This window comes from Ictalurus furcatus, chromosome 19 (genome assembly GCF_023375685.1).
Source record: "Ictalurus furcatus strain D&B chromosome 19, Billie_1.0, whole genome shotgun sequence".
In the NCBI taxonomy this organism is placed as follows: Eukaryota; Metazoa; Chordata; class Actinopteri; order Siluriformes; family Ictaluridae; genus Ictalurus; species Ictalurus furcatus.
In genome coordinates this window covers 2430022-2502110 of record NC_071273.1, presented here as the reverse complement: position 1 = coordinate 2502110, position 72089 = coordinate 2430022, and the positions used below count along the sequence as shown (strand labels likewise).

General features: G+C 43.7%; 7 non-coding genes and 1 pseudogene across 7 annotated transcripts; 3 read left to right on the top strand and 5 right to left on the bottom strand.

The window, feature by feature from the left end:
- The first annotated feature begins 11311 nt into the window (after nucleotides 1–11311).
- On the top strand, nucleotides 11312–11426 carry LOC128623758 (U5 spliceosomal RNA). Its single transcript, XR_008388657.1, has one exon. It is a non-coding gene; the product is annotated as a U5 spliceosomal RNA (small nuclear RNA).
- A 17337-nt stretch (nucleotides 11427–28763) lies between these two features.
- Nucleotides 28764–28942, top strand: LOC128623784 (uncharacterized; annotated as a pseudogene).
- Nucleotides 28943–28981: 39 nt separating this feature from the next.
- Nucleotides 28982–29094, top strand: LOC128623761 (U5 spliceosomal RNA). Its single transcript, XR_008388658.1, has one exon. It is a non-coding gene; the product is annotated as a U5 spliceosomal RNA (small nuclear RNA).
- A 7132-nt stretch (nucleotides 29095–36226) lies between these two features.
- LOC128623753 (U5 spliceosomal RNA) lies at nucleotides 36227–36341 on the bottom strand. Its single transcript, XR_008388652.1, has one exon. It is a non-coding gene; the product is annotated as a U5 spliceosomal RNA (small nuclear RNA).
- A 12834-nt stretch (nucleotides 36342–49175) lies between these two features.
- On the bottom strand, nucleotides 49176–49291 carry LOC128623754 (U5 spliceosomal RNA). Its single transcript, XR_008388653.1, has one exon. It is a non-coding gene; the product is annotated as a U5 spliceosomal RNA (small nuclear RNA).
- Nucleotides 49292–50188: 897 nt separating this feature from the next.
- LOC128623781 (U2 spliceosomal RNA) lies at nucleotides 50189–50375 on the bottom strand. The gene has a single exon (XR_008388672.1). It is a non-coding gene; the product is annotated as a U2 spliceosomal RNA (small nuclear RNA).
- Nucleotides 50376–55500: 5125 nt separating this feature from the next.
- Nucleotides 55501–55615, bottom strand: LOC128623750 (U5 spliceosomal RNA). The gene has a single exon (XR_008388649.1). It is a non-coding gene; the product is annotated as a U5 spliceosomal RNA (small nuclear RNA).
- A 2418-nt stretch (nucleotides 55616–58033) lies between these two features.
- Nucleotides 58034–58150, bottom strand: LOC128623752 (U5 spliceosomal RNA). The gene has a single exon (XR_008388651.1). It is a non-coding gene; the product is annotated as a U5 spliceosomal RNA (small nuclear RNA).
- Nucleotides 58151–72089: the final 13939 nt, after the last annotated feature.

Sequence of the window (72089 nt, the reverse complement as noted above, 5' to 3'; positions counted from 1 at the left end):
GCATGCAAACCTTACAAAGCGCTCAGATGAAATAACATTCAACTGCTACGGCCACCTTCTTGGGCCACACCTTGCCGTCATCAATATAGGAGCGACTCCTAGAACTTCTGGGACAGGTGGGATGTCTGTTATAATGCAATGGGTATAATCCAAATGAAACCCCCTATTGAATGGTGCAGGAATGAGTCCTAAGGGCCTATTGGTTTTTCACAGTGTTATTTATTTATTTATTTATTTTTTTTTTTGTCTTCACATCCACGCATTAAATGCGGGCGACGCGCTGATTGAAAGTGCAAATTCACTCCTGACAGTAGATGGCGCTTACTGAAATGCAGAAATAAGATGATACTATATTAAGCCCCAGATGGAGAAATTAGGGTGTCACAGCAGCAGCCAAAAAAGACAAAAACAAAATAAAGATGACTTAAGAGATAGTAAGGAGAACAATACAGGGATATATAAAGAGTATATACAGGATGTATAAATATGTAGAGACATAAGTGCAAATTCTATAATCTATCCATCTATCTACACACACACACACACGAGCAGTATATACAACCCAACTATGCAAGTAGCCCATGTACATTTTGCATATGTACAATACTATATACATATTGCAGCTATATGGCATGATCAGTGTGGACATAAAAGCTTTGAAGAAGTGATGTGATTTGTGAGCAGTGCAAAAAGTACAGTATGGTACCATATGAAAACAGTGTAGCAGTATATTTGTAGTGTAGTCAAAAGTAAGGTCAAGGGAGGGGGTGGCTAAGTGTTTTCACAGCCTGATGACTGTCGGCACAAAGGAACATCTGAAGCCAGGTACACAATATGGCACTGCACAACTTTCCTTTTCTGACACCCGCTTATCACTGAGAAGAAGAGAGCCAGTATTTACGTCTTTGCAAAAAGCCGTTAACACATTTTGTGAACTGGCTAAAGCACGTATGCACTTTTGCAAAATATAAAGGTCTTTGAATTAGCCACAGCAACAAGTACTTCTTTAAAGATAAATTCTTAAAGTTCTCATTTTAAGCAGTAGTCTCTTTGGTCAATATGTTAAAACAACAATGCAATAATGGGGCACTTTGCTATTTCAATAAGAGGTTAAGAATATTTATATGCATATATATGCCAGGTGCAAAATAAAGGCAATAGACTATCAATCAGTGGATTATAATTAGCATATTTCCAGGGAAGAGACAAAGAAAAACAATGCTATTTAATATAGAAAGAATTCATTAAACTATTACACTGAAAAAATTAAATAGATCACTTAGAATATACAGTGGGGGAAAAAAGTAATGGATGCATCAACTTTTTTTTGTTCAGTAAATATATTTCCAATGAGGCTCTTCACATGAAATTTTTCACCAGAAAAAGTAGCAAAAAAATGAGTGGGAAATGTTTTGGTAAACAAAATAAAAACTGAAATCAAAAGATTCCACCTTTGTGGCAATACTTGTGGGTGCGACAACAGGCGCTTCAAACTTTGCAAAGCTGTCAACAGTTTGGAGGTACGTTACCAAGGAGGGCATGGCAGAAGAAAGATTTGTGGGGTTTTTGATGTGAGCACTGACCAATCAGCCGCTGCTTTAGCAGAACATATTTCTGCTGCCATAGCAGGGATGGGATGCAGTTCCGAGCTTGTCTGCCAAACATATGATGGCGTGGAATTCACATCCGGTGAACTAAATGGCTTGCAGGCAAAAGTTCAGGAACAACGCCCCTGTGCAAGTTTTGTGCATTGCTGTGGTCATGTTCTCAATTTAGTGCTTTCACAAGCTTGCAGCACCCTGAAAGACTGCAAGGTGCCCCCCCCCCCAAATTTGAATGACCTAGCCTCCAAAGTGCACTCAGGCCTTGGATAACATCATGAAGAGGCGATTTCCCAAAGCTGCATCTACACGATGGAACTATACATCTCGTTTTTTTCAACACTGCCAAAGAGAAACACGAATCCTCGATAGAGCTCTTTGACAACATAGTGAACGACCCATTGGACTGGGACGAAAAATACATTCGGTCAGCTGGGGATTTTCAAGATCCCAAATTTATTATTCTTTTGGAGCGTTTCTGATGTTTTTTTCCCCCCTCATACAGGGGGGAAATGAAGAAAACAGCTGAGCACTTGCAAAACCAACAAGGAGCATCTTGACTCTTCAAAGAGGAACAAAGGTGCTGACAAAAAGGAACATTATCAACATCTTTTTAATTTTAAACACCATTGATTTACATATGGAGAAGACGCTTTCCTCCCTTGAAAAATTGGACTTTTCTAAATTTGTGGAGTATGATAAGACCTTTCCAGACACTGCATTCATCTCTTTGAAAGAAACATATGCATGTTTTTTCTACGATGTCCTTTTGTGCCGCAAGCTGAAAGTATTAAATGCATCTCCTTAACTTGCAAAGAGACACGTCTCCAAGTTGACACTGTCCATGCGTTCCACTGGCCTGCGTAGTGGCATGGCCAAACTGTACAAACTAGGTGAGCTGTTTCGAATGGCACCATCTACTTTTGCATCAGTAGAGAGAACAAGTTCTGCTTTGAAAAGGATCAAGACTTTCCAACGCAATGCTACTGGACAACGGCGCTTGAGTGACCTTGCTCTGACGTCCACTGAAAAGCGGATGCTGCACCAACCGAAGAAATCCGACAGCTTCTTGGAAAAGGTTATAGAGGAGTACACAAAGAAGGATCAGAGAATGAATTTTATGTACAAATAAGGTAGGAAAATACTTTAAAATCGACACCTGCCATGGTGTTTCTTATTTGGCGTTTCTGATTTTGAGTGTGTCCTAAAGTGGTGCCATACCATTTATCTACTGTGTTTAGATACGTCATGTGAAAAATGGGGTGGGTTGCGTCACAGCATACCTGGTTATAGAGGTCACCGCTCACCACTGATACACACACACACACACACACACACACACAGAGTATAGTCTCGTGTCAAAAACAAACACCACAAGGCACCAATGATCAATTTATACTATTTTCCAGTTTAGTGGTGTTTAAATAAAGATTGAATGAGTTGTCAGAGGCTTAGTAGTGGTGACTGAGGTCATGTGACCATGATGTAGTTTATTTATAGCCTACATTTAGCTTTTTACTTCTCCTGATTGTATTTAGGCTTCAAACGTCATGTAAATTGTATTAATTTGTGAAGATTATCTTGATGAAAAATAAATACGTAAACTTTTGCTGGTCACAGAATGCATTTTCTTTATTAATCCAAAAGCCAATGCAAAAATTCTATTAGCTTTTTTCGGGAACCAGGGTGATGCTAACTTTCGGGTTCGCCTACAAAAATGTGTCCTGCCAGCAGCACACTATTAAATACAACTTATTAGGTTCATTTTTGTATTTTTCTTTTATTTCAGTTTATTTCTTTTTGCAGTATAACGATTGTAACAATGGGTACATTTTGAAAATCCTCTGTATATATTTGTTTGTGAATGTTGTTCTGCAAGAAAAATAAAATAAACTATTAAATACATCATATACCCAACCATTCTGAATGTAGACAACTAGCTATGATAATACAACTGGCTTGTAATAACAATAAGCCACAATAAATGAAATACAACTAAAACTATTTTACACTACTACATGTGTCTTTAGGTATAGGCACCAATAACAGGATCCCGATTAGCGAAGGGCTAATTTGTGGTAGCCAACATTCAGTGGAGTCAGCTAGCTTAGCTGTGGTAGCTAGCTAGCGCTTAGCACAGTTTCTGTACTAGTTAACTTATAAATGCACATTTGTACACAAATTGCAGACACCATTTAGCTAAGTGTTTACATCAGGGTGTCTAATGGACTGAATGAGACCTATTATTTTTAATAACTACCGTTTACACTCGGTGCTCCCCACACTCCAAGAGCGTTAGCATTGCTACAAACAAAGCATGTAAATGCTAACCTTTAACTCGCAATTCTCTGAAAACGAACATAGAAAGTCACAATTACCTCTTTATTTTTTGCCTCCTTGTCAGAAACAGGCTTCTATAGGTGTTTATATTCCATAGGTATTTAAGATACATGTGTAGTATCTGCTCTTATCCATGTACTATTTTTACAGGACTGCTCTGTGTGGACTCGGTTGCAGAATAAAAAGCTTGGTTATAAATAAATGTGCAAGCAGTGTTTTCATAAATGTAAGACGCGTGTTTAAGGAAGCGTTTGGGTCCGTTTGTGCATTTTGAAAAACTGGGGGGCCTGTATGGGTTAAAATGGCGTTTTTGAACAAATGAGTCTTTTACAAAATAGAGACAAATAAAACCTCAAAACGTAAAGGGGCATCAGCAACGCAGAACTATCCAGGGGGCAAATTTCACTAATTTTATTTAGACACGCATTTTATATACACTTACTGTCCACTTTATTAGAAACACCTGCATATTCATACAATTATCTAGATCAGCCAATTATGCAGCAGTTGCACAATCCATAAAATCATGTAGATACAAGTCAAGAACTTCTCTGATAGGTGACTAGGTATTGTGGCATGATCGTTTGTGCCAGATAGGCAGGTCTGTGTATTTCAGAAACTGCTCAGCTTCTGGGAAGCTCTAATTTGGTTTGACAAAAAGCACAGAGTTGATGATAGAACTCTGAGGAAAATTACCAGATTGGTTCAAGCTACCAGGACATAGTTCATTCAAATAATCACCTGTGCACTCAACCTCACATACCATACTGCCCAGCCCTTTTCAAAAGTGCAACTAAGGGCTGCGCCAAAATCTGGCCTTAAGTATTCTGCCTGGCAGGTGCAAGCAATTTAGGTTAATCAGCCTGGAGAATTCTGGGCAACTGAGTTCTCCTGGAGAGAGCCCTCTGCTGTCTGAAGGCACAGACTCTTACAGACGTCATCATATGAAAAAAAGTACAATGTAGTAAACAGATAAGAGCAGATAAAGAACTAAATCTTAGTCAAAAACAAATAAGCATAGTAAACACCTAACATTATTGAATGACTGATCAATAGAATGAAAGAAGAAGCACTTCATTCTGAGATTATCATATGATCAAAGTATAATGTAGTAAACAGATAAGCGCAGATACTACACTAAAGCTTAGTCAATCAACCATTAACCATAGTAAATACTAGAGTTGGGGTACTCAATCCGGGACTCAGAATCAAGTCCGGACTCGAGTCCAGTTATGAACAAACTCACACTTGTCATGCACTCGAGTTAATTTGTACTTGAACTTGACACGGACACGGACGCGGACATTTTGGACTGTGAATTTTTTCTGAGTACAGTTGAGTCCATGTCATGTGTAACATGAAAAGAAAGATAAAAAATAAATAAATTACAGCATAAAATTAAGATGGCAAGAAATCACGGAATGTCTCCCTGCCTGACCAGGGGGCTTTCTGTTCGCACACACTTGAAACATGTTCACAAAAAGACGCCTCATCATGCAAGTACCGAATTGAGTTCTCTTTAGTGGTTTCTTATGCTTGGACGGTCAAATAAATACACACACATCATGCAGGTCTGGCAGAGTATTCATGCAAACACTGTCAGTTATGACTTAAGTGAATGTAAACAGTTGGGGGGGAAATCGGAGGTGTGTCAATACAGGATATTAGGTTACAAGAACAGAGCTGTGTTCAGAAATGAGTTTGTAAAACTCATAAAAAATAAAAAGCCCCTTTTTGAGTTTTCCCAGGCCAGCCTCCCATCTCCTCATTTCAGGTCCATGTCACATGGTAATTGGTCATACACTCTTCCTGTTTGCACTAGCTATCAAAGCTATTATAGTTTTGGAGGCCTGGTCCAACTTCATATATAGCCCAGGTTTCTCTTCATTTATGCACTTTTTTTTTTTTTTTTTTTTTTAAACCTTTTACTAAAGATTTCTGTGGTTAGTTATATTGCTAAGTTCAACTTTTTTTGTGGTCTTTGCTGTTGCAAAGCTGTATGTGTTTTATGCTTTAACATTAGCAATGGAATGGGTTTTGCTTTTGAACACAACACCAAACAAGCCTTTGTTTTTGCATGTCAGGCTTCAGGTGGACTCTGCTGTAGGAGTTTTTTGGAGTGGAGTCTGGTTGCTCAACTCTCTGTGCTTTGTTTTGCAAAATGATGATTCCGTCAGTTGTGTCACATTGGATTATTTGGTGAATTATGTTGGGTATATTTTCAACACCCATTTCAACCATACAATGCTTACAGGATGTTTTTTTTCCCTCTGGGTTCGTTGATTTAACCTTCTTCCAGCTTAAAGATTGCTCCACCATTTTTTTCCAGGTATGGTAATTCGTATTAACCATTATGTTGAAGAAAGAGACATTGTACTGTTTTGGCAAGTTACTGTTTGGAAATTAAAAATCTGTGCACGAAATGTCTTAATTCTTTTGGTATGTGAAATGGTAAAAGAAGATTTGTTATTAAATAAAAAAAAATGCCCCACTGATGACTTGGTCTACCTATCAAGGAGTTTTGCCAAAAGGACCCAACCAAGCCCTTTTATAATTTCCTGGGCATATTGAAGAAGGTGTGGTGCAAATTGGCACATTAAGGCAGACTTCAAAGCCCCATAGTGCCGACTCTGTGGTTCATCAAACCAACAGACAGGAGTGTGCCCTGTCCCCAAGGCCTGCAGTTTGTGAGGAAGCAGAGGGCACCTCTTTAGAGACTGCTCTTTGAGACAGAATCATGTGCCAATTTATTCAAGGATGGAGAGACACTGGGGAGCTCCTACATCAAAACACCATCCTTCAGTTCTATCAGCAAAGGAGAACAGACCTCCCACTCATGAAGTACAGGTGCCGGGTATCTCAGACACACCAGAGACAGCAGATAAACCTACTACTCAAACAGCAACACTATCAGGAACAGAAGAAGGGCCTACAGGTAAGCCTGCTTCACAGTTCAGGATCTCCAAGGTGGGCTTCCACTTGGAAGGTTGTGCCGAGCATGAGAACTTAAATGAGGCTGCTTCACAGGACAAGGATGTAACCCAGACTGCCATGCTTACACAGTCCCATAATGACCTCAGAGCGATAGCCTCCGAAGTCTGCATTCCTGCAGTTCAGGAGCCTGACAGTGCAGCAAATGCTAAGGATATCAGTCAGATGGTCTTGGCAGAGGAAAATTAATTCCTTCAACCTGAATTACCTTCCACAATCCTGTTTGGGACTCAGGGGGTATGTCAATGGGAATGGAGACTGTTTCACTGTTAATGACAGCAGATATGCAATCTCCTGTAGACAGGTCAGACAGTCCTTTTCCAGGAGAGGTGGAAACTGCAGAGTAGGCAGCAGTAGCTCAAAAATGCCCACTGGACATTCACTGGACTATGGAGTGAAAAAGCCAATAAGACAAGTCCAAATAACACCAGGCACACACAGCATTGCCTTCAACTGTCAGACAATATGGAAAGAAAAAAAAATACACCCAATAGAAATTGTTGTATTTGGTTTTATTTTTTGTTTTATACATATTTGACAAGCAAACATTTGATCCTCTTTGAAACAGTACCTATTAATGAACTTGATGCACTCTATCAAATGACACACAAAATTGACACTTTGTAGTAATTTTCACAATTTAAAAACAAAACAAAAAAAAAAACAATCAGTCATATGGAAAAAGTAAGTACATCCATACATTTATCACACATTCAAATACATAAAATTTAAATCAGGTGTTCAAGATTGGGTGCCAGTGATTAGAAGCTGCTTAGGGAGTGCAGATGGAACCTTATTTATGGAGTCTTATTTATACCTCTCTTATATATAGTGTCTGGTGTTCTCTTTATTATTGAGGTGTTTGGTATCTTCATGGCAAGATCTAAAGAGTTCTGTAAGGTGTTCAGAAAAAAAGGATGTGGGTGAGTCTCACAAGGGATTTAAAAAGATCCCCATTTTTAAAAAAAAAAATATATTATTTCCCTGTAAGGAAAATAATTTACAAATGGGGCAGAATTCAAACAACTGCCAATTCGTTCAGAATTGGCCATCCTAGTAAAGTCAGCCAAAGAGCAGATCATCTGATGTAAAAAGAATTTTCCAGAAACCCCCAAATTTCATCACAGGCTCTGCTAGTAAGTCTCGCAACTGTTGGTGTCAAAGTGCATACTTCTACAATTAGAAAGAGACTGCACAACTTTGACCTGCATGGGAGGCACACCAGGAAAAAGCATTTGCTGTCTAAAAAAAGAACAGAGCAGGACTACAGTTTGCCAATGAGCATATAGGCAAAGACCAGGCCTTTTGGAATAAGGTGCTCTGGACAGATGAATCCAAGATGTTTGGTGTGTTTGGTGGTGACCAAAGGCAGCTTTTCAGGAGAAGCACAGTGGTGGAAATGTTATGGTTTGGGGTTGCTATGCTACATGCAAGAAAATCTTCAAACATCTTTCAACTGAAAGAATATTGCATGCAAGAGTGGTAAAAAAAAAATTCCATCAAGCTGATGTCAGAGACTGGTGGACAATTATACAAAATTCCTGCAAGAAGTTATTTCTGCTAAAGGGGGCAATATTAATTTCTGAGGCCAAGGGTGTACTTACTTTTTCCACAGAAGAATATCATAGCTATTGATATTTCTGTTGAATAAATGATTGAAAAAGCTATTTTATTTTACTATTTTATGTACTTATTTTTTCACATGACTGTAAATGCTGATGGTCTGGAGAACATTCAGGGGTAAAAGACTGTCATCTCTCCATACCTGTTGTTAGGGTGGGATGAGGAATTTAGGAAAGCAACATAGGGAACAATAGAGCAAAATGAGTCAGAAATGGAGTCAAAAGTCAATTGACTTGTGTTGAATGTATATTTATTTGTTACACATCTATCAGTGCATATGCGTATGAATATTTATTTACATATGTGTGAATACACATCCATAACTACAGCGGTGCTTGAAATAATTTTCTATATATCTGCAAAAATATGAACTAAAACAACATCAGATTTTCACACAAGTCCTAAAAGTAGACAAAGAGAACAAATGAGACAAAAATATTATTCTTGGTCATTTATTTATTGAGGAAAATGATCCAATATTACATATCTGTGACTGGCAAAAGTATGCAAACCTCTTGGGTTAGCAGTTAATTTGAAGGTGAAATTAGAGTCAGGTGTTTTCAATCAATGGAATGACAATCAGGTGTGAGTGAGCACCCTGTTTTATGTAAAGAAAAGGGATCTATCGGAATCTAATATGTGGGAGCGATGTTTGTGGAAGTGCATGAACAAAGGATCATGGCATGAACAAAGGATATTTCTGAGGACCTCAGAAAAAGGTTGTTGATGCTCATCAGGCTGGAAAAGTTATAAAACCATCTCTAAAGATTTTGGACTACACCAATCCACAGTCAGACAGATTATGTACAAAGAGAGGAAAGTCAAGGCCATTGGTACCCTATCTAGGAGTGGGGGCCAACAAAGATCACTCCAAGAGAAAGAATTGAAATAGCCTGCAAGGTCACAAAGGAACCCAGGGAAACATCTAAGCAACTAAAGGCCTCTTTCACATTGCTAATGTTAATGTTCATAAGATAAGATAAGATATGATACGATAAACTTTATTGATCCCACATTGGGGAAATTCCCTCATTTCAACAGCTCAGTTACACAGAAAACAGATAGGAAAGAATATGCATTAAATAGGAGTAGAATTGGAAAAAAAATGTCTAAATTATATATACAATAGGGATAGAAAAATAAGAATAAAAGTGGTAAAAAATAATAATAATGGTAATATGGACACTTTGAACACCTCAATGTATGTACAGATGAATACAAATATGAATATATACAGATGAGTAACACTTTGTTTATATACATAAATGGATAAATGGATTATTGCACAGTTAACATTAGAGGGTGAGCAACAAATAATAATAAATGAATAAATGTTCATATTGCATTATTATTGTGAATGTATAGGTTGATGATGCAAAACAGCTAATAGTGCTACATTATGTTGTTTTTTGTATTAAAGCGTCTGACCACTTTAAGTATAAAGGACATCTGGTAGACCAGGACAGAGCTAGTCCTCTTAACCAATTTGTTAAGACGTTTCCTGTCCCGCTCTGTGCTCCCAACTCCCCAGGAAACTACTGCATAGAAGATAGCAGATGTTACCACAGAGTCATAGAAAGATTTTAGCAGGGTCCTGCACACACCAAAAGACCTCAGTCTCCTCAGCAGGTGGAGACAACTTTGGCCCTTTTTATACAGGACATCTGTGTTTATGGACCAGTCCAATTTATTGTTTAGGTGAACACCCAGGAATGTATATGTCTACACCCTGTCAACACCCTGGATTCTCACCGGCATAGACTGGGGTGGCCTCCTGCAGAGGTTGACTACTACTGTATCTCCTTTGTCTTGCTGGCATTGAGGCAGAGGTGGTTTAATTCACACCAGTTGACAAAGTCAACGATGACCTCCCGGGATTCCTGATCATTCTCCTCTGATACTTGTCCAACAATGACTATCATAGGACGTCTGCATGTGGCAACTGCTAGTGTTATGCCCGAAGTCCGCTCTGTAGAGAAAGGGAGCGAGCACTGTACCCTGTGGTGCTCCTGTGCTGCTAACCACCACATCAGACATACAGTCCTGGAGCCTTAAATACTGTGAGATAGTGAGATAGTTGATGATCCATGCAGCCAGATGGCAGTTAACTCCAGCTCTCAAAAGCTTCCCCCTAAGTAGTGATGGCTGAATTTTATTGAAAGCACTGGGGGAAAAAAACCCCTGATCCTCACAATGCTCCCAGTATTCTCCAGGTGTAGAAGTGATCTGTGCATCAGATAAATAATGGCGTCATCAACCCCAATGCCTGATCGGTAAGGGAACTGTAGTGGGTCTAGCTCTGAGCTCATTAGGGTCCACAGGAAATAAATAAATAAATAAATAGATGTTCAAGTTGAGCAATTGTACAAAATGGAACAGGGGTCAATCGTAAAGGTTTCAGATGTACTTAATGGAAAAAGGGAGGGAACCTAATAGGTTTTTAATACAAAGTAGGGTTAGAAGAAGGAGAAAAAAAGTAGTAAAAAAAAAACAGTCACTTAAAAAAAATAATAATAACTTAATTGTACAAAATGGAACAGGTGTCAGTTGTAAAGGTTTCAGACGTACTTAATGAAAAAGGGAGGGGACTTAACAGGTTTTAATACAAATCACAGCCCACATCCAGCTCTAGACCAATCCTACATCTGTAGCTATCAAGGCTATGCAGGTGTTAGGGGCCGGCGCAAGCCAACCTACCCTAGACCGGCTTTGTAGGCCTCCAATGGAGTTTCGAAGGCCTGGGCTGACTTCATGTATAGCTCTGGTTTCTCTTCATTCATGTATAAATCTTTTGCTTTTAACTAAAGATTTCCGTGGAGAAGAATGTTGATGAGTTCAGCTTATTTTTGCGGGCTTACCTGTGGTAAAGCTGTATTTGTTTTTACAGTTTAATATATAAGAGGGAAGGGGTTTGGCTTTGAGATGCAAGGTCAGTTGGGGGTGGAGTCTAGCTGCTCAATCCTCTCTGTACATGGTCCTCAACTGCGTGATAAAGCATGTCGTCTAGGACTGGAGGCTTTGCCAGCTGGTGCTCGTTAGGCCAGAGGCCATAACAGGTTATTGCTTCTCGATCTTTTGGCTAAGATCAAGATGTCAGAAGTAGAGCAGAGTGGGCTGGTCTGAGTGGTGCGGCTGAGAAATTCTGTGAGAGTGGAGCTTCAGAAAGATGTAAGTCTAGCAGAGAGGTCAAGATTCAAGGTGGAACATCTGGTGAAGGAAATATTGCAAGGGCTAATGAAACAGCAGACCACATCGGTTCTCTGCTTGCAGGACTTTGCACATGCCGGTTTCATGGATGTAAACTTTGGGGACATGATGTCCTGTTTGGAGTTTGTTGCAACCTGGGAGAGAAATTTGCAGCACCCTGCCCTACAAGGACTAAAGGTAAGAGCCCTTTATATTTTGGTGGATGTACCTGTGACAGTGCACATGCACAACCCCTTTGTGGAGTAGAGCGACATCAGGCATTTTCTACAGAGATTTTGTTTGAAGGTGGAGGGGGGACAGAAAATCTGTATTGCCTTCGGGATTTGGACTGGAAGGAGGAAATACCTGGTGCGTTTCCGGCCAGAGTCAACAGCTCCTGGTGGGGTTGTACAGCCTCCAGGGTCTTTTGCCATCAGGCCTCGTAGAGGTTTCCTCTATTATCCCGGGCAGCCAGTAAACTGCCAGAAATGTGGAACAGCTGGACACACAAAATCTACCTGCAACAGCAGCAAGTGTCGCTTCTGTGGCTCTCAATAGCACAGGTCAGTGGATTGCAGTGCCCCCAAAAAGTGCAACCTTTGTGGAGCAGAAGGCTACAGGGGCTGTGCTTTGAGGAAGAAAACTTTTGCAGATCTCTTCTCCCTGGATGACATGCAGGGTAGAGTTGGGAAAAGCCCCGGCATGAAGTCAAGGAAGCCCCCTCCAGATGCAGGGGAACATCCAGAGTTACTGGGGGCAGAGAAAGAGGGTGGAAAAAGTCTTCCAAGCTCCCAAGTAGGCTCCCAAGTAGGCTCCACAGAGCCATGTAGAGAAGGCCAGGCGGAAAGGGTAAAAAGCCAGCTGGGACTCGGACCAGGAGAAGGGTGAGGAGGAAAGGAGGCAAAAGCTTGGAGCCACAGAGAGGAAAGGAGAAGAAGGTCAGGAAATGGAGGGAGGAGGGGGGAACGGGGGCAGTTGGGGGGCAGTTGGGGGGCAGTTAGAGGGCGGGCCCAGAATGTCTGGCCCAGAGCAGTCCCTAAAGAGGGGTCGCGGGCTCAGATTGGGGGTCAGGGGGATGCTGCTGAGCAGTGGGTTTGGGCAAATAACACTGTAGACGGGCCAGCAGAAGCCCCGGAGTGGGCAAAAGGTGCAGCGAAGAGGCCTTTCCCTAGTGACGACAGGGATGCCGAGCTAGGGAGGAAGTTCCGCTTCCAAGAGACAAAGCCTTACAATGACTGAGAGGGTACGGGGGATCCCGAGTCTTCAACGGAAATGGAGGAGCAGGAGTATTCCCCACTAGAAGGAGGCTCTCTGTCACCTCCTGCTCCCTTCCCTGAATGGGATGAGGAGGGGCTCAGAAAGACTATGGGGATGTAGGTGGCAGGCAGAGGGAGGGGGATCCCCCTGCAAAGGACAGAATGTAAGGCTGTTTTCAGGTCTTGTTGTTTAAAATTGGAAAGTAATTATTAAAGAACATGAAGATCTGCACTTTAAATGTGAGGGGGCTGAAGAACCCCACAAAGAGGAGAGGGTTGTTTTTGTCCCTAAAGTATGTGGCCTTCGCCATACTGTTTTTGCAAGAATGTCACATGAAAGATAGAGAAGATGTGGTTGCTTTCAAAAAAGACTGGGGAAAAAGAGTTTTCAGAATGGGGCGTAGGTAATGTGAAAGAAGATGGGGTGGGAATTTTGTTTAAAGGGTGGGACACTATAATAGAAGCATCGGTGAGCGTAGTGCTGGGGAGGGCCCTGTATGTCAACTGTAGGTGGCGGGGGGTCGCCCTCAGACTGATAAATGTCTATGCACCTTGCACGGGCGGAGCGTGGGAGGAGTTCTTCAGGGCCCTGGAGCATGTCTGCTTTACCAACAGATTGGTGCTCCTGGGTGGGGACTTCACTGTTTCCCTGGATAGAGCCGTGGCAACAGAGGGGGGTCTGGAGCTGCGGATGCTCTGCAACGCTTTCCACCTTGTTGATGCCAACAGAGTGGCAGGACCAAGCGGGCTCAGTTTCATGTGGAGCAACTCCCAAGGATTTCGGTCTAGGCTTGACTACTTGTTCGTTCCCAGAGGGCAGGAGGTGAGGGAGTTTGTAAATCGTCCGACATGGGCCTTTGACCACAACATTGTTGGGGTCACGGTGGCCCTAAGCGAGCAGAGCAGAGGCTGGAATTTTTGGTGGCTCAACGCAAGCCTGCTGCAGGATAAGGCCTTTTGCGAGGCTTTCTGTGCAGCTTTTAAAGTATGGCGGGCCATGAGGGTAGGGAGGTCCACTTGGGGTGATTGGTGGGAAGGGGTGAAGGCACGCACTGTAGTGTTTTGTAGGGAATGGGCAAAGGAGAAAGCCAGGGGTGAGCGGGAAAACATCCAGGCTGCCTCAGAGGAGTTGCAGAACCTGGGCTCAAAGCACGCATCAGGGAAGTCCACGGCATGGAATCAGTTTGTGGAGACGAAGGTCCAGATTCATGGGTTTTTTGAGAGGCAGGCCAAAGCCTTTGCTATAATGGCAGGGGCGCATGAGATGGTAGAGGGGGAGCACCCATCCAGGTATTTCTTTCAGGCAGTACGGGCAAGCCAGAAGAAGTCTCGTATTGAAGGATTGCTGCATAGAGGCAGGGTAGTGAAAGCCACCACTGCAGATTTTTACGAGACACTTTTTTGCAGCAGGGGCCAGGAAGGGGAAGAGCAAGACAGTGTGCTACAAAACCTCATTACTAAGCTCCCTGAAAGAGAGTGCAAGAGTCTGGAAGCAGACTTGTCACTCCAAGAGATTGAGGAGGCCATGCGTTCATTGATACATGGTTCAGCGCCAGGGCTAGATGGGCTGCCAGTGGAGTTTTACTCTGCCTTTTGGGAAATAATAGGCCAGACTTGCTGGCAGTATATCGGGAATGGGTAGAGCAGGGACTTCTCACCCCCTCATTGAGCATGGGGTGCATTTCGCTGCTGTATAAGAAGGGGGATCAGACCGATCTGGCAAATTGGCATCCTATTACACTCCTTATGGCAAATTACAAAATTCTGGCAAGGGCCATCACTTTGAGGGTGGAAAAAGTGATGAGTCTCATCATGCACATGGACCGGACACCCCAAGTGCTTGGGGTGGCTACCCAGTATGCCCAGATAGAATAAAGATTTTAGATATTAATTTCTTCCATTCAGCCAGCAGTGCCAGGTGTGCTGAAGAAGGTTCAGCAGCGCTTGCCCTATGGGAAACAAGAAGGCTATCAATCAATGGCCGAGCTCATGTCATAAAAATGGACATCTTGTCCAGGCTGATCCATACAGCCAATGTTTTTCCATGCCCACCTGTGGGGAGGGTCCAGGTTAGAAAGATCAGTCTTTAATTATATCTGGGAGGGAGGGCAGAGCTGGTGCAGAGAGCTCTAATGTACCAGCCGATAGCAAAAGTGGGAAGGGGGGTTCCTAACCTCCTCGGGAAAATGGTGGCTATGCTGATAGCATTCCATGCAGAGCTAGTTAACCATCCTTTGAATCACCTTGCTTCATGCTTTGCCAGGTACTGGCTGGGCTTCCCCTTGAGGAGCCTAGCTCCTCTAGAGCGGTCAAGCCCATGGACCTTCGAAAGACCATGGCACTATAAGCACATGGCGCAGGTCTTGGACAGAACCCGGGGTGCCTCAAAGGTGGCCTGGTACGTAATCACAGATGCCTCTGTGACCTCTTCATGCACAACCAGAGGGTGCCATCCGCCCGGTCCATTGTAGGCCAAGAGGTCAGTTGGGAGCTTCTTTGGGGAGCTGTTCAGAGGGGGAGAAATGGGGGGAAAACCTGGCAGTGGGTTTCCTGGACACTGTGGCCGGCAGGTTGCCGGAGGAAAGCGTAGCAGCACTGGAGGGGCAAGTTGCTTTGGAAGAGGTAGAGAGTGCCATGCTGTCTCTAAAGACAGGCGTGACCTCCAGCAGGGACGGTTTACCGTTGGAATTTTACCGGACCTTCTGGCCACTGATGGGGCTGGACCTGTTGGCCGTCTATCACAAAGCGGTGGAGTGTGGAGTTCTACCTCCGTCTGCTAGAGAGGGGGACATCACCCTCCTGCATAAAAAGGGTGACAGAGCGGACCTGGCAAATTGGAGGCAGATCACGTTCCTGACGGTGGATTACAAGATCATGGCTAAGCTATTGGTCCTGCTGTGGGAATAAATTTAAGACACAGGAAAACACGAGGGTAACAGAGTATGTAGTTTATTGAGAATCACTATCATACACATATTCTGGGGAGGAAATAGGGCTTGTAGGCAAATAATTTGTAGGTGAGAGGTCATATGATGTTTTTATAGCAAAGCTACTATCATCATCAGAGGAAATAATAAACGGGCCCTCCACAGAAGTTATGGGACGAAACTGAGTTTCAGTTTGAGTGGAAGCGTGAACATAGGTCACCGATGGAATGATACGATAGACGGGAGAATAGGGAGGCCTGGTAGGTGCAGGTGGTGATTAGCAGAGACGTTCCAGCAAAGCTGTAACATCGATGGCCAAATAAGCCAGCTGATGACGTATATATTCGCTCTGGCCACCGAGGCCTGTGGGATTGAGCAGCCGAGAGAGAGAGAGAGAGAGAGAGAGAGAGAGAGTCCATCTGCAGCAGGGCGTTGATTAGCTGGATAAGAGATCAGAGAGAAAGGAAATTAGATAAAACAGTAGTGGTAACACTTAAAATATATTCACATAAATACACGTATAAGCACAGGAAACAGGTATCAATACATGACCTGGATAAAAGCGTGAAAAACACACACCCACAAACTCAAAAATGTTCAAAAGGAGCACACACACACACTTACAAATATGGTCAAAAGAAACGCACACACACACATATAAACTCACAGAATGTATAAAAAACACCAAAAACCATAAACAAACTTAGAATTAGAGAAGAAATACATGTAACATTAAGCAATAATAAAAATCTATCTTACCCATAATGAGGAAGTGATGAAAATACCCAAATTAATTGTTCAGGACAACGAGCGATGAGATGCACACAGCTCAGTTACCGGAAGTGGTTATAGCAGTGGGGCCTTGGACATTGCTTTAAATACCCAAGAAGAAAACATGAAGATAAGGAGATATCCAATGGATGAAAATGTGTTTTAAGGGGATTTTAGAACGAGAAAAACTCATTCTAACCGTATTTGATTTTGAGGACAGTTGGATTTAAGGGGAATTAGAAAAAGACATTAATAAAGCATATTGGGATTCTAAAATAATGAGATAAGTAGACGTAACCTATAAGACTGTATAAAAGGGCATTGAATCTGTGCTTAGATTCAGATCACTTTTGGGATGTCTCATGAGGGGATCTCATGTTTTTTTGAACAATAAACTGGATTTTTGCTTCTCTCATCTATCTTGTTCGTGGCTTCATTTTGATCAGTAAATTGAGGATTAGTGTATTGACTAACTAGAGGAAATTCAGCAACGCAGTCATTTTAGATACGACATTTTGGCGAGCCAGCCAGGAGAGTTACAGCTGGCGAATTGATCCCATCCGGTGGAACTTCACCACTCAGTGGACAGCAGATACTGGCCATATAGGAAAAAAGGTAAGCAGACACCTGTTTTATTCAAAGCTCTGCTGTAGTGAACCTGCTGTATGGGAGGGAGAGGCCCTGGGGAGGGGAGAGAGGGGCCGGTCCCCTCTGCACAAGCCTAGAGGTACCTCAAAGATAAATAATTGGATAAAATAACTGAAACCTCTGGGAGAGCAGTGGATGGGAGAAGTCAAATAAATTAAGTTTGGGCCTCTGGTAAAAAAAGAACCAGATGACTACGTGAATGTTTTTAATGTGTACGTCTGTGGTATATGTGCATGAATTATGGAAAGGTTCAGTTGTAATGAATAAGTGAATAAGAAATTCCTGTAATACCGCTGTTGAGACGAGGGTTTGGAACCCCCTCAACAGGGCTGCTTGGAGACAGGAAGCGTGAGGCCTCACTCCCTTGAATACAGCTGCCAAGGTAAGGCAGGGCTGCATGGTGAGGGAAAATATCCTGGGCCCAGGTCTGGGTATCTGCTGAAAAGGGGTAAGAGCAATAAGAGCCAACCCTTTTTCTGAAACCAGACCCAGTGTGTGTATGAGTGTGATGTGTGTGCATAGCAGATGAATGTGTGAGTAAATAAACAAATAAATACCTAACAGAGTGGATATAATGTTGGGTTATTGGGCAAATGGTGAAGACATGAAAACATATTAGATAGTAGAAATAACATGAGGTGTAACTGGACAGTAATGTGTAAAAAGGTGTGGTCATTCTTTTGGAAGGTTATGTGGATTAGTGAATATTGTTGAGCCCCTAGGAAACAAGGCGGTGCTGAGAGGCAGAGGGGAGGAGAGACCTACCGTACCTCTACGCACTGGAAAAGAGAAAAAACAGATAAAGAGCGCGAGAATCATAAAAAACAGACAAAAAGGGAAAAAGGTAAGGGGAGTAAATATTTATAATCACGAACACCAGTCATATGAGCATTGAAGAAGGCTTGGAGGAAATTCACATTATGGTCAGTTCAGACAACACTGTAGTATAATTATTATTGCTATTGCTAGGAGTTGATCGGTTAGTAATCAGGCTATCAGCAGATGAGGTGTGGGTCACGAGGTACAGCCTCAGGAAAATATCTAATTGATATATTTTGGTGATAAGCCACATCATAAGTAACCTAGGAGTAACTAGGGAGTAGGCGTGATTCATAGAGTATGGAGTCTCCAATAGAGATAATAATAAGAAAACATAAAGATGAAAAGTATATAAGGCATTGTTGCAAGAAATGGCATGACAGGACAGCTGGAGAGTTGCAATGGCCAACAGAGAAAACATTTGATGAACGGATGTGCCAAAAAATGATGCAGTGGTTAGCTTGCTAGAATGAAAAGAAAAAGGGAGAAAAAGCCAAGGCCAGGCTAGAGAAAAAGGAGGAGATAGTGGGGTGGTTTGAGCTAGAAGGAAGGACAGATAGGAAAAGGAAAGAACAAGCAAGGAAAGAACAGGAGAAGAAACAGCAGGAGGATGCTAAGTAAATGGAAGTTAAGGAACACAAAGCGAAACTGAAGGAAACTGAGGGGGAGAGTGAAAACTCAGAAAAGGATAGGGAAAAAGGGACAGTGCCACCGTACGGGATGCAGCAGGGACCCAGCATCCCACCGCCATACAACATGCAGTATACTCCCCGACCACCTCCACGCACGGTGGGAATATACCCATCACTGACAAGGCGACATACCACACATCGAAGGATGGGAACCTGCTAGGATGAACATTGCATGGAACATTTGATGGGATGTGCAGGCCACTGGACGTAGAGGAAGCTAGGGGAGACAATGTCTACATCTCACAGAGACAGAGAAGTACACTCTGTACCCGGTATGAACACAAGCACTGAGGACAAAGAGGTGCAAGCATACTGGGAAGAGGCACATCGGTTCTAACATACTAGCACCCCCATATGGGAAACAACCAGCAGGGTGGCTCTCCCGGAGTGTGTACGCCAAGAAGAGGATGGGGAGCTACAAAGACAGGAAGAAAACAGAAAAAGGAAAAAGACCCTCAAAAAAGAAGTGACGGTAGATCCCCCTCCCAAAGTAAGTGAAGGGTTGAAGGATGCGGCAAATGGACAACAAGAACCACACAGGCAGATCGTAATTGTAAGAACTAATGATGCAAATACACAAACAGAACAACTGGACTCACAAATCAACAGAGGCCAGATTGTTCACATGGAAGGGGATGTGACAATAACTGCACTGAGAAACAAGGAAGAGGAATGGTTGAAGACAAGACTAGGGAATCTGGAGGGTTTGGTACAGGAAAAAGGAAGAGAATTCCACCAAGTGAGAGAATTGTCCAGAAGTGCATGCGAGGCTGCTGCGGAAAGTCACAATGTAGGTCACGCACAATTGGATAGTATGCAATTAATAGCGGAAATCAAACAACAGATGGACCACGCCATAAAAGATCAGACGGAATTATTAGAGCTAACTAGACAAAGGTTGCGTGAACTAGAAGGGACTGAGACCTCAGTGGAGGAGGAAGATGAAAGACAGGAAAGAGGGGAAGCTGATATGGACTTTACTAACTTAAATGATGTAAATGCCCAACACAATTTGAGAAGTGGCTCTGGCCAATATGAGATGATGGCATTACGTGACCGAAATTCACTCCAAGCTCCAATTCGATTTACAAATGAGGGCACTAGCTAGAGATCTGCTTCAAGAACCATGCAGAAAGGGAAAAAGAATGGGAACCCTGCCACCTTTTACCCATTGATGATGAAGGGTAAGGCAGTGCAATATGTACCATGGACCTTTATGGACTTAACAGGATTGGTACAGAAACTTCCAAATCTGTGTGATGGAGGTCAAAGGTGGATAACCAAGTTTGAGGGGAAAACAACAGGACAACTGTTGGCCATTGGAGACATAAAAGCCATATTGTGTCAGACTGTGGGCAAAAGTCAAACTGAAGAAATAATGGAGATGGCCGACTTGAAGAAAGAGATGGATGACCCCAGATGTGATCCAATGCCGTTTGGCCTGAGGAGGAATATTGTGTGGGGAGCAATACGAAAAATGTATCCCACAAAGTTAGATCCAGGACAGCTAGAAACTATCAAACTGAAAGAGGAAGAAAATATAATGAAATTTGTGCAAGAGTTTCAGGACAAATGGAGAGACGAGACAGGAGGCAAATGGGACGAGTCCTCTGCCAGTGCAGGACTCTTCAGGATGATGCTAAAGAAGGCCCTACCTGAGGATGTGCAAGAAAAATTAGAAGGCGTAGTGGGACTGAATACAATGGAATGGAGCTCATTCATAGCACATGTAACACATCATGTAGATCAGTACAGGAAAAACAAAAAAGGAAACTAAAGAAGTAGCCGAGGCATTGATGACCCAACTGTACAAGGCACAGCTGGGAGAGATAGTAAGAGCAAAGCAAGAAGAGAAAGAAAAGAAGAAAGAGAGTGCCAAACAAGCTGCGCTGATGGTGACACCACAAGCCACAGCACCTCAGGAACATCCAATAGTGGCCACTGTCCCAGTGGCAGGACCTACACAAGCACAAGTAACATATGCTCCTGTACAGATACCTGCAATGCAGCTGGCACCTGTTGAATACCTGTATGCAGGAAGGCCCTAAGCCCCCCAGAATTACAGATTCCAAAGACTGATGCCTCAGCGCAGAGGCAGAGGGTTCTTTTGTGGAGGTCCAATGCAAGGACCCACCCGACAGAGCATGTCTGCTGAAGGATGTTGGACATGTGGAGACCCAAGTCACCTCAGGAGAAATTGTCCACAGGCAATGGCCAGGTACACATGGGGAGATCAAGTGGATAGGGCTGAGAGGAGAGGTCAGACCCTAGGGCCACAAGCCATGGGACAGGGACGAGGGAACCAATGGATGGAACAATGATGGCAGCCCCCAGTGCCTCCTGGAGGGTCGATGTTTGGCCCCAGTGGAGGGCCAAACCCACAACAGTGTTGAAGAGGCCCAGAGAACTCAGAGGGGGAACTGATGCAGTACATCACCACATTGCACCCGGAACAAGGACCAACAGTACTGGTGTCGGTCGGGAAGGGATTAAAGGTACCTTTCATAATTGATACAGGGGCTACTTATTCAAGCATCGGAAAGAAGTCTCACAGCTCCCCCTCACCCGTAAAGCGATTCAAACTATGGGCTTCTCGGGAAAAATACAGACTTTACGCTTTACAGAGCCTCAGGAACTTACACTCGATGGTGTTACTATACAGACACCCCTGCTATATTCACCAGGGGCACCAGTGAACTTACTAGGCCAAGATGCACTGTGTAAACTAGGGGCAAAAATACAATGTGACCTGACTGGGCTGTGGGTTACCTTTCCAACGCCCATAGCTACACAGTACTTGCTCTTCCAAGAACAAGACACGACTCCACCAGTTACTGACAAAATGTACTGGTTGGAAGTGGAGGACATGGAGAAATCAAAATTATGGGAGAAGTTTGAAGAATGGAAACTCTGGCTGAAGTATATGCGCCCGGACTGCCATGAAACACCAACTCAATTACACTGTACAATCAAGTATGACAAGGGAGGACAGGATGAGGAGTTTGCCCAGTTGTGGGAAGAACTCGAAGAAGGATGTAAAGTAGCAGTAAAGACTTTGGATGTAATAAGTGGGCCCCAAGGTATAGCAGCCATGGTACAACTGCCAGAAAGACTGAAAAATTGGTACCAGGTGGAGGATGCAGTCCCCCATGTCTCTCTTATGGTCGCAAATAAGTTTGAACCTAAAATTTTAGGACCACTGGTTAAGCAGGCTAGGGAAGTGAGGGAATGGAAACCAATTGAGAACCCATACTTACACAGGTCACCTGATGGGCAGTTCATACGAATCTCTGTAACAGCAGTAGACCCAATGGTAGCAACATGCGTTGTGATTCATAAGGTAGCTGCAGGGCAAATGCAGATGGTAATGGTAGAGGAATGAAAAGATCCAGATGAGGAAGAACTGCTAAGAAAAGTGTCAGAAAAGTTATGGACAAAGCACCCAACAGATGTAGGGTTAGTTGAATCAGGAGTGCTAGCAAAGATAAAAGTCAAAGGGAACATTCGCCTTCCATATCAAAAACAACACCCGTTGTCCTCACAAGCCAGGGAAGGTATAAGACCAACCATACTAGGGTTAATCGAAGCAGGTGTATTGATTCCCACCTGGAGCCCTTGCAACACTCCAATCTTTCCTGTCAAGGAGCCTGATTCAGATAAATGGAGGTTGGTGCATGATTTGAGAACTATAAATCAAATAGTGATACCTGAAACGCCAAATGTTCCAGACCCGCACACATTGTTATCAAACATACCTGAGGGAACAAAGTGGTATACAGTAATTGATCTGTGCTCTGCATTTTTTAGTGTACCTCTCCACCCAGATTCACAACATCTATTCGTGTTCACTTATGCTGGAAAACAAAACACATATACAAGACTTCCTCAGGGATATTGTGAAAGCCCCTCTATATTCAACCAGGTTCTAGCTCGTGACCTTGACACTCTGAATTGTCGTAGTACCTTGTTGCAATACGTGGAAGACCTCTTACTCTGTAGCCCGACCAAAGAACAACGTCAGGAAGACTCGGTAAAGGTGTTAACTATGCTAGCCGAAAACGGCCACAAAGTGAGTAGAGAAAAACCAGTTTTGTAAACCTAAAGTAGAGTACTTGGGACGTGTCCTAGAAGGGTCAAGCCGCAAAATTTCGCCTAAGCACGTGGAAGCAATTAGGAAAGCACCCCAACTGCAAACCATATGACAAATGTTAGCATTCTTAGGAATGGCAGGTTTTAGCCGACCATGGGTCTGTGACTTTACGCTAATAGTTCAACCTCTCCATGATTTAATCAAAAGCGCAGACCAAACACAGCCAAATGCTCCTCTTACCTGGACCCCTGAGGCGTTAGCTGCATTTGAATCACTCAAAGCCACATTGATGTCAGCACCTGCATTGGCAAACCCTGATTATGGTAAACCCTTTCACTTGTATATTTCAGAAAAACGGGGCTTTGCATCCGCTGTATTGACACAACAGCAACAAGGTGTAGGTAAACAACCTATAGCGTACTCCAGTACCGCATTGGATAACGTTGAGAAGGGAATGCCACCATGTTATTGTGTCTTGGCGGCTGCTGCATTTGCATATCAAAAGGCATCCTCCATTATGATGGGGCATCCTGTCACGCTGTACACAACACATGCATTGCATGCATTATTGACCAGTCAATCTTTTGCTATTACCAACTCACGACGCATAGGGTACGATGTCATTCTGTCGGCCCCAGAGTTAACCATAGAAAGGTGTAACACAGTAAACCCCCTGAGAAAATGGTTACTCCACAAGACGGGTTGCCCCATGAATGCCTGTCCGAATCAGAAAAATTCCTAAAAGTGCGAGCCGACTTAGAGAATCAGCCTTTGTCAAAAGCACAACGTGTTCTTTGTAGATGGGTCGTGCTTTCGAGCTGATACAGGGAATAAAGCTGGGTTTGCTGTCGTAGAGGCTAGGGTGGATCCTCTTTCGTTTAAAACAGTAATGGAGGTCTCTTTACCCCAACCCTGCTCAGCACAATTGGTAGAAATAAGTGCGTGTTGACTGCTGCGTGTGAACTAGGAAGTGGTAAAAGCTGTACAATTTATACTGATTCAGCATATGCATATGGAGTATGTCATATATTTGGGCCTATATGGGCACAGAGAGGATTTCAGAGGGCAGATGGGTCCACAATTACTCATGGAGCAGCTATATCAGATTTGTTGTATACTATGACCTTGCCAGCCGACCTAGCGATTGTGAAATGTCAGGCTCACAAGAGTGATGGTAATTTTGTTACTAGGGGTAACATGGCAGCAGATGAGGCAGCAAAGAAAGCTGCTTTAGGAACATCACCAATGCTGGCCTTGATAAACCTGGAGGAGGAAGAGGTCCAACACCCGCAAGAGGATAATGTGGAACAAATCGTGGAAATACAAAAAGAGGCCAGTGAGGCAGAAATAGCTAAATGGATAGCTAGAGGAGCAAAGAAAGAACGAGGCACAGGGCTGTGGCGGAGTGTAGAAGGCTTGTGTGTGGCCCGACTGAGTCTCTTACCGCTTCTCATAAAGGATGCACATGGGGTGGACCATGCTAATAGAGGAGAAACCTTGAGGAAAATCAGGGAGGTTTGGTGGTCCCCCTACTTAGCTAGCATGATTAATAAGGCACTAAATCAATGCGAGACATGCATAAGACACAATATCCACAAGAACTTCACAGCCCCTATAGGGCACATTCCAGAACCAAAGGGTCCATTCAGGCACATAATAATGGACTTTGTGGATATGGGCAGTGACAATCGGAAGGAGGATAAGAGATACATATTGGTGGTGACAGACCGCATTCAGTCATTGGGTAGAGGCAGTTGCAACAGCCAATCAAGAGGCATTAAGAGTGGCTAAGTTTCTGTGTAGGGAAGTTATTCCACGGTTTGGAGTTCCGGATTTCATCAGCTCAGACAATGCTCCGCATTTTGTTAATCAGGTTATAAAGGCTGTAGCCAAGGCTTTGTGTATGGAGCATAAGCTGGGGTGTGTGTATCATCCACAGTCACAGGGAATGGTGGAAAGGGCTAATGGAATAATAAAAAACAAGGTTACAAAGATCTGTGAAAGCTCCCGGCTTACCTGGGTTCAAGCATTGCCACTAGCCCTAATGAAAATGCGGTCCCAGACTAACCGTACTACTCATCTAAACTCACACGAGATGTTGATGGGCCGCCCTATGCCTATGGCATTTACTCGGGGTCCCTACAAGGGCCCACCTCTTGAACAACTAGAGGGCAAAATGCAGGAATATGTGCTCCACCTAACCCAAATCCACAGGCATTTGTATTCGAGGTGCACGAGGCAATCCATGGTGAAGACGTCACCACACCTGAAAGACTTGTGGAACCAGGGGACTACGTGTACATACGCACATTCAAACGCACTTCAACGACCCTCGAAGGGAAGGACCATTCAAGGTGGTTGCAGCAACCCCAACTGCAGTAAAAGTTCAAGGTAAGGAGCATTGGTACCACCTAAATCACTGCAGCCGTGGGACAGGAAAAGGCAGTCTTTTGCGCCCTATTGAGGAAGGGGAAGATAGGCTACAGCATCCTACTCAAGGAGGGAAAGGGAGACTACTGCATCCCACCGGAAAAGCAGACAACACATGCTCTGTAGATAATCAAGAAGACCTAGACTTCACAAGCGACAGTGATCCAGATGACCCCCAGGCGGGTCCATCCCACAGAACACGTGGACAAGTTAAAAGGAGGGGAGAGCGCAGAGCACGCCGCCAGGCAGCAAGTGACCCCGACACTGCTACCACCAGGTGTACTTGTAGAACTCCAGAACACGGACCAGGCGAAGACTTACGGGTAGTACCAGATGTGGCTGACATACCACCTGAGGAAGTCCCTGCACCTCCAGCCCCTAGTCCAGACCCAGACCAGTTTCCTGAAGCCCCTTTCATACTTGACGACGAGAGAGGGGAGGGAGTGCTGCAGTTGTTAGAGAATGATCGTCACCCATACGAGCAGCTACTGGGGACACTATATCTACAGGATCTGAGAGATCTCGACATCCTTGCTTATCCCATATAAACCAGCAAATTCTACAGCTCCTTTCACCTGAATTTGCAGTTCCGTTTCCACAGGTAGCTCATGCAGTTGGACCAGATGTCGTTCCCCAAGCTGGCCCTGAGGCAGTTGGACCAGTTTTCGTTCCCCAAGCTGGCCCCGAGGCCATACCCCCGGATGCGGCTGAACCGCACCAGCCATCACATTAAAATCAGGGTGCTTCTTGCGGCCATCGTTGTAATAAGTACTGTCGGAAAGACCACGCTTATTATTATTATTATTATTATTATTATTATTATTATTATTATTATTATTATTCTAGGTGGTACTAAGGTCCAGAAAATAGTACCCATGACTGAAACTTCATTGCACCACACTACCGTCGGAAACAGTAGCACAATCTTTCATTTGCGGGTGCCTAGCGCTGGGCAGGCTAATGCTGTAATCCCTTGCAGATCATGCAGACACACTAATGGCCTGCCCATACCAATGAGCCCAACTACTCCTGCTAATATAGACCGTAGATGTGCCTTAGCTTTGCTTAAATTGGCCCAGGGTGCACAGTTGCTTAGAGCAGACACCAACTATACCATCCTTTACAAAATGTGGAGCATGCAGCGCTCCTTGTTAAGAGGTACAAACCGGCAGCCACCTGGGACTGATTTTTTGCATCAGAGAGCAGGCATGCTACAATCTGTCCAATTGGTTGCGCAAGTAGGTCCATTAAAGATCACCGGTCACCCAAAGTTGTTTCATTGCTCAGCGGACACCTTCAGAGTCAGTATTATTACCCAGGCAAATGGTATTACTCGCATTAGGGGACTGAAAACAATATCGCACCTCTACTTTTCTTTTCGTTGTAACCAGACAGCATGCAGTGATCAACCCCAAACCGTTAAAGTCGAAAGGACCACCGCCGCCCAAATGGTAAAGCTGCAGAGATGTAGCTTTTATAAGGAGGCTACCCGCCCTCGCAGCAATTTGTATTTGAATTGGATGTTTCATACAGCTCGCACAGTTACCAATCACACCTGTCTGGTATGTCATGAGCGTAGTGCTCGACCCCCTCTCATGCCACCTTTGGGAAATTTGGATGAATGTTTGGTAGAACCTTACAATGAACATTACTTGTGTCCTACCATCTGCCTGTTGGGGGCAGCGTCCTTCAGCTATGGCCCAGCTTGGATGCGCAGTGTGAGCCAGAGCTGTGACTTCCACCCAGTGAGTACTCCTCTCGATGCTTCTATTCCCGTATATGTTGGATTCCCATCCACCTTTCCTCTCTGTGTTTGCTCTGAGGAAGGCCTTGATTTTGTGGGCAACATATCTAGCGACTGTATTCACATTAAGCCAGCCCTTGTGCCTATGGTGTCCACCCGCACCCTCTGTGCCAGGATGGCCTCCAAATTTTGGGGGTGGTCGTCTGGAGAAAGGGACCACCTTTGAGGAAGACACAAGCCAGGGCCGAGAGACGGGGCAGAATGGAGTACTGGCGGTGAATTCCGACCTGCTGGCAGGCCTCAATCATCTAGCCTTAGTTTTCCCCATTCCATTTGTAACGGGGAGATGTGTAGAGCACACCCTATTTATGTTTATCTGGTGGGAGAAAGGTGGCCAGAATAAGAATTTATATGGAGCGGTAGAAAGGGGGAAGAGGATTGGTTTGCGCCCCCTTTAAGACCATGGAGATGTATGTGGCATTTCACGGAAAGTTGTTTGGTGAGACAGAAGGCCACGTGACATCCTGGTTCGCAAGGTTCTGGCTAGGTTTTACCCTGCAAACAGTGGACGCCTGGAAGGGAATGTTGCCAGGGTCGGATGACTGCCCATGGCATTACCGGAAGGTGGCAGACTTTGTCCGTAGCCAGCCCTGGAGTTTGGTGGATAGCCTCTTGTTAGACCATAGGAGGCTGTATAAAAGTTGGAGAGACCGCTGCACGGCACGAACTGGCGAGTCCCTTCCCAGGGTGCCAGTCGTAGAGTAGGCAGCTATGCAGCCCACGTGGCTAGATGGGGCCAGCAAAGATCTGCATTGGCCGTGGGCTTTGGGACGTCTCCCGGTAAGAGAACGGCTATACTGGCATGGCTCAAGCCGCACACCTCTGTGCCTGATTGGATGCGGACACATTGTGGTCATGTCCTGTTGCAGTCAGTTTCTGGCAACGTGTTGCAGCGTGGTGGTCAGCAGGTATACACGTGACCTCGTTCTGTAGGGCAGGGCCTTGCAGCACATGGGACCAGAGGTTGTGAGGCCTTGGCAAGCAGTCTCAGCGGCAAAGTGCGTTTTGTGGGGCGCAAAGAAAGAATGTTTCTATGAATGTGAATGAGTCTGTCTGCGTGTGTCTGCCGGGGTAGCTTGTTCGACATGTTCAGGGCCAGGATTAGGAAATTGAGGAGAGATGAGGAGAGGGCAGTAGGTTTGCAAGGGTAGGAGGTGGGATAGCAGTTTAAATAGAGTGGGTGGGGAAAAGGGAGGAGGGCATAGCAGTGTGGGATTTAGAGCCTAGTATCTTTTCCTTTCTTTGTTTTGTTGTCTTATTTGTTTTGTTTGGGGATCCATTCTGGGTCTAAAGATGCTCATATTTTGTTTCTAAGTGGGAGGCCTTTCATTTGTGGAACGGTTTGCGGGCTGTGGCAGAAGCCTTTTTTACATTTTGAGTAATTTAAATGGTGTAAGACCAAACATTGTAAAGGGGGTGTTTTGATATGGGACTTGTCTAAAGCGCATGGGGTTTCTTTATTTGCTAAGACGGTATTTGATGGGTTTTTTTGTATTCAAGTTTTTGGAAAGTTTTCAGTTTGGGCTTTCCATGTGTTTTTTTTTTTTATATTGGCAGACCTGTGAATGTGATGGCAAACTTGCAGATGTGTTTTGTAATAAAAAAAAAAAATCTGCTCTTATCAGTTTAGTACCTGATACGTCCTCCATTCGAGGACGTTATATTAAGCGGATTTTTAGAGTAAGGAGCTGGAAGAGGGGCTTGCTCCGTCCGTTCCATGCATCAACCTGGTATTGCAGTACCTCCAGGAACGGTGCACCTTTTCAAAAGGGTCGAATAAAAGGAGGAAATGCAGGTGTAAGGGGCCAGCGCAAGCTCTTCAGTCACACATAAATCTTTTGCCTTCTACTAAAGATTTCCGTGGAGCGGAACGTTGACAAGTTCAGATAATTTTGTGGGCTTTGCTGTGGCAAAAGTATATTTGTTTTACAGTTTAATATAAGACAGGGAAGGGGTTCGGCTTTGGGATGCAAGATCGGCTGTGGGTGGAGCCTAACTGCTCAATCCTTGCTGCACAAGGTCCTTAAGCACGTGGTAACACACGTCCTCCAGGAGTGTAGGCTTTGCCAGCTGGTGCTCGTTAGGCCAGAGGCCATAATGGGTTATCGCTTCTCGGTCTTTTGGCTAAATCCAATAGTTTGAGACAGACATTGACTCTTTGTCGGCCATTCCTCTCAGCCTTTTCATGGTTTTGGGCAAACTATCCAAAAAAAACATTTGTGTGGACTCTGTGTATTTTTTTCAGTGCCTTTTGGTTAAAGGAACATTAAGCCATTGGACCTGTGTACAGGTAAGTACAAATTTATTAGTTAATTCATTTGTTTTGTTTTTTTTTATAATATTTATTGTCTTTTGGTTTGTGTTTGTTTTAATTATTTATTACAGTTTATTTATTTATTTATGTTTCTAGGCTAGTGGTGCCTCCAAAATGTCGGCTGCTTGTGCTGGCATGAGGAGGCACCACAGCGTACATTTCTTATTTAAAGAGGTGGATGGTAAGCTCCTGGGGATATCACGCCTTGACTTCTCCAGTTAGCTCATCCAAAAATCTCTTAATTTCAAACCCGATGAACTGAACTGTCTAGTGACTCTGCCCCTGAACAAAGGTTATGATGTTAGTTTTACACATCATTGTTTGGTCAAATTTATTCGTCCTTTTCACTTATTAGGCCGAACACAGAAAATGATTTTTTTGCCATTTTCGGCCGAATAATTTCGGTTGCCGAACAATCGGTGCATCCCTTAGTCAAAGTGTTGGATGAGGACGGTATCTGGAATTCCTCCTGGTGGATTCCCGTTAAACAATGGGAAGATGCTGGGGGCTACCAGGGCCTGAGACATCTGCCTTCCATGATTATGTTGGGAGAGAACAGAGGCTACACTCATTATCAAGGAATGCCCAAACTCTGTCACAAGTGTGGGAGAATGGGACATCTAGCTGTAGCATGTCAGGAAGTAATATGTGGGAAGTGTAGAGAAATTGGTCATGTTTTTGAGGAGTGCACCATTGCCAGATGGTGTAATCTGTGTGGGGAGACAAACCACCTCTACAGCGATTGCCCTAAAAGTTTTGCCAACAAACTGAAAGGTAACAAGATGGCCACCCCACCAACTGAGCAACCAAAGCAAACAATGGAGAAGAAGGCGGGCCCTGTGGTTTTGGCGGGAAAGTCAAATTTCCCGTCAGCCGCAGGGTTTCAGCGGGTAAGAGGAAGTGGGGCGGGTCCAGGGGTGGAGTCAGCCAACAAGAGGGAGGAAGCTACCCCCTCCCCAGAAAAGAATGGACAGGAAATGGAGGAAGGGGAAGAGGGGGCAGCTTCCTCCATGCAGATAGTATCCGAAAAAAGTTTAGAATCTGGAGAGAGTGGGATAGACTGTCCACTCCCAAATGCTCAGGTCCAGAAAAGACCTGTGGGATCTCCTCTGGTAACAGGAGAAAAAGCTGAGGGCAGAGCAGCGGCGAGACAGTTCGTCCTCAGAAGATCTGAACCATTTGTGGCCCTCGGAGCCCCCAAATGAGGTTTCCTTCTTGCATTTCCAGCTAAGAACATCGTCGCCAGCGGAGCTGCAAGAGGATGCCTCTGCGGCCCATGTCCTCCTGAACCCAGGCCCACTGGGATAAAGGAAGAGAAAATGTCACAAGAGATATTCTGTCTTTAATAGGTTTTTAATTTTGTCTGTCAAGTTTTTTAATACTGTTGCAGACCTTTTTAACCATACTGCTCATGACCCTCACAATCTCAACAATCAATGTGAGAAGTGTGAGGTCCACCCTGAGTGCACAGAGTGTTTTTTACCTTTTAAAATCTTTTAAGTCTGATGTGTTTTTATTACAAGAGTGTGCTCTGCCCTTTTTATGTAGTTACAGGAATTGGGAAGCCCTGTGGACCCCAGGACCCTCTGTGTGGAGTGGCTCCAATTTCAGACATACAAAGCAGGGGGGTCATTTTAAGAAGCAGAGAGAGAGAGAAAGATTGAGGAAGGGGAAAAGTGTACGAGGTATTTTTTTTTTTTTTTTTTTTTTTTTAAAGATTGTATCAAGGGGAAGTGCAGTTACCACAATAAAAGATGGAGGGAGGGATCTCAAAACAGCAAATGAGATTTTAGGTGGGGTGGAAGAATTTTATGGTAATTTATACAGTGAAAAATATGTACACAAAGATACCTTGGAGGAAGTTTTAGCCTTTTTAGACAACAAGGTCAACAGCAAAGCCGTGCTTTTATCCCAGGATTTTATGGTTTTTGAAATGCAAAATTCTTTAAAAGGTTTTAAAAGGGGGAAATCCCCAGGAATGGATGGACTCCCCCTAGAATTTTATCTGACTTTCTGGGACATTTTAGCACATGACTTACTCACTGATTTTAAAAAATTCGAGACCTTGGACAGACCTCCAGACAGCTTCAGAACAGGGATAGTGTCACTTCTGCACAAAAAAGGTGACAAGACAGACCTCAAAAACTGGAGACCCATCACGCTTTTAAACTTTGATTGTAAGCTTTTTAGCAAAATTTTAGCTGCACATATGTCGACCATTTTAGAGGACGTGATCCAAACCAGATCAAGCATGTGCTGTGCCTGGGAGGAAGGTCACAGACAGCTTATTACTGATTAGAGATGTCATCTGTTACACGAGAGACAGAAATATTCGACTAGTAGTCCTAAATCTAGATTTCGAAAAAAGCATTTGACCGAATCTCGCACCAGTTCCTTCGAGGCACCCTTCTTGCCCCAAGACCTGTGCCATGTGCTCATAGTGCCATGGTCTTTCAAAGGTCCATGGGCTTGTCCGCTCTAGAGGAGCTAGGCTCCTCAAGGGGAAGCCCAGCCAGTACCTGGCAAAGCATGAAGCAAGGTGATTCGGAAGACGGATAACAGCTTTCCACACAGAGCTAATCAGCATGAACACCATTTTCCAGAGGTGGTTAGGAACCCCACTTCCCCCTTTTGCTATTGGCTGGTACATAAGAGCTCTCTGCACCAGCTCTGTTGTCCCTGCCCAGATAAAATGAAAGACTGATCTTTCTAACCTGGACCCCCCGCAAGTGGGCATGGAAATTGGTATTGGCTGTATGGATTAGCCTGGACAAGATGTCCGTTTTCATGACAAGTGCTCGGCCATTGATTGACAGCCTTCAGTTTTCCTATAGGGCAAGGCGCTGCTGTACCTTCTTCAGCACACTGGCCCAATTCCTGGCTCTGCTGGCTGAATGGAAGAAATTAATGCCTAAAATCTTTATTCCATCTGGGCATACTGGGTAACCACCCCAAGCACTTGACCTGCCCCGCCAGGACCTGCACGCCATAACCCTGGACTTCATGGAGTTGACCAAAGCTCCGGAGGCCTGGCAGTAGGACCCCAATGAGGACCCCAATGAGGAAGTCCTCCTCATCTGTTACAAAGAGAGTCAGGTCATCCGCGTAAACAGAGACTAAGGCTCTGCATCCCCCCCCCTCCACCCTGGGGACATGGAACCCTGCCAGACTTTGGTCTGCTCGCAGGCTAGCCACTAGCAGCTCAATTGCCAACACGTATAGCAGCGGGGAGAGCGGACACCCTTGTCTCCCCCCACCCGCCTGCCTTACCGGCCTCGACAGAAAGCCGTTGACGAAAACCCTACTTGCCACCTAATCATAGAACAGCTTCATCACTCAACCTCTTGAGCACAGCAAAAAGGAAAGCATGACTAACCCGGTCAAATGCCTTTTCCTGGTCTAGGCTCAGCAAGGCCAAGGGTTGGCTTTGCTCCATCGCCTTGGTTAAGACATCTCGTATTAGGCATAAATTTAGGGCACATGTCCGGCCCTGCACACCGCACGTCTTGTCCGGGTGGATGATGACTCACCACTTTTCCCACCCTCAAAGCGATGGCCTTTGCCAGGATTTTTTAATCTGCCATAAGGAGTGTAATAGGGTGCCAATTTACCATATCTGTCCGATCCCCCTGCTTATACAGCAGGGAAATGCACCCCATCCTCATTGAGGGTGTGAAAAGTCCCTGCTCAAGCCGCTCCCGATATACCACCAGCATGTCTGGCCCTATTATTTCCCAAAAGGCAGAGTAAAACTCTACTGGCAGCCCATCTAGTCCTGGCGCTGTAGCACCCTGTCTTGCACTTCCCCTTCCTGTCCCCTCTTGAAAAAAGTGTCTCGTAAAAAGCTGCAGCCGCTTCCAAAATTGCAGTGGTGGCTGTCACTACCATGCCTCTCTGCAGCAATCCTTCAATACGAGACATCTTCTGCCTTGCCCGTACTGCCTGAAAGAAATACCTGGATGGGTGCTCCCCCTCTACCGTCTCATGCGCCCCTGCCATTATAGCAAAGGCTTTGGCCCACCTCTCAAAAAACCCACGAATCTGGGCCTACGTCTTCACAAACTGATTCCACGACGTGGACTTCCCTGATGCCAACTTTGAGCCCAGGTTCTGGAACTCCTCTGAGGCAGCCTGGATCTCTTCCCACTGCCCCCTGGCTTTCTCCTTCGCCCATTCCCTAAAGAACACTGCAGTGCGTGCCTTCACCCCGTCGCACCAATCACCCCAAGTGGACCACCCTATCCTCATGGCCCGCCATCCTTTAAAAGTTGCACAGAAAGCCTCACAAAAGGCCTTATCCTGCAGCAGGCTTGCACTGAGCCGCTAGAAATTCCGGCCTCTGCTCTGCTCGCTTAGGGCCACCGTGACCCCAACAATGTTGTGGTCAGTGGCTCATGTGGGATGATTTACAAACTCCCTCACCTCGTGCCCTCTGGGAAGGAATAGGTAGTAGAGCCTAGACCAATATCCTTGGGAGTTGCTCCACGTGAAACTCAGCCCACTTGGTCCTGCCACTCTGTTGGCATTAACCAGGTGGAAAGCGTTGCATGGAGTCCGCAGCTCCAGACTCCCCTCTGTTGCCACGGCTCTATCCAGGGAGACATTGAAGTCCCCACCCAGGAGCACCAGTCTGTTGGTAAAGCAGACGTGCTCTAGGGCCCTGAAGAACTCCCCCGCGCCCCTTCCGTGCAAGGTGCATAGACATTTCAGTCTGAGGGTGACCCCACGCCACCAACAGTTGACACACAGGGCCCTCCCCGGCACTATGCTCACCGATGCTTCTATTATAGCGTCCCACTCTTTAAACAAAATTTCCACCCCATCTTCTTTCACGCTACCTACACCCCACTCTGAAAACCCTTTTCCCAGTTTTTTTTTTTTTTTTTAAAAGCAACCACATCTTCTCTATCTTTTAGGTGACATTCTTGCAAAAACAGAATGTTAAAGGCCACATACTTTAGGGACAAAAACAACCCTCTCCTCTTTGTGGGGTTCTTCAGCCCCCTCACATTTAAAGTGCAGATCTTCATGTTCTTCAGTGATTTGCATTACTTTCCAATTTTAAACAACAAGACCTGAAAACAGCCTTATATTCTGTCCTTTGCGGGGGGGGGTCCCTCTCCCTCTGCCTGCCACCTTCATCCCCGTAGTCTTTCTGAGCCCCACCTCCTCCCATCCAGGGAAAGGGGAAGGAGGTGACAGAGGGCGTCCTTCTAATGGGGAATACTCCTGCTCCTCCATTTCTGTTGAAGACTCAGGATCCCCCATACCCTCTCGGTCGTTGTAATGCTTTGTCCCTTGGAAGCAGATCCTCCTCGCCGGCTCTGCATCCCTGTCCTCACAAGGGAAAGGCCACCTCCCTAGAACTTTTGCCCACTCCGAGGTGTCTGTTGGTCCGTCTACAGTGCTATTCGCCCAAACCCTCCGCTCAGCAGGGCCCCTTGACCCCCAATCTGCTCCCACGACCCCTCTTTGAGGACCACACTGGGCCAGACATGCTGGGCCCGCCCTCCAACTGCCGCCCTCCAACTGCCACAGAGGGAGCTCCCCCCACCCTGTTTCCTGACCTTTTTCTCCTTTCCTGTCATCGCTCTCTGTTGCTCCCAGCTTTTGCCTTCTTTCCCCCGACCCTTCTCCTGGTCTGAGTTCTGTCCCAGTTTTCCCACCCTTTTTCTCTGCCCCCAATAACTCTGGATGTTCCCATGTATCTGGATGGGGCTTCCTTGACTTCATGCCGGGGCTTTTCCCACCTCTACCCTGCTGTCATCCAGGTAGAAGAGGTCTGCAAAAGTTTTCTTTATCAAAACACAGCCGCTATAGAGGTGGTCTTCTCCTCACAAAGGCTGCACTGCAATCCGCTGACCCATGCTCCTGAGAGCCACAGAAGCGACACTTGCTGCTGTTGCAGGCAGATTTTGTGTGTGCAGCTGCTCCACATTTCCAGCAGTTTACTGGCTGCCCGTGATAATACAGGAAACCTCTATGAGGCCCGATGGCAAAAGACCCTGGAGGCTATACGACCCCACCAGGAGCTGTTGATTCTGGCTGGAAACGCACCAGGTATTTCCTCCTTCCAGTCCAAATCCCGAAGGCATTACAGATTTTCTGCCCCCCCCCCACAAAATCTCTGAAGAAAATGCCTGATGTCGCCCTCCTCCACAAAAGGGTTGTACATGTGCATGGTCACAGGCACGTCCTCCCAAATATAAAGGGCTCTTACAAAGCTCTTAGGCTTTGTACGGCAGGGTGCTGCAAATTTCTCTCCCAGGTTGCAACAAACTCCAAACAGGAAGTCATGTCCCCAAAGGTTACATCCATGAAACCGGCATGTGCAAAGTCCTGCAAGCAGAGAACTGATGTGGTCTGTTTCATTACCCCTTGCAATATCTCCATATCCAGGTGCTCCACCTTGAATCTTGACATCTCTGCATAACTTGCATCTTGCTGAAGCTCCACCCTCACAGAATTTCTCAGCCGGGCCTCTCGGACCGGCTCACTCACGTCTACTTCTGACATCTTGATCTTAGCCAAAAGGCCAAAAAGCAATAACCCATTATGGCCTCTGGCCTAATGAGCACCAGCTGGCAAAGCCTCCACTCCTGGACGACATGCGTGACCACGTGCTTGAAGACCTTGTACAGAGAGGATTGAGCAACTAGACTCCACCCCCACCCGACCTTGCATCCCAAAGCCAAACCCGTTCCCTCTCTTACATTGAACAGTAAAACAAATACAGCTTTGCCACAGCAAAGCCCACAAAAATAAGCTGAACTCGTCAACGTTCCTCTCCATGGAAATCTTTAGTAACAGGCAAAAGATTTATGTGTGAATGAAGAGAAAGCCGAGCTATACATGAAGTCAGCCCAGGCCTCTGAAACTCCATCGACGGCCTAGAACGCCAGTCACTTCAGCGATCAGCCCTTGTAAAGATGTCCCTCAGAACCACAGAGGCTGCATTTCTTCGGGGCTCTGCACTCCGCTGTCTTATGCTACCATTTGTCACTTTGTTTTTTTCCTACTTTTTTCACACTTCTTCTAACCCTACTTTGTATTAAAAACCTATTATTGGGTGCCCTCCCTTTTTCATTAAGTACATCTGAAACCTTTACGATTGACCCCTGTTCCATTTTGTACAATTGCTCAACTTAAACATTTATTTATTTATTTATTTATTTATTTATTTATATTCTACAGGACATGTTTTTATTTTCTACAGTTTTTTGTTCAGCAATATATTTTTACATATATGACTGATAAAAACAAGTAAGAAGTTTTATCACATAAATTGTAACATTTTACTGATTCAATTATGAGCTTATTATTATTTTTTTTACGTTTTAATTTATTTATTCATTTTCATATGATTCATTTACATGTAATTTATTTTCATGTGATTCATATTCATGTGATTCATTTTCATGTGATTCATTTACCTTTTCTCTTCTCTCCTCCCTTCCCTTTCCCAAATATTTCATTGAGAAGAAGAAAAAAACAAAAAACAAAACAAACCCCCCAATCCCCCCCCCCCCCCGGCTCATCATGGCTACTCAATAACTGTCGCTGGTTATATAAATATTATAAAACCCAAGAACAGGCACAAAAATTTAAGTGGGAGGTGTCTGTAACTCCATAAAGTATACAATAAAGGGATGCCATTTATAAAATAAATAAATAAATAAATAAAATAAAAAATTAAAAAATAGATGAATTATTTATTTATTTATTTAAGTTGGGAGCGTATACAATACCTGTCTTTGCATTAGAGTATCAGCAACTATAATATATCTACCGTTCACATCAGTGATAACGTTAGTGGACGAAAACTGTAAACCTTTTGTCAATTAAAATAGCGACCCCTCCTACTTTCAAATTAAAGTTCGAGTGGAAGACGTTTCAAATATGTAAAAACCTTAGATCTCTTGATAGGATTACCTCTGACATTCCAACAAATAAATCTTAAAGGCGTGCCTGTCCCAGCCGGAGTGGGACCCCCCCTCCCCCCCAACACACCCAAAGTCTCCATAAAACAAAGGGAGACAGCAGTGTTTCGTGTTTTCCACCAAGAGTTGTCCACAATGTGAAAACAACTCAAAGAGTAAGCCGAACTAACCAACTAAATTACCTAAACAAAAAAAAAAATTCCAGTAAGAGAAGTCCCCTACTGACTTAAAATCTGATAAATAGTCTGCGCACTTTTACCTTTTAAAGACTTGTAACAAATAATATAACACAGTGTAGCATGTAAAGATGAGGAACCAACACTAATAAAATGAAATAAACTCTAACCCAGTCAGAGCATCAAAACAGAGAAGCACATTAATACAGAAGTAAATTTAAGAGGAGTGAGTCCACAAAATCTAGACTAAGTAATGCACCGACAATATCTTCAATAAGAATCCGAATTCTGTAGAGCTGGAAGGCCGAGTGCAAAAAAAGAATAAAAGTGAAAAAAGCTCCACTATATAGGTGATGCAGTTCACCCCGATATCAAGAGTTTTACGTAGTCTCCTGCTTCCTCCGCTGAAATAAAGTCCTTCTGGACACCGTTATATGTAATGCGAAGCCGAGCTGGGTGAAGTATTCCATAGCGAACTCCCTCAATACCACGAAGTTGATGCCGAACCTCGTTAAACGCGGCCCGGGCCCGGGCTGTCTTGGCTGTGTAGTCAGGGAAAAACGGAGATGGTCAAATCCCTCGTTTTAATCTGCTGGATCTCTCTCGCACGGCCTAAAATATCAACACAGTCACTGTGATAGTGGAATCTGCACACAATAGCTCGTGGTCGTTCACCAGGCTTGGGCTTCGGCTGAAGGGTCCGGTGGGACCGGTCCAGAACCGGCTCCTTCTCCAGACCAAACGCCTCCTTTAACAAGGCCGCTACAGCAGCAGTTGTACAGGTGTCAGGGCCCTCTGGAACTCCGACTATCCTAACGTTATTGCGCCGTGACCTCGACTCCAAATCCTCACATTTATTCTCTAATTGAGTCACAGTCGCAGTGAGAGACTCGATAGTAGTCTTCATATGAACTATGTCATCGGTGCAACCGGAGAGCTCGTGCTCCATTTCCCCAACAGTACCTTTCAGTGTTGATATGGTAGCATCGATAGCGACTTTATCACCAGCCTGCTGTGTTTTCACGGCCTGCAGGTCAAGCTGGATAGTAGACAGCGCATCCCTGAACATCGCCTGAAACTCCTTTTTAAAAATATCGGCAATGTCCTTCCTCAGTGAAGCCAGCAACTCAAGCTTGAGTGCGGTGAAATCAGGGTCACAGCTCGGGGACGCGGATTCAGGGGGAGAAGAGGACTCGCTCACGGTGCGCTCACTAGGTCTCAGTCGTGTCTGAATGCTACCACGGGTTTTCGTGTTCTTTCCAGACATCTTAACGTGCCACAAAGTTAAAAATGCAAATGAGGAAACGAAGTAGAATAAGTCAAAATATATTTTATGACCAAAAAGTGCTAATTAATTACAATTTTAATCGAAATCAGCAAGAGCCTCCAACTTCACGTCTTACTCCATCGAACACCGAATTCGAACCGTATTTATTTATTTATTTATCTCCTGTGCCCCTAGTGAGTTCAGAGCTAGACCCTCTACATTTCCCTTACCGACCAGGCACTGGGGTTGATGATGCCATTATTTATCCGATGCACAGATCACTTCTAAACCTGGAGAATACTGGGAGCATTGTGATGATCGGTTTTTTTTTTTTCCAGTGATTTCAATAAAATTCAGCCATCACTACTTAGGGGGAAGCTATTGGGAGCTGGAGTTAATTGCCATCTGGCTGCATGGATCATCAACTATCTCATTGACAGACCACAGTATGTAAGGCTCCAGGACTGTATGTCTGATGTGGTGGTTAGCAGCACGGGAGCACCACAGGGTACAGTGCTCGCTCCGTTTCTCTTCACCCTATACAGAGCGAACTTCAGGCATAGCACTAGCAGTTGCCACATGCAGACGTTCTATGATGATAGTCATTGTTGGACAAGTATCAGAGGAGAATGATCAGGAATCCTGGGAGGTCATCGCTGACTTTGTCAACTGGTGTGAATTAAACCATCTCTGCCTCAATGCCAGCAAGACAAAGGAAATGGTAGTCGACCTCCGCAGGAGGCCACCCCAGTCTATGCTGGTGAGAATCTAGGGTGTTGACAGGGTGTAGACGTATACATTCCTGGGTGTTCACCTAAACAATAAATTGGACTGGTCCATAAACACAGATGTCCTGTATAAAAAGGGCCAAAATTGTCTCCACCTGCTGAGGAGACTGAGGTCTTCTGGTGTGTGCAGGACCCTGCTAAAATCTTTCTATGACACTGTGGTAACATGTGCTATCGTCTATGCAGTAGTTTCCTGGGGAGTTGGGAGCACAGAGAGGGACAGGAAACTTCTTAACAAACTGGTTAAGAGGGCTAGCTCTGTCCTGGTCTACCGCAGGTCCTTCATCCCTATAGCGGTCAGACTCTTTAATGCAAAAAACAACATAATGTAGCACTATTAGCTGTTTTGCATCATCAACCTATACATTCACAATAATTCTGCAATATGAACATTTATTCATTTATTATTATTTGTTGCTCACCCTCTAATGTTATCTGTGCAACAATCCATTTATGTATATTAACAAAGTGTTACTCATCTGTATATATTCATATTTGTATTCATCTGTACATACATTGAGGTGTTCAAAGTGTACATATTACCATTATTATTATTTTGACTACTTTTATTCTTATTTTTCTATTCCTATTGTGTATATATATATATATATATATATATATATATATATATATATATATATATATATATATATATATATATATATATATATAGTTTTAGAATTTTTTTTCAATTCTATTCCTATGTAATGCGTATTCTTTCCTATCTGTTTTTTGTGTTACTGAGCTGCTGTAATGAGGGAATTTCCCCAGTGTGGGATTAATAAAGTTTATCGTATCTTATCTTATAAACATTAACATTAGCCAATGTTAGAGAGGCCTTTAGTTGCTTAGATGTTTCCCTGGGTTCCTTTGTGACTTTGCAGACTATTACAATTCTTTCTCTTGAAATGATCTTTGTTGGCCCCCACTCCTAGAGAGGGTACCAATGGCCTTGACTTTCCTCTATTTGTACATAATCTGTTTGTCTGTGGATTGGTGTAGTCCAAAATCTTTAGAGATGGTTTTGTAACTTTTCCAGCCTGATGAGCATCAACAACCTTTTTTCTGAGGTCCTCAAAAATATCCTTTGTTCATTCCATGATCATTTGTTCATGCACTTCCATAAACATCACTCCCATACATTAGCTTCCTATAGATCCCTTTTCTTTACATAAAACAGGGTGCTCACTCACACCTGATTGTCACCTGAAATGATGAGATGGGAGGCTGGCTTGGGATAACTCAAAAAGGGGCTTTTTACTTTTTAAGGTCTGATGGTTTTTCTCTTAATTCTCATACAGTGTAATTTCACACTGAGGGTGGGAAAAGTTCTCAAGAGTATTTCTATCACACTGTACTGTGTCGTCCAGTTCGAGTTGACATTTCAATTATTTGATGCTTCTCCCCACACAGTTACATAGGCTGAGAAAGAGCACAGAGTAGTTACATTTAGCAGTATGTCATCATAACAAGCTGCATCATTTATTATTGCTTTTAATCTGTCTATGAATGACAACAAACTAATTTCTGAACACAGCTCTGTTCTTGTAACCTAATGCACAGATCCAGTATCCAATACACACATCCGATTTCCCCCCCAACTGTTTACATTCACTTAAGACATAACTGACAGTGTTTGCATGAATACTCAGCCAGACCTGCATGATGTGTGTGTGTATTTATTTGACGTTCCAAGCATAAGAAACCGCTAAAGAGAACTCAATTCAGTACTAGCATGATGAGGCAGCATTCTGTGCACGAGTTTCAAGTGTGTGCGAACAGAAAGTCCCCTGGTCAGGCAGGGAAACGTTCCTTAATTTCTTGCCATCTTAATTTTATGCTGTAATTTATTTTTTAAATCTTTTTTTCAGGTTACACATGACATGGACTCGACTGTACTCAGAAAAATTTCACAGTCCAAAATGTCCGCGTCATGTCAAGTTCAAGTACAAATTAACTCGAGTGCATGACAAGTGTGAGTTTGTTCATAACTGGACTCGAGTCCGGACTCGAGTCTGAGTCTCGGATTGAGTACCCCAACTCTACTATTTACTATGGTTAATGGTTGATTGACTAAGCTTTAGTGTAGTATCTGCTCTTATCTGTTTACTACATTATACTTTGATCATATGATAATCTCATAATGAAGTGTTGTTTCTTTCATTCTATTGATCAGTCATTCAATAATGTTAGGTGTTCACTATGCTTATTTGTTTTTTACTAAGATTTAGTTCTTTATCTGCTCTTATCTGTTTACTACATTGTACTTTTTCATATGATGATGTCTGTAAGAGGCTGTGCCATCAGACAGCAGAGGGCAGATGTCCAGGAGAACTCAGTTGCCCAGAATTCTCCAGGCTGATTAACCTAAATTGCTTGCACCTGCCAGGCAGAATACTTAAGGCCAGATTTTGGCGCAGCCCTTAGTTGCCCTTTTGAAAAGGGGTGGGCAGTATGATATGTGAGGTTGATTGCACAGGTGATTATTTGAATGAACTATTTCCTGGTAGCTTGAACCACTCTGGTAATTTTCCTCAGAGTTCTATCATCAACTCTGCTTTTTGTCAAACCAAATTAGAGCTTCCCCAGAAGATGAGCAGTTTCTGAAATACACAGACCTGCCCATCTGGCACAAACAACCATGCCACAATACCTAGTCACCTATCAGAGAAGCTCTTGACTTGTATTTACATGATTTTATAGATTGTGCAACTGCTGCATAATTGGCTGATCTAGATAATTGTATGAATATGCAGGTGTTTCTAATAAAGTGGACAGTAAATGTAAATAAAATGTGTGTCTAAATATAATTAGTGAAATTTGCCCCTGGATAGTTCTGCGTTGCTGATGCCCCTTTACATTTTGAGGTTTTACTGGTCTCTATTTTGTAAAAGATTCATTTGTTCAAAAATGCCATTTTAACCCATACAGGCCTCCCAGTTTTTCGAAGTGCAAACTTCGTGATGTTTTTCAAAATGCACAAACAGACCCAAACGCTTCCTTAAACACGTGTCTTACATTTATGAAAACACTGCTTGCACATTTATTTATAACCAAGCTTTTTATTCTGCAACCGAGTCCACACAGAGCAGTCCTGTAAAAATAGCACATGGATAAGAGCAGATACTACACATGTATCTTAAATACCCATGGAATATAAACACATATAGAAGCCTGTTATTAGGTAATTGTGACTTTCTATGTTCGTTTTCAGAGAATTGCGAGTTAAAGGTTAGCATTTACATGCTTTGTTTGTAGCAATGCTAACGCTCTTGGAGTGTGGGAGCACCGAGTGTAAACTGTAGTTAATAAAATAATAGGTCTCATTCAGTCCATTAGGCACTCTGATGTAAACACTTAGCTACACGGTGTCTTTGCAATTTGTGTACAAATGTGCATTTATAAGTAAACTAGTACAGAAACTGTGCTAAGCGCTAGCTAGCTACAACAGCTAAGCTAGCTGACTCCACTGAATGTTGGCTAGCACATCATTGGATTACCCTTCGCTAATCGGGATCCTGTTATTGGTGCCTATACCTAAAGACACAATTAGTAGTAATAAATAGTTTTAGTTGTATTTCATTTATTGTGGTTTATTAATGTTACTACAAAGCCAGTTGTATTATCATAGCTAGTTGTCTACATTCAGAATGGTTTGGTACAGTGGTTCCCAAACTTTTCCAGGGCAAGGCCCCCTAAATGGCATGAACATTTGACCGAGGCCCCCCTTTTGCAAGATGTCTTTAAAACACATTAAAAATACAGACTTCTGAATATACCGTCCCCCCCCCCCCCCCCGCCTTTTTTTTAAATTAATAATTACATATTTACATTACATTATTGATTCTCTGTGTGTGTGGTTGTCTGAGAGTGAGAAAGAGAAAACATACTAGTGGGAGGGATGGGCTTGGTGGCTCCAACACAGATTGTCAAGCCTGGGCTTTATGTTTGTCAGTGCCATATGCATGTCATTGTCCACATGTAGACGTGCTCTGTGTTTTAAGTATTTTAAAAGTGAAAAAGCCAGACTCACACAAGTAAGTTGTTGCAAAAGGGAGAAGGCATTTCAGAGCTCTCTCAGCCAGGGCAGGATAGTCTTTTCTCACATGCAGCCAGTAGTTAGAAAGGGAAACAGACTCAAATTTCATTTTTAAATCACATGAATTTGTCAAGTCAGTCAGTTCCTCCTGTGCCTTTAAATCGAGACTTGCACCTACACCAGAAGCAAAGGGGTTCCTAATCCAGTTTAGATTCGTGTTTTCAAGGTCAGGGAAATAGTCTCTGAAATATCCCTGTAGGTGCTGAAGGTGGGACTGGATCAGTGGAGAGATGGTGCCCAACTCACCAGATGATAGGAGCTCTTGTTGAAGTAATGGAAACATTTCTGTAATTCCCTCTTGGAGCTTGTTTGACCATAGCACTATCTTCTTCGAAAAAGCACACACTTTGTCTTGCACATGCGATATGTAGGTGTCGCGCCCTTGCATGCTTTGATTCAATACATTTAGGTGGTGGAAAATATCTGACATGTATTCCAGGCTGCATTTGTAAAACGGTCTGCCAGCTGATGCTTTTCACAAGAGAGGAACTCCGCAATCTCCCCCCTCAGTTCATATACGTGGTTCAAAACCGCCCCCCGTGATAACCAATGCATAATGGAATGAAGCAGCAACCCAGCAATCCGTACCCATCTCATTGCAAAGCAAAGTGAACAGTCTGTGTTTCATGGGGTGGGCTTTGATGTAATTCACAACTTGTATAACGTCTTGTAATACATGGTTAAGCTCGTCGTCAATCCTCTTCGTGACGAGAGCCTCACAGTGTAGCATACAGTGTGTGGTAACTGCATTCGGGGCTTTCAGTTTGATACGAGCGGTCACTCCACTGCTCTTCCCGGTCATGGCTGCGGCCCCGTCCGAACACACCCCCACACAACGAGACCATTCAAGTCCATTAGATTCTATGTACTCATCCAAAACTTGGAAAAAATATCTCTCCCAGTGGTCCTACCTTCAGTGGCTTTGCAAAATAGTATTAGTTCAACAAAACATTCCTGGGAAATGAACCTGATGTACACAAGCAGTTGAGCAGCATTAGATACATCCGTGCTCTCATCCAGCTGAAGCGCAAAATATTCGCTGGTTCTCCATTTCACCAATCCGTTGGCTTATGGAATTATCAGAAAGTGGTACTGTGTCGATTTTACAATCAGCATCATCACCAAGCAGTTCTCTTACAATGTCTTTGGTAGCTGGTAAAATCAGATCTTCTCCAATTGTGTGTGGCTTCTTGGCACGAGCTATGTGGTATGACGCCAAAAACGATGCCTTCAGTGCCCTTTCGGGGACAGTAGCTTGCTGCACGAATATGGTCGACTGTCTAGCCAAATTCTCTTCTTTTCGTTTGAAAAAGTCCATTGTCTTTTCGGCCTCTGTTGGGTGCTTTTGTTTCAAATGACGCTGAAGTTTAGAAGGTTTTAAACATTCGTTGGAGAGAATCTCCAGGCAGAGAACACATTTCGGGCACTCACTGCCATTCTTATGTGCTACAGTAAATCCATACTTTATGTATACAGCCTCATACTTGCGAGTTTTATTTGGCCACAAGGTCTTCTTTTTTTGTGCAGCAGAGTTTGGGTCAGCTGGGCTGTTGGTCTTGTCATCAGGGCTTTTTCTTTTTAAAAACTTGTCCATTTCTTTTGAGGTAGATGGTAGCAGTTGCTGGTAGTGTGTGTGTGTGTGTGTGTGTGTGTGTGTGTGTGTGTGTATGTATATTATATATAAAATATATATATATATATATATATATATATATATATTATTTGAAAAAATCATGTATTTATTTATTTTTCACACCAAATTGTTGAGGCCCCCCAGGTGCCCCCTGGCAGCCCCCACTTTGAAAACCTCTGGTTTGGTATATGATGTATTTAATAGTTTATTTTATTTTTCTTTCAGAACAACATTCACAAACAAATATATACAGAGATTTACAAAATGTACCTATTGTTACAATCGTTATACTGCAAAAAGAAATAAACTGAAGTAAAAGAAAAATACAAAAATGAACCAGATACATTGTATTTAATAAAGTGCTGCTGGCAGGATACATTTTTGTAGGCAACCCGAAAGTTAGCATCACCCTGGTTCCCGAAAAAAGCCAATAGGATTTTTGCATTGGCTTTTGGATTAATAAAGAAAATACGTTCTGTGACCAGCAAAAGTTTACTTATTTATTGTTCATCAAGATAATCTTCACATATTAACACAATTTACATGACGTTTGAAGCCTAAATACAATCAGCAGAAGTAAAAAGCTAAATGTAGGCTATAATCAAACTACATCATGGTCACATGACTTCAGTCACCACCACTAAGCCTCTGACAACTCATTCAATCTTTATTTAAATACCACTAAATTGGAAAATAATATAAATTGATCACTGATGCCTTGTGGTGTTTGTTTTTGACACGAGACTGTACTCTGTGTGTGTGTGTGTGTGTGTGTGTGTGTGTGTGTGTGTGTGTATCAATGGCGAGCAGTGACCTCTATAACCGGGTATGCTGTGACGCAACCCACCCCATTTTTCACATGACATAACTAAACACAGTAGATAAATGGTATGGCACCAGTTTAGGACACACTCAAAATCAGAAACGCCAAATAAGAAACACCATGGCAGGTGTCGATTTTAAAGTATTTTCCTACCTTATTTAAACATAAAATTCATTCTCGGATCCTTCTTTGTGAACTCCTCTATAACCTTTTCAAAGAAGCTGTCCGACTTCTTCAGTTGGTGCAGCATCCGCTTTTCAATGGACATCAGAGCAAGGCCACTCAAGCGCCGTGGTCCAGTAGCATTGTGTTGGAAAGTCTTGATCCTTTTCAAAGCAGAACTTGTTCTCTCTACTGATGCAGTAGTAGATGGCACCATTCGAAACAGCTCGCATAGTTTGTTCATGCGTTCCACTGGCCTGCGTAGAAGCACGGCCAAACTGTACAATGTCAACTTGGAGACGTTTCTCTTTCCAAGTTCAGGAGATGCATATAATACTTTCAGCTCGCGGCGCAAAAGGAGATCGTCGAAAAAACATGCATATGTTTCAAAGAGTTGAATGCAGTGTCTGGAAAGGTCTTATCATACTCCACAAATTTAGAAAAGTCCAATTTTTCCAGGGAGGAAAGCCTCCATATGTAAATCAGTGGTGTCTAAAATTAAAAAGATCTTGATATTGTTCCTTTTTGTCAGCACCTTTGTTCCTCTTTGAAGAGTCAAGATGTTTCTCGTTGTCTTTGCAAGTGCTCAGCTGTTTCCTTCATTTCCCTTACACAAAACCCAATGTCAAAAACCTTTGATTGGAGAATGTTGAAAAGCACGTCTGTATGAAAAAAAAAAAAAAACATCAGAAAAGCTCCAAAAGAATAATAAATTTGGGATCTTGAAAATCCCCAGCTGACAATGTATTTTTCGTCCCAGTCCAATGGGTCGTTCACTATGTTGTCAAAGAGCTCTATCGAGGATTCGTGTTTCTCTTTGGCAGTGTTGAAAAAACGAGATGTATAGTTCCATTGTGTAGGTGCAGCTTTGGGAAATCGCCTCTTCGATGTTATCCAAGGCCTGGGTGCACTTTGGAGACTAGGTCGTTCAAATTGCGGGGGGGGGCACCTTGCAGTCTTTCAAAGTGCTGCAAGCTTGTGAAAGCACTAAATTGTGAACATGACCACAGCAATGCACAAAACTTGCACAGGGGCGTTGTTCCTGAACTTTTGCCTGCAAGCCATTTAGTTCATCGGATGTGACTTCCGCGCCATCATATGTTTGGCAGACAAGCTCGGAACCGCATCCCATCCCTACTATGGCAGCAAAAATATGTTCTGCTAAGGCAGCAGCTGATTGGTCAGTGCTGACATCAGAAACCCCACAAATCTTTCTTCTGCAATGCCGTCCTTGGTAACGTACCTCCAAACTGTTGACAGCTTTGCAAAGTTTGAAGCGTCTGTTGTCGCATCCACAAGTACTGCCACAAAGGTGTTCAGTTTTTATGTTGTTTATCAAAACATTTCCCACTGCTTCTAATTTTTTTGCTACTTTTCTGGTGAAAATTTCATGTGAAGAGCCTCATTGGAAATATATTTACTGAAAAAAAATGTTGATGCATCCATTACTTTTTCCCCCCCACTGTATATTCCAAGTGATCTATTTAATTTTTTCAGTGTAATAATTTAATGAATTCTTTCTATATTAAATAGCATTGTTTTTCTTTGTCTCTTCCCTGGAAATATGCTAATTATAATCCACTGATTGATAGTCTATTGCCTTTATTTTGCACCTGGCATATATATGCATATAAGTATTCGTAACCTCTTCTCAGTGATAAGCGGGTGTCAGAAACGGAAAGTTGTGCATTGCCATATTGTGTACCATATTGTGTACCTGGCTTCAGATGTTCCTTTGTGCCGATACACCACTTAGCCACCCCCTCCCTTGACCTTACTTTTGACTACACTACAAATACACTGCTACACTGTTTTCATATGGGTACCATACTGTACTTTTTGCATTGCTCACAAATCACATCATTGATTCAAAGCTTTTCTTATGTCCACAGTAATCATACCATACAGCTGCAATATGTGTATAGTATTGTACATATGCGATATGTACATGGACTATTTGCATAGTTGGACTGTACATTGTTGCTTGCTGTATATACTGCTCATATCTACACGGTGCTATCCACTATGCTATCCATTATGCTTTTTTAATATATATTCTATACGAGCCACAGAGCCGGCACTGACTGCCCCTGCAGTCCGCCTTAATGTGCCCAGTTACACCACACCTTCGGCAGTAAGTTAGTTGCCCAGGAAAATACAGAAATCTCCTGTTGGGGCCAATAGCAAAGCTTCCTGGCAGACAAATCAGGTCATCAGTGGTGTCTCTTTTAAATTTAACAATGAATCATCTTTTGCCGTTCCACATGCCAAATGTGTTAAGACATTTTTTGCCTTTCTTAATTTCTGAGTAGTACCGTGCCAAAAACAACACAATGTTCTTTTCTTTGACAAAAGGATTGTACATGTGTATTATCAAAGCACCTGGCTAAGAGTAAACAGAGCAATTAGCTCCCTTCCACTCAAGGCCTGATGGCACTTCTGCTCATTAAATCTTGGAAAAAAGGTGGAGCAGTCCTTGAGCTGGCATATGGTCAAATCAAAGAACCCAGCGAAAAAAGTATGGTAAACAGTATGTAGCTAAAACAGGCATTAAGAACATGCCCAACAGGACAAGAAACTTAGCTAAAAGGCAGAGATGCGATAACCTGTTATGTCCTCTGGCCTGAAATGCACCCCCAGCACAGCTTCGGAGCTGCGACGGTAGGCATTACCTTGAGCTGCGAAAGGATCAGCTACAGGTAGGATTGAGCAGCCAGACTCCACCCCCAACAGATCTTGTGTTCCAAAGTGTAACCCCAGCTCCGTCTTACATTAAACCACCATAAGACAAGTACAGCTATGCTGAAAGCAATTCCCCCAAAAATTAGCTGAAACCCTCAGTGTTCCTCTCCATGGAACCCTTTAGTAAAAGGCAAAAGATTTATGCGTGAATGAAGAGAAACCCAAGCTATACATGAAGTCAACCCAGGCCTCCGAAACTCCATCGGAGGCCTAGAAAGGCGGTCTAGGGTAGGTTGGCTTGCGCCGGCCCCTTACACCTGCATAGCCTTGATAGCTACAGATGTAGGATTGGCCTAGAGCTGGATGTCTAAAGAGCCTGGCAAAAGTGCTATTTCTTGCCGGGCAGTGGCGGTACAAGTGTTCCCCACTTCCACACAGACTGCAGACTTTTGGGACTCCACACTCTGTTACATTATGATCCTCTGCACCGCAGGTCCGGCATCGCTGCTCAGAGCAGACCTCCTTTGTATGGCCTAGCGCTCCACATCTTCGGCAGTAGATAGAGGGGCTGGCCCGAGTAATGGAGATAACTGCGGTGAGGGCCGATGGAAAATCTTCCCGGAGGGTGTAGCAGTCCCCCTGGTACCGCCGGATCCACCCGGCGCTTTGCCAGAAACCTACGTTTACCATTCCAGATCCCAAACCGTCCTCTAATCTTCTCTCCTTCTGAAACTGTAATGCAGTACCACGCCAGGAATACTCTGATGTCCTCATCAGCTATGAAAGGGTTGTACAGATGCACTACGATGGGAACCTCCTCCACTGCAAAAAGCGGCACCACATGCAGTCCCCACAATGCTTCGTCCTCTGACTTTTGGGTGCATTGATCAAAAAATGCAGCACAGTCGGAAAAAGCCGTGAACGTAATATCCACAAAGTCAGCTGAGACAAAATCCTTTTTTTTTCTCCTTCTTCTAACCCTACTTTGTATTAAAAAATCTATTAGGTCCCCTTCCTTTTCCCATTAAGTACATCTGAAACCTTTTACGATTGACCCCTGTTCCATTTTGTCCAATCGTTTAACGTGAATATTTATTTATTTCCTCCTTTTTGTTTGACCCTTTTGAAAAGGGGCACCGTTCCTGGAGGTACTGCAATACCAGGTCGATGCGTGGAGTGGACGGAGCAAGCCCCTCTTCCAGCTCCTCGCTCTAAAAATCCGTTTAATATAAAGTCCTCGAATGGAGGACGTATTGGGTATTAAACTAATAAGAACAGATAAGAACAGATACAGTTCTAATAAGAACAGATTTCTTTCTAAACAATTTTGTCACTTTTTTCTTCTCTTCAGTCCATAGACAACATTTGTGATTTATAAATAAACTTAGATAAAACACAAATTTCTTTTTAAAAATTGTTAAAAGAAAAAAGTGTGTATGTTGTCATAAAATCCATGAATGTAAGTGTCCATAAAATCATTTCCGTTGTTAAAAATGAATAAATAACCATATAAATATATAAAACGGACAAATCAAAAACCACTAAATTACTGAAAGTGTCCTCTCTTTTTCAAGACCGGGCGTAAGTCCCTACCAAAGGTGCCCATCACACTGCTCTCCAGTCACGGCCCGTCACTTCCTGTGCCCAGCGGAGATCCTCTACCCTCCGGCTCGCTGCTCCCGTAGCCTTTGTAGTTGAGGGTGCATCTATGAACGGCCAGGGTCGGTGGGCAGATAGGGTTAGGGCCCATGCCCTGGGAGTGCATAACTGCCCTGACCGGGAGAATCTTATGGGCCACCATCCATGACAAGTCCTTGTGCCTGTTCTGAAGAGCAGGGTGGGCGGCATTCCTCCAAACTTGTTTGGCCTCACTTAGAGTGAGGCCTGGGACTGGACTCACTGGTTGCCAATCCTGATCAAGAGAAAGAAGAGCCTTGTGGTTAGTTACAACAGAGACATCTGCTCCTTCTAAAAGGTTTTTCTTTAAAAACTTCTTTATAAAATCATGTTCTTTGCTCAGATTAAAAGATACTGGTGTTTTTAGGTCTGGTAAAATCTTTAGGCTTCGTAGGTAGGACCCCATCCAGAATCAGGTCATGGCTGCTGTCTTGCTTTCTCTGGATGGGGTCACGGCGTATCCGATGTGGAGGGCTGTAAAACGCCTGCCTAAAAACAGGTGGGGGTCTGGGAGGCCTTTCCCGCAACTCTCTGGTCTCTTCTTTACGACCTCCCTCTTCACCCTCTCCCACTTGGACCCCCAGACGAACTAAAATACCGCCCACGCCAGGTCTAAAAGAAAGTTCCTGGTGGGACTGAAAACAGAACACACAAGTAACATTAAAAGGTAAAATCACTGCTTCAAAAATTAAAATTTTACCTTCGAGTGTCAGCTGTCTTAGTCCCCAAAAGCCCAGTCTTCATCTGACGTTCCCTATTAAGTGAGTCCAGTTTCCCCGTCCTCCACCCTCTTTGCCAAATTTAACCCCTAAAATCCGTAGGTCAGTTTTAAAAACCAATTCCAGTCCACCTGTGTACACGTTACCCCATGGCCCAAAGAGCTGGGCCTCGGACTTGCTCCTGTTGAGCTTAGCACTGGAGGCCTGACCGTACCAGTCAGTCAAGTCCATTGCTCTTCGTATAGATAAAACGTCGGTGGCTAAAAGGGTTACGTCGTCCATATATAAAACACACATTGCGGTCAGTCCACCAGTCCCAGGCACTTCCAGTCCTTTGATCCCCTTCTCAAGATCTGTGCCAGTGGCTCAATGCAAGCCACATACAGGAGGGGAGATGACGGACACCACTGCGGATATTTACCGCTTTGGACACATGCCCATTAACCAAAATTTTGCTGACTAGGCCATTATACACAGTCCCACCCAGGCAATAAACCTATTAGGAAACCCCATTTTTCCCAATACCTGAAACAGGAACTGGTGCGAGACATGCTTGATCAGGGTGGATCACGTGCTCTAAAACGGTCGAAATACGTGCAGCTAAAATCATGGTTAAAAGCTTAAAATCAAAGTTTAAAAGTGTGATGGGTCTCCAGTATTTGAGGTCTGTCCTGTCACCTTTTTTGTGCAGAAGTGACACTATCCCTGTTCTGAAGTCTGGAAGTCTGTCCAAGGTCTCACTCTTTAAAAACAGTAAGTAAGTCATGTGCTAAAATGTCCCAGAAAGTCAGATAAAATTCTAGGGGCAGTCCATCCATTCCTGGGACTTCCCCTTTTTAAAACCTTTTTAAAGAATTTTGCATTTCTAAAACCGTAAAATTCTTGGATAAAAGTACTGCTTCACTGTTGACCTTGTTGTCTAAAAAGGCTAAAACTTCCTCCAAGGTATCTGTGTACGTATTTTTCACTGTATAAATTACCCTAAAATGCTCCCACCCCACCTAAAATCTCATTTGTTGTTTTTAGTTCCCTCCCTCCATCTTTAATTGAGGTAATTACACTACCCCTCGATGCAATCTTTTTAAAAAAATACCTCGTACATTTTCCCCCTTTCTCAATCTCTCCCTCTCTGCTTCTTAGAATGACCCCCCTGCTTTGTAGGTCTGATAAAACATGCATTTCTGCTTTTACTTCTTTGATTTCATCTGTAAAATCCATCCAACAGTTAAAAAGGTTAAAATATCTCTGCAGTCATTTTTGCAGTCCCATCATGCATCTTTTTTCCCTGTTCTTATTTTCTTTTTCCTACCTTCTTAAAATTGTCTCGTCCGTTCTTTCACCATCTCCCACCACTGTGCTCGTGAATCATAAAAGGCCTGGAGGGTCTGCCATTGGCTGAACTGCTAACTATACTCTCTGACTACTTCTTTGTCTTCTAAAACAGAGCAGTTCAGCCTCCAGAGCCCTCATACCGTCACACCATTGGACAGTGAAAGGGTGCAAGACAGCATCATGTGGTCAGAAAAGAAGAGGGGGGACAGTGTAGCATCGGTTGGCGGGCAGTCCCGTATAAAAACATAATTGATCCAAAAGGCTCTGGTGCCATCACCTCTGAACCAGATTAAGTCCTCCTCTCTTTGATGCAATGCGTTAAAACAGTCGACTAGTTTAAAATCCTTAACTAAACCCTGAAGTAAAACCGATGTTTTATCTACCGTGCAGTCCCCCGCTAACCTTTTCCTATCTTTCACTGTTAAAATACAATGAAAATCCCCTGCTACAATTAGGGGAACCCTACCTAGCATGTGGGACTGCAGGTCTTCTAAAAGTTCATACCTTTTCATTTTTTTCCGTAAAACCATACACATTAACAATAGTAAAATCCCTATCTAAAAAAGGTCAGATTGGCTAAAAGTGCCCGCCCATCCCTCACCACTGTGCTGCCCTTAGCCAAGATATTGGGATTATTTATTAAAATAGTGACACCTTCACATTTATTAAAATTGGAACCACTCCACACAGAGGGTCCTGGGGTCCACAGGTCTTCCCATTTCCTGTAATTGCATAAGAAGGGCAAAGCACACTCTTGCAATAAAAACACATCTGACTTAAAAGATTTTAAAAAGGATAATACACTCTGTGCTCTCAAGGTGGACCTCACACTTCTCACATTGATGGTTGAGATTGTGAGGGTCATGAGCAGTATGGATAAAAAGGTATAAAACAGTGTTAAAAAACTTGCAGAGACAAACTTAAAATCATATTAAAGGCACATTATTTCTTGTGACACTTGCTCTTCCTTTATCCCAATGGGCCTGGGTTCAGGAGGGCAAGTGTCTGCAACCTCACGGGCCGCAGAGGCATCCTCTTGCGGCTCCTTTGGCAACGATGTTTTTAGCTGAAGAAGGAAACCTCATTTGGGGGCTCTGAAGGCCACAAACGGTTCAGATCTTCCGAGGAAGAACTGTCTTGCCGTTGCTCTGCCCTCAGTTTTTTCTCCTTTGTTACGAACAGAGGAGATCCCGCAGGTCTTTTCTGCACCTGAGCATTTGGGAGAGGACTGTCTGGCCCACTCTCCCCAGATACTAAACTTATTTCTGAAACTGTCTGCATGGAGGAAGCCGTCCCTTCTTCCCCTTCCTCCATTTCCTGTCCTTTCTTTTCCGGGGAGGGGGGGCTTCCTCCCTCTGGTTGTCTGACTCCGCCCCTAAGGCCGCCCCACTCTGCTGAAGTCCTGAGGCTGACTGGAGAATTGACTTTCCCGCCAAAACCACAGGGCCCGCCTCCTTCTCAGTTGTTTGCACTGTTTGCTCCGTTTGTGGGGTGGCCATCTTGTTACCCTTCAGTTTGTTGGCAAAATTTTTGGGCAATCTCTGTAGAGGTGGTTTGTCTCCCCACACAGATTGCACCGTCTGCCAATGGTGCACTCATCAAAAACGTGACCAATTTCTCTGCATTTTCCACATATTAATTCCTGGCATGGCTCGGCTAGATGTCCCATTCTCCCACACTTACGGCAGAGTTTGGGCATATCTTGATAATGAATGTAGCCTCTGTTCTCTCCCAACACAATCATGGAAGGCAGATGTCTCAGGCCCTGGTAGCCCCCAGCATCTTCCCATTGTTTAATGGGGATCCGCCAGGAACAATTCCAGATACCGTCCTCATCCAACACTTTGACTGGTTGTCCGTGAACAGTGCAAAATCTACCCAGCCAGACACAAATGTCATCCCCACTCACCGTTTCATTAAACATCCTGACAATCACTGTTTTAAGTGAATTATCAGAAAGTTTCTCCACAGTGAACATGGAGAACTGGGCCTTACAACCATGAAACCTTTGCCAGAAATCATTTAGCAGAGATGCAGTCCTAAAACTAACGTCAAAACCTTTGTTCAGGGGCAGAGTCACTAGACAGTTCAGTTCATCCGGTTTTAAATTTAACGATTTTTGGATGAGCTTCCTGGAGAAATCAAGGCATGACATCCCCAGGAGCTTTCCATCCACCTCGTTAAACAAAAAACGTATGCTGTGGTGCCTCCTCATGCCGGCACGAGCAGCCGACATATTGGAGACGCCACTAGCCTATAAATAAAACAAATATAAAACTAAACGCAATAAATATTATAAAAAAAGGAAAATAAATAAATAAATAAATAAATTTGTCCTTACCTGCCCACAGATCCACAGGCTCGATGTTCCATTCACCAACAGAAGCTGAAAAACACAGGGTCCGCACAAATTTCCTCTTTAGATAGTTTGCCCAAAGCCACGAGAAGGCTGAGGACAATGACCACCAAAGAGTCGATCACTGTCACCACCAATTGATCTTAGCCAAAAGGCCGAGAAGCAATAACCCGTTATGGCCTCTGGCCTAACGAGCACCAGCTGGCAAAGCCTCCACTCCTGGACGACATGCGTTACCACATGCTTGAAGACCTTGTGCAGAGAGGATTGAGCAACTAGGCACCACGCCCAACCGACCTTGCATTCCAAAACCAAACTTCTTCCCTCTCTTACATTAAACTGTAAAACAAATCCAGCTTTGCCACAGCAAAGCCCACAAAAATAAGCTGAACTCGTCAACATTCCTCTCCACGGAAATATTTAGTAAAAGGCGAAAGATTTATGCGTGAATGAAGTGAAACCCGAGCTATACAGAAAGTCGGTCCAGGCCTCCGAAACTCCATCGGAGGCCTAGAAATCCGGTCTAGGGTAGGTTGGCTTGCGCCGGCCACTTACACCTGCACAGCCTTGATGGCTACAGATGTAGGATTGGTCTAGAGCTGGATGTGGGCTGTGGTTTGTATTAAAACCTAATAGGTCCCCTCCCTTTTCCCATTAAGTACATCTGAAACCCTTACTATTGAACCCTGTTCCGTTATTAGTTGAAAAAAACGTGAAAGAAAACCCCGTTTTCTGCAATAAACCCACATACTGTTATTTAACAATGGCAATACTGTCACCTGAAATATGCACTTTCGAACCCCTCTTATAGTGAAGCCTACCTTTTCCCATGAGGCAGAAATCCCTTTCTTTTGTCATATGCAAATGATTGCCTAACCTTTCCCTACTCATCCCCACGTCCCTTCCCCTCCAAAACCCCTGCCTAGACTGCATTTGGCGTGAGGGTCCCCCCTTCTCTGCACCAAAGCTCGAAACCAGTGTGGCCAACAGGGCCCATAAGCACGACCTACCCATCCCCGTCCTGGGAACCCCCGACGGGCTCCTCCACGCCTCCCCGTACAGTCGCCAAGCTTCCTGTCGCTCCCCTAGCCATCTTACTCAGCCTAGGAAGCTGCGGTAAATGGAGCCCAGCTCCAGCCTTGGCGTCCGTGCTCGCAAACACTTTCCCCTCCACCTGCAAACTGCCCTTTTCCCCTCTGAGACAACTAACCACGCAATCTTGCATTGTCCTGGGTCCAAGGCTTCCAATCCCTCCCCAAACCTTACCAGGTTATCATTCAAGGGGACGTTAGGGCCGGTTCTCCACCACTCCTTCACTAGTCCCCAAAACACTTGTATGCAGGGACATGTCCAAAATTCATGCTCCACCGTCTCTTCCTGTCCACACCCTACCGGACATAGGGGTGTCCTAACACTCCCAAAGCAATACAGGCATTCCCTTACAGGGAGGTGGCCCAAGGCCACTAACCAATTCAAATCCCTTGCCTCCCCCTCCAAGAAAACTGGCTGGAGGGCCTCCTGACCTCCCCGCCTACAACGGACCAAGCTGAGGGGACCCTCTGGTTGTGCATGAAGAGGTCATAGAGGTGCCTGTGATTACGTACCAGGCCACCTTCAAGGCACCCTGGGTTCAGCCCCAAGACCTATGCCATGCGGTCATAGTGCCATGGTCTTTCGAAGGTCCATGGGCTTGACTGCTCTAGAGGAGCTAGGCTCCTCAAAGGGAAGCCCAGCCAGTACCTGGCAAAGCATGAAGCAAGGTGATTCAGAGGACGGATAACTAGCTCTGTATTGAAAGCTATCAGCATAGCCACCATTTTCCAGAGGAGGTTAGGAACCCTTTCCAACCCCCCTCTGCTATCAGCTGGTACATAAGAGCTCTCTGCACCAGCTCTGTCCTCCCTCCCCAGATAAAATGAAAGACTGATCTTTCTAACCTGCCCCCACCCCACAAGTGGGCATGGAAAAACATTGGCTATATGGATCAGCCTGGACAAGATGTCCATTTTTATTACAAGAGCTCAGCCATTGATTGACAGCCTTCTGGTTTCCCATAGGGCAAGGCGCTGCTGTACCTTCAGCACACTGGCCTGATTCCTGGTGCCGCTGGCTGAATGGAAGAAATTAATGCCTAAGATCTTTATTCCATCCGGGCATACTGGGTAACCACCCCAAGCACTTGATCTACCCTGACAGGATCCGCACGCCATAACCCTGGACTTCTCAGAGTTCACCAAAGCTCTGGAGGCCTGGCAGTAGGACCCCCAGGTGGGAGTCCACCCTGTGGAACTCGTTCTCATCTGTTATAAAGAGAGTCAGGTCATCCGCGTAAACCGAGTCTAAGGCTCTGCATCCCCCCCCCCCCGGGACATGGAACCCTGCCAGTCTTTGGTCTGCTCGCAGGCCAGCCACTAGCGGCTTAATTGCCAACACGTATAGCAGCGGGGAGAGCGGACACCCTTGTCTCACCCCACCCGCCTGCCTCACCGGCCTCAACAGAAAGATGTTGATGCCAGCCCACCTCCTCATACAACAGCTTCACCACCCGTATAAACCTTGGCCCAAAACTCAACCTCTTGATCACAGCAAAAAGGAAAGCATGGCTAACCCGGTCAAATGCCTTTTCCTGGTCTAAGCTCAGCAAGGCCAAGGGTCGGCTTTGCTCCTCTGCCTTAGTTAAGACATCTCGTATTAGGCATAAATTTAGGGCACACGTCCGGCCCTGCACACCGCACCTCTGGTCCGGGTGGATGATGAGACTCATCACTTTTCCCACCCTCAAAGTGATGGCCTTTGCCAGAATTTTTTCTTTGCCAGACGACCAACCGACCTTGCATCCCAAAGCCAAACTTCTTCCCTTTCTTACATTAAACTGTAAAACAAATACAGCTTTGCCACAGCAAAGCTCACAAAAATACCAACTGAATTCGTCAACGTTCCTCTCCACGGAAATCTTTAATAAAAGGTGAAAAATTTATGCGTGAATGAAGAGAAACCCGAGCTATACATGAAGTCAGCCCAGGCCTCCGAAACTCCATTGGAGGCCTACAAAGCCGGTCTAGGGTAGGCTGGCTTGCGCCGGTCCCCTACACCTGCATAGCCTTGATAGCTACAGATGTAGGTGTGGGCTAGAGCTAGATGTGGGCTATAGTTTGTATTAAAACCTGTTAAGTCCCCTCCCTTTTTCATTATGTACATCTGAAACCTTTACGACTGACACCTGTTCCATTTTGTACAATTGCTCAACTTGAACATTTATTTATTTATTTATTTATTTCCTGTGGACCCTAGTGAGCTCAGAGCTAGACCCACTACAGTTCCCTTACCGACCAGGCATTGGGGTTGATGACGCCATTATTTATATGATGCACAGATCACTTCTACATCCGGAGAATACTGGGAGCATTGTGAGGATCAGGGTTTTTTTCTCCAGTGCTTTCGATACAATTCAGCCATCACTACTTAGGGGGAAGCTTTTGAGAGCTGGAGTTAACTGCCATCTGGCTGCATGGATCATCAACTATCTCACTATCTCACAGTATTTAAGGCTCCAGGACTGTATGTCTGATGTGGTGGTTAGCAGCACGGGAGCACCACAGGGTACAGTGCTCGCTCCCTTTCTCTTCACCCTATACAGAGCAGACTTCAGGCATAACACTAGCAGTTGCCACATGCAGATGTTCTATGATGATAGTCAATGTTGGACAAGTATCAGAGGAGAACGATCAGGAATCCTGGGAGGTCATCGCTGACTTTGTCAACTGGTGTGAATTAAAGCACCTCTGCCTCAATGCCAGCAAGACAAAGGAGATAGTAGTCGACCTCTGCAGGAGGCCACCCCAGTCTATGCCAGTGAGAATCCAGGGTTTAGACGTATACATTTCTGGGAATTTCCCCAGTGTGGGATCAATAAAGTTTATCGTATCTTATCTTATCTTATCTTATCTTATCTTATGAACATTAAAATTAGCCAATGTGAGAGAGACCTTTAGTTGCTTAGATGTTTCCCTGGGTTCCTTTGTGACCTTGCAGACTATTACAATTCTTTCTCTTGGAGTGATCTTTGTTGGCCCCCACTCCTAGAGAGGATAACAATGGCCTTGACTTTCCTCTATTTGTACATAACCTGACTGTGGATTGGTGTAGTCCAAAATCTTTAGAGATGGTTTTGTAACTTTTCTAGCCTGATGAGCAGCAACAACCTTTTTCTGAGATCCTCAGAAATATCCTTTGTTCATACACTTCCACAAACATCACTCCCACACATTAGATTCCGATAGATCCCTTTTCTTTACATAAAACAGGGTGCTCACTCACACCTGATTGTCATTCCATTGATTGAAAACACCTGACTCCAATTTCACCTTCAAATTAACTGCTAACCCAAGAGGTTCGCATAGTTTTGCCAGTCACATATGTAATATCGGATCATTTTCCTCAATAAATAAATGACCAAGTATAATTTTGTCTCATTTGTTCTCTTTGTCTACTTTTAGGACTTGTGTGAAAATCTGATGATGTTTTAGTTCATATTTATGCAGATATATAGAAAATTATTTCAAGCACCACTGTAGTTATGGATGTGTATGCACACATATGTACATAAATATTCATACACATATACACTGACAGATGTGTAACAAATAAATATACATTCAGCACAAGTTAATTGTCTTTTGCCTCCATTTCTGACTCATTTTGCTCTATTGTTCCCAATGTTGCTTTCCTAAATTCCTCATCCCATCCTACCAACAGGTATGGAGAGATGACAGTCTTTTACCCCTGAATGTTCCCCAGACCATCAGCATTTACAGTCATGTGAAAAAATAAGTACACCCCATGGAAATTGCTGGCAATGTTTTGACATATTTGGACAAGCAAACATTTGATCATCTTTGAAACAGTGCCTATTAATGAAGTTGATATACTTGAACAAAACCACAATGAAAAATAGCCTTTTCAATCATTTATTCAACAGAAATATAAATAGATATGATATTCTTCTGTGGAAAAAGTAAGTACACCCTTGGCCTCAGAAATTAGTATTGTCCCCTTTAGCAGAAATAACTCCTTGCAGGAATTTTGTATAATTGGCCACCACTCTCTGACATCAGCTTGATGGAATATTTTACCACTCTTCCATGCAATATTCTTTCAGTTGAACGATGTTTGAAGGTTTTCTTGCATGCAGCATAGCAACCCCAAACCATAACATTTCCACCACTGTGCTTCATAGTTGGTACGAAGTGCTTCTCCTGAAAAGCTGTCTTTGGTCACCATCAAACACACCAAACATCTTGGATTCATCTGTCCAGAGCACCTTATTCCAAAAGACCTGGTCTTTGCCTATATGTGCATTGGCAAAATGTAGTCTTGCTCTAATGTTCTTTTTTAGACAGCAAAGGCTTTTTCCTGGTCTCCCCCACGCAGGTCAAAGTTGTGCAATCTCTATCTAATTGTAGAAGTATGCACTTTGACACCAACAGTTGCGAGACTTACTAGCAGATCCTGTGAGGAAATTTTGGGGTTCCTGGAGAATTCTTTTTGCATCAGATGATCTGCTCTTGGGCTGAATTTGCTGGGATGGCCAGTTTTGAACGAATTGGCAGTTGTTTGAAATCTGCCCTATTTGTAAATGATTTTCCTTACAGGGAAATATATATATTTTTAAAATTGGGGATCTTTTTAAATCCCTTGTGAGACTCACCCACAACCTTTTTTTCTGAACACCTTACAGAACTCTTTAGATCTTGCCATAAAGACACCAAACACCTCAATAATAAAGGGAACACCAGACACTATATACAGTATCTCACAAAAGTGAGTACACCCCTCACATTTTTGTAAATATTTGATTATATCTTTTCATGTGACAACACTGAAGAAATGACACTTTGCTGCAATGTAAAGTAGTGAGTGTACAGCTTGTATAACAGTGTAAATTTGCTGTCCCCTCAAAATAACTCAACGCACAGCCATTAATGTCTAAACCGCTGGCAACAAAAGTGAGTACACCCCTAAGTGAAAATGTCCAAGTTGGGCCCACTTAGCCATTTTCCCACCCGGGGTCATGTGACTTGTTAGTGTTAGAAGGTCTCAGGTGTGAATGGGGAGCAGGTGTGTTAAATTTGGTGTCATCGCTCTCACACTCCCTCATACTGGTCACTGGAAGTTCAACATGGCACCTCATGGCAAAGAACTCTCTGAGGATCTGAAAAAAAGTATTGTTGCTCTACATAAAGATGGCCTAAGCTATACGAAGATTTCCAAGACCCTGACAATGAGCTGCAGCATGGAGGCCAAGACAATACAGCGGTTTAACAGGACAGGTTCCACTCAGAACAGGCCTCGCCATGGTCGACCAAAGAAGTTGAGTGCACGTGCTCAGCGTCATATCCAGAGGTTGTCTTTGGGAAATAGATGTATGAGTGCTGCCAGCATTGCTGCAGAGGTTGAAGGGGTGGGGGCTCAGCCTGTCAGTGCTCAGACCATACGCCGCACACTGCATCAAATTGGTCTGCATGGCTGTCGTACCAGAAGGAAACCTCTTCTAAAGATGATGCACAAGGAAGCCCGAAACAGTTTGCTGAAGACAAGAAGACTAAGGACATGCATTACTGGAACCATGTCCTGTGGTCTGATGAGACCAAGATAAACTTATTTAGTTCAGATGGTGTCAAGCGTATGTGGCGGCAACCAGGTGAGGAGTACAAAGACAAGTGTGTCTTGCCTACAGTCAAGCATGGTGGTGGGAATGTCATGGTCTGGGGCTGCATGAGTGCTGCCGGCACTGGGGAGCTACAGTTCATTGAGGGAACCATGAATGCCAATATGTACTGTGACATACTGACGCAGAGCATGACCAGTATGCAGTATTCCAGCATGATAACGACCCCAAACACACCTCCAAGACGACCACTTTGTGAAGCTCTGGTGAACTCCATGCCCAAGAGGGTGAAGGCAGTGTTGGAAAATAATGGTGGCCACACAAAATATTGACACTTTGGGCCCAATTTGGACATTTTCACTTAGGGCTGTACTCACTTTCGTTGCCAGCGGTTTAGACATTAATGGCTGTGTGTTGAGTTATTTTGAGGAGACAGTAAATTTACACTGTTATACAAGCTGTACACTCACTACTTTACATTGTAGCAAAGTGTCATTTCTTCAGTGTTGTCACATGAAAAGATGTAATCAAATATTTACAAAAATGTGAGGGGTGTACTCACTTTTCTGAGCTACTGTATAAGAGAGGTATAAATAAGACTCCATAAATAAGGTTCCATCTGCACTCCCTAAGCAGGTTCTAATCACTGGCACCCAATCTTGAACACCTGATTTCAATTTTATGTATTTGAAAGTGTGATAAATGTATGGATGTACTTACTTTTTCCATATGACTGATCAGGGTTTTTTTTATTATTTAAATTGTGATAATTACTACAAAATGTCAGCTTTGTGTGTCATTTGATAGAGTGCATCAACTTCAGTAATAGGTACTGTTTCAAAGAGCTGTGTGTGCCTGGTGTTATTTGGACTTGTCTTGTTGGCTTTTTCACTCCATAGTCCAGTGAATGTCCAGTGGGCATTTTTGAGCTACTGCTGCCTACTCTGCAGTTTCCACCTCTCCTGGAAAAGGACTGTCTGACCTGTCTACAGGAGATTGTATATCTGCTGTCATTAACAGTGAAACAGTCTCCATTCCCATTGACATACCCCCTGACTCCCAAACAGGATTGTGTAAGGTAATTCAGGTTGAAGGAATTTATTTTCCTCTGCCAAGACCATCTGCCTGACATCCTTAGCATTTGCTGCACTGTCAGGCTCTTGAACTGCAGGCATGCAGATTTCTGAGGCTATCGCTCTGAGGTTATTATGGGACTGTGCAAGCATGGCAGTCTGGGTTACATCCTTGTCCTGTGAAGCAGCCTCATTTAAGTTCTCATGCTCGGCACAATCTTCCAAGTGGAGGCCCACCTTGGAGATCCTGAACTGTGAAGCAGGCTTACCTGTAGGCCCTTCTTCTGTTCCTGATATTGTTGCTGTGTGAATAGAAGGTTTATCTGCTGCCTCTGGTGTGTCTGAGATACCTGGCACCTGTACTTCATCAGTGGGAGGTCTGTTTTCCTTTGCTGACATAACTGAAGGGTGGTGTTTTGATGTAGGAGCCCCCCAATGTCTTTTCCATCCTTGAATTAATTGGCAAATGACTTCTGTCTCTAAAGAGGTGCCCTCTGCTTCCTCACAAACCGCAGGCCTTGGGGACAGGGCACACTCCTGTCTGGTGGTTTGATGAACCACAGAGTCGGCACTGAGGGGCTTTGTGATCTCCCTTAATGTGCCAATTTGCACCACACCTTCTTCAATATGCCCAGGAAATTATAAAAGGACTGGGTTGGGTCCTTTTGGCAAAATTCCTTGATAGGTAGATCAAGTGATCAGTGGGGCATTTTTTAATTTAATAACAAATCTTCTTTTACCATTCTACATACCAAAAGAATTAAGACATTTCTTGCACAGATTTTTAATTTCCAAACAGTAACTTGCCAAAACAGTACAATGTCTCTTTCTTCAACTCCTGATGGAATCATCATTTTGCAAAACAAGATGATGGACCTCACTGGACTGGCCGGCCCTGAAAGGAATATAGTCTCCATCACTTGAACAATAGTCTTAATCAAAATGATAAGAAGCGATAACCTGGTGTGTTAACACATGTTTGAGGACCTTGTGCAGGGAGTTGTAAAAGGATTAGCTACAGAGAGTTGAGCAACCAGACTCTACTCCAAAAAACTCCCACAGCAGAGTCCTCCTGAAGCCTGACATGCAAAAACAAAGACATGTTTGGTGGTGTGTTCAAAAGTAAAACCCATTCCACTGCTATTGTTAAAGCATAAAACACATACAGCTTTGCAACAGCAAAGCCAACAAAAAAGTTGAACTTAGCAATATAACTCACCACAGAAATCTTTAGTAAAAGGTTAAAAAAAAAATGTGCATAAATTAAGAGAAATCTGTGCTATATATGAAGTTGGACCAGGCCTCCAAAACTATAATAGCTTTGATAGCTAGTGCAAACAGGAAGAGTGTATGGCCAATTACCATGTGACATGGACCTGAAATGAGGAGATGGGAGGCTGGCCTGGGAAAACTCAAAAAGGGGCTTTTTATTTTTCATGGTCTGATGGTTTTTCTCTTAATTCTCATACAGTGTAATTTCACACTGAGAGTGGGAAAAGTTCTCAAGAGTATTTCTGTCAAACTATACTGTGTCGTCCAGTTCGAGTTGACATTTCAATTATTTGATGCCTCTCCCCCACAGTTACATAGGCTGATAAAGAGTACAGATTAGTTACATTTAGCAGTATGTCATCGTAACAAGCTGCATGCTTTATTACTGCTTTTAATCTGTCTATGAATGATAACAAACTCATTTCTGAACACAGCTCTGTTCTTGTAACCTAATGCACAGATCCAATATCCAATACACACCACCGATCCCCCCCCCCAACTGTTTACATTCACTTAAGACATAACTGACAGTGTTTGCATGAATACTCAGCCAGACCTGCACGATGTGTGTGTATTTATTTGACCGTCCAAGCATAAGAAGCCGCTAAAGAGAACTCAATTCGGTACTCGCAGGATGAGGCGGCTTTCTGTGCACGAGTTTCAATTGTGTGCAAACAGAAAGCCCCCTGGTCAGGCAGAGAGACGTTCCTTAATTTCTTGCCATCTTAATTTTATGCTGTAATTTATTTTTTTATCTTTCTTTTCATGTTACACATGACATGGACTCGACTGTACTCAGAAAAATTTCACAGTCCAAAATGTCAGAGTCCGTGTCCAGTTCAAGTACAAATTACCCCGAGTGCATGACTTGAGTCTGAGTCCTGGATTGAGTACCCCAAATCTACTATTTACTATGTTTATTGACTAAGCTTGTTTGACTATGTTCGATTGACTAAGCTTTAGTGTAGTATCTGCTGTTATCTGTTTACTACATTATACTTTAATCATATGATAATCTCATAATGAAGTACTTCTTTCATTCTATTGATTAGTCATTCAATAATGTTAGTTGTTCACTATGCTTATTTGTTTTTGACTAAGATTTAGTTCTTTATCTGCTCTTATCTGTTTACTACACTTTTTTCATTTGATGACGTCTGTAAGAGCAGCAGCGGGCAGCTGTCCAGGAGAACTCAGTTGCCCAGAATTCTCCAGGCTGATTAACCTAAATTGCTTGCACCTGCCAGGCAAAATACTTAAGGCCAGATTTTGGTACAGCCCTTAGTCGCACTTTTGAAAAGGGGTGGCCAGTATGATATGTGAGGGTGATTGCGCATGTGATTATTTGAATGAATTATTTCCTGGTAGCTTGAACCAATCTGGTAATTTTCCTCAGATTTCTATCGTCAAATCTGTGCTTTTTGTCAAACCAAATTAGAGCTTCCCAGAAGATGAGCAGTTTCTGAAATACACAGACCTGCCCATCTGGCACAAACGACCATGCCACAATACCTAGTCACTGATCAGAGAAGCTCTTGACTTGTATCTACATGATTTTATAGATTGTGCAACTGCTACATAATTGGCTGATCTAGATAATTGTATAAATATCCCCCCCCAGTTTTTCAAAATGCACAAACAGACCCAAACGCTTCCTTAAACACGCGTCTTACATTTATGAAAACACTGCTTGCACATTTATTTATAACCAAGCTTTTTATTCTGCAACCGAGTCCACACAGAGTAGTCCTGTAAAAATAGTACATAGATAAGAGCAGATACTACACATGTATCTTAAATACCTATGGAATATAAACACCTATAGAAGCCTGTTTCTGACAAGGAGGCAAAAAACAAAGAGGTAATTGTGACCTTTCTATGTTCGTTTTCAGAGAATTGCGAGTTAAAGGTTAGCATTTACATGCTTTGTTTGTAGCAATGCTAACGCTCTTGGAGTGTGGGAGCACCGAGTGTAAACGGTAGTTAATAAAAATAATAGGTCTCATTCAGTCCATTAGGCACTCTGATGTAAACACTTAGCTACACGGTGTCTTTGCAATTTGTGTACAAATATGCACTTATAAGTTAACTAGTACAGAAACTGTGCTAAGCGCTAGCTAGCTGACTCCACTGAATGTTGGCTAGCACAAATTAGCCCTTCGCTAATCGGGATCCTGTTATTGGTGCCTTTAGGTATAGACACATGTAGTAGTATAAAATAGTTTTAGTTGTATTTCATTTATTGTGGCTTATTGTTACTACAGGGCCAGTTGTATTATCATAGCTAGTTGTCTACATTCAGAATGGTAGGGTATATGATGTATTTAATAGTTTATTTTATTTTTCTTGCAGAACAACATTCACAAACAATTATATACAGAGGATTTAGAAAATGTACCCATTGTTACAATCGTTATACTGCAAAAAGAAATAAACTGAAATAAAAGAAAAATACAAAAATGAACCTAATAAGTTGTATTTAATAGAGTGCTGCTGGCAGGACACATTTTTGTAGGCGAACCCGAAAGTTAGCATCACCCTGGTTCCGGGGGAAAAAAGCCAATAGGATTTTTGCATTGGCTTTTGGTTTAATAAAGAAAATACGCTCTGTGACCAGCAAAAGTTTACTTATTTATTGTTCATCAAGATAATCTTCACAAATTAACACAATTTACTTGACGTTTGAAGCCAAAATACAATCAGCAATAGTAAAAGGCTAAATGTAGGCTTTAAACAAACAGCAATGCACAAAACTTGCACAGGGGCGTTGTTCCTGAACTTTTGCCTGCAAGCCATTTAGTTCACCGGATGTGATTTCCGCGCCATCATATGTTTGGCAGACAAGCTCGGAACTTCATCCCATCCCTGCTATGGCAGCAAAAATATGTTCTGCTAAGGCAGCGGCTGAATGGTCAGTGCTCACATCAGAAACCCCACAAATCTTTCTTCTGCCACGCCCTCCTTGGTAACGTACCTCCAAACTGTTGACAGCTTTGCAAAGTTTGAAGCGTTTGTTGTCGCATCCACAAGTATTGCCACAAAGGTGGTATCTTTGATTTCAGTTTTTTTTTTGTTTACCAAAACATTTCCCACTGCTTCTAATTTTTTTTGCTACTTTTTCTGGTGAAAATTTCATGTGAAGAGCCTCATTGGAAATATATTTACTGAAAAAAAGTGTTGATGCATCCATTACTTTTTTCCCCCACTGTATATTCTAAGTGATCTATTTAATTTTTTCAGTGTAATAATTTAATGAATTCTTTCTATATTAAAAAGCATTGTTTTTCTTTGTCTCTTCCCTGGAAATATGCAAATGATAATCCACTGATTGATAGTCTATTGCCTTTATTTTGCACCTGGCATATATATGCATATAAGTATTCTTAACCTCTTATTGAAATAGCAAAGTGCCCCATTATTGCATCGTTGTTTTAACATATTGACCAAAGAGACTACTGCTTAAAATGAGAACTTTAAGAATTTAGCTTTAAAGAAGTACTTCTTGCTGTGGCCAATTCACCAAAGACCTTATATTTTGCAAAAGTGCATACGTGCTTTAGCCAGTTCGCAAAATGTGTAAACGGCTTTTTGCAAAGACTTAAATACTAGCTCTCTTCCTCTCAGTGAAAGCGGGTGTCAGAAAAGGGAAGTTGTGCAGTGCCATATTGTGTACCATATTGTGTACCTGGCTTCAGATGTTCCTTTGTGCCGACAGCCATCAGGCTGTACAACACTTAGCCACCCCCTCCCTTGACCTTACTTTTGACTACACTACAAATACACTGCTACACTGTTTTCATATGGGTACATTTACAGTTTACATTTATTCATTTAGCAGACGCTTTTATCCAAAGCGACCTACAAATGAGAAAATACAAGCAAAGCGAGATATCAAGCAGAGAACAATACAAGTAGTGCTACCATACAAGATCTATTGATTGAGTTCCATAAGAAGCAAAGTGCGCAGAGTAGAGGTGTAAGTGCAGTTTTTTTTTTTTTTTAATGAGTTGGTTGTGTGTTCACGGAAGAGGTGGGTCTTTAGCTGTTTTTTGAAGATGGTGACAGGTTCTGTGGTCCGGATTGAGGTTGGAAGTTCATTCCACCACTGAGGAACAGTTAGTTTGAAGGTTCTTGAAAGGGACCTTGACCATGCTGAGCAGGAGCTACTTCTGAACGTCGGTTGCTAATCGATTGCAGATTGCGTGAGGAAACGTAAGCCTTCAGGAGAGAATTGAGGTAGGAGGGTGCTGTTCCAGACAAGGTCTTGTAGGTGAGCATCAAGGCCTTGAATTTGATGCGGGCAGCTACAGGAAGCCAGTGGAGGGAGATGAAGAGGGGTGTGACATGGGTTCTCTTGGGCTCGTTGAAGACGAGGCATGCTGCAGCATTCTGAATCATCTGAAGGGGTTTGGTGGAGCTGGCTGGGAGGCCCGAGAGTAGTGAGTTGCAGTAGTCCAGTTTTGAGATAACAAGAGCCTGGACTAGTCTGTGTAGCCTCTTCGGTGAGGTAGGATCTGATTTTCTTGATGTTGTACAGGATGAACATACAGGACTGTGCAGTTGTTGAGATGTGGTCTGTAAAGGTCAAGCTGTCATCAAGAATCACCCCAAGGTTCCTGGCCTTCCTGGTTGGCTTGAGTGTGGTTGAGCTGAGCTGTACAGTGAGGTGGTGGTTGATTGAGGGACAGGCTGGGATGACGAGAAGCTCAGATTTTGCCAGGTTGAGCTTAAGGTGGTGTTCCCTCATCCAGGCCGAGATGTCCGGCAGGCAAGCAGAGATGCATGCAGAGACGGATGGATTGTCAGGCTGGAAGGACAAATAGATCTGGGTGTCATCTGAATAGCAATGATATGAGAAGCCATGAGACTCGATCACCTGCCCTAGAGAGGTAGTGTAGATGGAAAAGAGGAGAGGACCCAGAACTGACCCCTGTGGAGTATGTGGCTTTAGCAATGGAGATGCTATTGGAAAAAGAGGAGAGAAGTGTTTGGTAATTGGTTAGGTCAGTTGGGTTGTTAGATTTACGCCATTTCCTTTCAGATGCTCTTAGTTTGGCCCGGGTGTTACGCAGCGCTTCTGAGAGCCAAGGGCTAGAGGGTGATGTGCATGCAGGTCTGGAGGTTAGGGGACAGATGCTGTCAAGAGAAGATGTTAGGGTGGAACATAGCATGTCAGTTGCAGTGTTTAAGTCAAGTGAGGAGAGGTGGCTATCAGAGGGAAGTAAGGTTGTGACAACGGAGGAGAAATGTGAGGGGGAAAGGGAGCTAAGATTGTGACGAAAAGAGATAGAGAGTGGAGACATTGAAGGGGGTGAGGGGAGAGAAATAGAGAACTGGATAAAGAAATAGTCAGAGGTGTGGAGAGGAGTAATGAGAAGACTGTGTGTGGTGCAATTACATGTGAGGATGAGGTTGAGCTGTTTGCCGGATTTGTGGGTTTGTGGTGTGGTGAACTGCTTGAGGTCAAATGTGGGAAGGAGAGCAAGAAAGTCCGCTGCATGTGGCTTGTCTAGATGAATGTTGAAATCACCAAGGCCCAGAAGAGGAGTTCCATCATCTGGGATGGTGGACAGTAGCGTGTCAAATTCATCGATGAACTTCCCCACTTGACCTGGAGGACGGTAAACAACAAAGTGCATTTTGGCAGGGTCAGTGACTGTAACAGCATGGAATTCAAAGGAAGTGTATGAGCAAGAGGGAGAAAGACAGGTAAATATCCATGTTTTGGAGAGAAGCAAACCTATGCCACCCCCTCGTCTGTTGGGACGTGAGGTATGGGAGAAGTTGAAGTTGGAGGCTAGGGCAGCGGGTGTGGCAGTGTTCTCAGTATGGATTCAGGTCTCAGTCAGAGCCAGCACACTGAGGTTGAAGTGGGTTGCAAAGGCAGGAATGAAATCTGCCTTGATGACAGCAGATTGGCAGTTCCAAAGTCCTATAGAGAATGAGAGGGAATCTACAGAGGCCACATTCAGAGAGCGTAGGTTGTCCAAGTTGCGTACTCTTGTGGGAGTATGCCACGGTCTGCGCCTGTGGCAAACACGAGCTCGGTCTTCACGTGACAAGGTCTGACGCTTCCGCCTCAGCGTTTCTTAATTATTAAATACTGCGGTGTTTCACAGCTGAGCACACCTCTTTAATTAGCAAAACAAAGAGTAGTCGCGTGAACGAGCGACTCCCGACCGAAACCGAATATGAATACCAGAATTTGCTTTAATCTAGCAACGTGTATTCAGCTCGTAGCAACAAGGAAGCGCAGTTACAGCTTCTATCTGACAATCGGTGCTAAAACTGGTTTCAACTAAAAAATCCAGAAAGAAACACTTACCAGTTACTGTTCGCCTGGGTCAATAATCGCTTTTTTTTTGTTTTGTTTTTTTGTGAATCACTCCTTTTAATTTATTTATTCATTTTCATATGATTCATTTACATGTGATACATTTACTGATTCGCTTCTCTTTAAATCCAGGTTTAGACTGTGATATTACAAAGGTCTTTCCAGATTATTACTTGCCACACTGTATGAGATGACCCCAATAAAATTGCCTGAATTCTATAATATAATTTGTTCACCATGTTAGGTTTAAATCCTCTAAAAACAGATTTGCAATTGACTAACATTACTCTGTTCCAGTTCACATCCTTCAAAGCATTGGCATGTTTTGTTTACTCTCACAATCCCCCAAACACACAAACACCCAAAGTCTCCATAAAACAAAGGAGACAGTAGTGTTTCCCACAATAACCAAAAGTTGTCCACAATGTGAAAACAACTCTGAGAGTAAGCTGAACTAGCCAACAAAATTACCAAGACAAAAAGTTCCAGTAAGAGAAAAAGCCCCTACTGACTTCAAGTCTGATAAACAGTCTGCGCACAAAAACAAATATAATATCCTCAACTTTTAAAGACTTGTAACAAATAATATTACAGTGTAGGACATAAAGCAGAGGAAAAAACACTAATAAAATTAAATAAAATACTTTTCAGTAACTTTTATATCCAGTGTGTCGAGCTGTAGATCTCTCAGGTCTTGTGCTGCCGAACCAGAAGACATTTCAGTCTGTCTTCCTCCATGTTGCTGTCTTGCGTGGTTCTGTTTCCCCAGACTGTCAAGGTTGGGGTTCTCGACGTAGTTTAATTATAATACAGTTTTAATCATTTTCACATAACATAATACATCAGCTTGTATTTTACAATAAGCTGGAAATAAAGGTAGAACTGAGGCTACATATATCTGAGATCTAAATCTTCTATAACAGCACACTCTTGCAATAAAAACACATCTGACTTAAAAGATTTTAAAAGGGATAATACACTCTGTGCTCTCAGGGTGGACTTCACACTTCTCACATTGATAGTTGAGATTGTGAGGGTCATGAGCAGTATGGTTAAAAAGGTATAGAAGAATGTTAAAAATAAACATGCAGAGACAAAGTTAAAATCATATTAAAGGCATATTATTTCTTGTGACACTTGCTCTTCCTTTATCCCAGTGGGCCTGGGTTCAAGAGGGCAAGTGTCTGCTGCCTCACGGGCCGCAGAGGCATCCTCTTGCGGCTCCTTTGGCGACGATGTTCTTAGCTGAAGGTGCAAGAAGGAAACCTCATTTGGGGGTTCCGAGGGCCACAAACGGTTCAGATCTTCCGAGGAAGAACTGTCCCGCCATTGCTCTGCCCTCAGTTTTTTCTCCTCTGTTACCAACAGAGGAGATACCGCAGGTCTTTTCTGCACCTGAGCATTTTGGAGTGGACTGTCTGGCCCACTCTCCCCAGATACTAAACTTACTTCTGAAACTGTCTGCATGGAGGATTCCGTCCCTTCCTCGCCTTCCTCCATTTCCTGTCCTTTATTTTCCAGGGAGGGGGGGGCTTCCTCCCTCTGGTTGTCTGACTCGGCCCCTAAGGCCGCCCCACTTACACGTCTCTGCTCAGGC